Here is a 72,089-nt window from a genome sequence, read left to right as displayed (position 1 = left end):
ACCTTTACCCCCTCCTAGCTTAGAGGGCAGAGGTTTCAACTGGGAGAGGTAAGCCAAGGAAGGAGAGCAGAGACTCCCATCCCTGTGCAACGCTCCAAGCAATGGCTCAGGGGGAGACTCAGTTCATAAGAACAGAAAGCTCTGTAGCACTCCCCAAAGGAACGGACCTTATTGGAAAGAGTATGTGGAGATTCAAGCCTAAGAGTGCTCTAGAAACAAAGGAGATTTTTTTAAAACATACTTTTAAGGGATCAGATGCAACTTTAAGTTTATTTATTTATTTTGAGAAAGAGAGAGCAGGAGAGAGAGCGAGAGCAGGGGAGGGGCAGAGAGAGAGGGAATGAGACAGAATCCCGAGGCTCGATCTCACCACCTTGAGGTCGTGACCTGAGCCCAAACCAACAGTCGGGTGCTGAAGCGACGGAGCCACCCAGGAGCCCCGAAACGATGGCCATGTGGATGATGGGCAAGTAAGTGGAGGCTGGTACCTCTCCGAGCGCACCAGACTAATCCACAGGCCCTATTGTTGAGCACAGATAACGCAGCTAAGAAGAGCCCTCCTGGAGTTAAAACACACTTGCAGCATGAAGTTAACTCTGCCTGAATTGAATCGAATCAAACTATGTCCCAAGAATCGTTGAAAGCAATAGAGGAATCAGCCAGGAACTAGTGTAGACTAACGGAGGGAGGCGGTCAGCTGTGCAGAGGCACCCGGAAAAGGGGTGGAGAGCGAGGCGGAAACCACGGCTATCCCAGGGTGCCTCTGCTCATGCACAAAACGGCGCTATGTTGGGAACGCCACCAGAGGCTCGGGCTGGCCGGTGTGCGAATGCTACCTCCGTAAAGGTATTTAGAACGCGAGACAAGAGCAAACTGAACGCTTTCATTTCCCTCCCCTCCAAAGTTACTTCAGAAGAACATGGGCCCACACCTGCTTCTTCTGTGTGCGTTTATGCCGTTTTCATTTACCACGGAAGCCACGATGGGTGTCCCCAAAAAGGTAGATTTTGTGACAACTTAATCTCCTTCCTAGGGTGCTTTGCGGCACAGTTCCTTGGACCCCTTCAGCATCGGAACAGCCAACACATCAAATAGAGACAGAGGGCAGGTTGACAGGGTCTGATGAGGTTCATTTCCTTCACGCCGTACCTGGCAGAGGTCTTGGCACTTGGTTTCAGGCCTGCTTTGATGTGTCTTCTGGGTCTGCTTAAGATGACCGCATCAGACACACCCAAATGTAGCTCAGCAAACGGAAGCAAGTAGCAAGCATCGTCTCTTTTGTAAGATTCCTTTCCTTGGAAGTCGCTCTTACACCTGAATGGTACACAGAGACCTCAAATTTGGTATATCCAAAATTGAGCCAATCACTCCCCTCTCCCCTCCTATATTTCCAGGACCAGCAGGACACAAAGCAGGAAACGGAGAGTCATCGGAGACCCCTCCCTCTCTCCCAGCCACACATCCAGTCAGTCACCCATCCATCTACCTCCCAAACAACTCACATCTCTCTGCTGTCTTTTCTTTTCCTCCTGGCCTAGCTCGGGCCCTCGTTCTCTCTCCCCTGGGCCTTCATAGCCCAGTACCTCCTCGCTTGTACCCCTGCCTTTAGTCTTATCCCCATCTGACGTTTTATTACACAGAATCGAGTCCAAGTTTCTCCGTCCCTTGCCATGGCATATAAGGTCCTTCATTATCTGACCCCTGTTTATCATCCAAGATTCACCCCTCAACACTCCATGCTCAGGCCAATCTCCATGCTCTTGACCATGCTTTTCCCTCTGTTTGGACCGACTTTGCCCATATTTTTCAACCACCTAAATTCAATTCATCCCTTCAGAATCAGCTCAGGAGTTATCTCGTCTGGGTAGTGGTCCCTGACCTCCAGGTTGCATTTACAGCCCTTCCTCTCTTTTCCTTCAGCTCTTTCTACGTGACCCCATCTCTGTACTGTACTGAAAGTCTTAGTTTAGTTGGAGGTTTTCCCTGTTAGACTGTGAGCTCCTTAAAGACATGTCCCGCATCTTCTTTTTCTTTATATCTCTAGTTCTTAGCTCTGGACTTGACCCAGAGGGCGTGCTTTATCAACGTCTATCAACTTTAAACTTCCTGATGCTTTTGTTAAAAAGATTTTTTATTTTTATTTTTAAGTGATCTCGACGCCCAGCGTGAGGCTCGAACTTACAACTCTGAGATCAAGAGTCGTATGCTTTACCAACTAAGCCAGCCAGGCACCCCAAACTTCCTGACTCTTGACACTTGATGATACAGTTGATAGCTGGTTGGATGCGCCTCCTATATGCTCCCAGAGTGACCCCCTACGACCCTCTGCTTGTATGGCATTTTCTTGTTTATTTACTTCCCTGACTCCTCACTAAATGGCGTTAGCTCCCAGAGAGAAGGGCCCAGGTCTTGTCTTGCTCACCGCTGAGTCTTTGGCGCAGAGCTTACCCAGGATGCACGGCAGAAAGTACCCTCTGGGCAGGCAAGCAGGTGTCAGGGGAGAGACCGCTCCAGGCATGCCTAGTTCTCCTGCCCCATCGCACTAGGCACAGGGAGTGTGGCAAGATGGCAGAAGTCCTCCGAGTACAGACACGAGCCCAGAAAAGTGGAGGAACCCACCGACAATGATTACTAGCTAAGCTAGATCAAAACTGTGGGACTAACTTTCAGTATGGCCCAGTTGTTTCCACAGAGAGCTTTTCGAAGGAGGCTTCCTCCTTGGCAACTGCTGAAGACTTCAGAGCAAAGACGGAATCGAGAGAGAGAAAGTACAAAGGTTCCAGAGGGTTGTGCCGAGAACCGAACCAGTCATTGCAGAATGGGCATCCACTGGGACCAATTTAACCTCAAATACAGAGTTTTAAAGGAGTGTATCTGTGGTCAAGTAGAGATTAAACCACAGAATCTTAATAGTGTGCCAGCGTTCAGGTATTGATCAAGTGCAAAATGCCTCCCCTCCCACACTCGGTCTTCCACGTACTTTCACACTCTGTGTGAAAACACAGAGACCTACTGAATATTCGTCAGTGTCAGGGTTGTATGAGTCAGCCCACACAAAGGCAAGCAAACTTCGTCAGCCCTCCCAAATGAGCCAGTGGCAAAGGGAAATGTTATTTATTGGATCGGGCCCGCGTCACTGTCACTTTGAACAAAAGATGCTCGTCCGATGTCCCAGCGTGGACCATTACTGAGAAAAGCTTTGCCAGAGAAGAAACTCTTTTGGAGTTGGACTCTGGGATGTCTGAGTTTGCCATGCACCCAACCCTATCAGCCACCTCCTAGATGTCTAATTCTACTATTAGTTTCTAAAGTAAAGGTTGACTAAAACTACTTTTGTTTGGGAAGTTTCTATGATGAGCACAGACACCGTAAAGTGGGTTTGATCCTTAAATCTGGCTTCCACTCCCCGAGAAGAAGGGAAAATACGTGGATATTCGCTGAGTGTCCACTGTGAATCAGACACTTTACACGTGCTCTTTCCTTTAACCCTTGAAATAAGCCACGGAGGCAGGCATTCACGTCCCTGTTTTCCAAATAAAGCTATCAAGGTTTAAGAAGAGCAAAAAAGAAGAGGGAAAATTTTCCCAAGGTCACAAGGCCGTTGCAAATCCAGCTCTCGATCACCCCAAAGCACATGTCCTTGCTGGCCGCCCCACCAAACCACACTCTGAGTCCCTGGATGCTTGAGCGAACTGCTTCTGAAGTCAACATTCTGGAATATCATCAATTCAAGTGGCAATTGTTTTACGGTGGCTTTTACATTTGCAATGCAGTTGTGACTGTGGGTTTCCCACTAACCGGAAAAGAGTGCATGTTGTACTACGTTAATCATCACAATGCTGGAAATAAATACTGCATAATTTCACCCCCTTCCCTCAGATCTCAAAACAGAGAGACAGTGATGCACCGGTGGAGTATATTTCACTGACGGTTGTTTAGGCTTTTACCAAAGTTCGTTGAATTTTAAGTCAAACACCGAATGAAGGGACTTATTAGGTAAACACAGTTAAAATGCACAGCTTTCCTGAAAGGCCGCTGACGGTGGATGTGCATAAATTCATGGACAGGTGGTATTAATTTTTAATTTATCATCCGCAGAGTTTGTACCTCCAGATGCCATTTTTGGGGGTCTCTAATTGGGAAGTGTTCCAGGATGACTATTGGGGTGGGAGGGATATTCCAAACCCATACCTGTTCAGATAAATGGAGACATCATTAGCAACAAGAAGTAAGTGATCATGGCTTCTCTCGTTTTTCATAAATTACACTAAATAACCATAATGCTGCAATTTAGTGGTCCAAAGTTCATTCTATTCAGCAGGCCATCCATAGTCAACAGTTTAAAGAAAAGAGGCCTGCTGAGAAAATAGTGGTCTAATCAGATGCCATAAAATCGAGCTGATGAGATGAGTCCCATTTCTTTTTTTGTAAGGGGATTCTAATGAAGCAATGCTCAGAGGGGATTCATAACTTTGGGCCCCCTGTTTCATTATTCAGGTCAGCTGTGCCCGGTTCCAAATGGAGCTGAGGAACCTATCCCGCAGACTATCTGTAGATATTCTGGGTTGTGCAGGTGACTTCTGAAATCCCAAAGTCCTCGCCGCCGCATGGTACGCACGTCTTGGTTCTCGAATGGGTTTTGAGGCAGCTTTGGGGGAAAAGGCAAATCAAAGAGAACAGTAATCAAATTAAAAGTATGGAAGGAGGGTGCCTCAAAAATGAATTTATCAGATGCTGAAAGTGGGGGACGAGAGGGCCCCGTTCGTGTACTGCAACATACCAGCCCGCGCAAGGAGGTGAACACCCCCAAGGCTCAGGTGGGCAAACACAGGCAGGTTCAAGAGGGAAGTTTCCAGGACCTATCTGAGCACATCCTCCTCTCTGGAAAGAGCCCGAGGACGCAGGGGAAGACAGCGTGACCATCTACCTGACATCTGCCGGTCAGGCCTGTGGGCCTCGAGAAATCATCCACCTGTCAACTCAGAAGTATCTCCTCCCGGGGGTGGGACGGGGGGGCGGGGAGGTGGTGAAAACAGCTGGTAGTTCCTAAATTTATTCTGTTTATACTTTTCCCCTGGAATATAATTCCTCACGGGAATTATTTTGGAAGCACCTCCAATACGGTAAGTAGAAAATGGATACATTTCCTTTTGGCGGCACTGAATAGATCGGGGATGCAGTTTTCATGCCCTACTTCACCGGAAGCTGCACAAGGGACTCGGTCAAGGACCTTCCACCTCCTCAGATCCCTGCCCCTTCCACCTGCTCGCGACTCACTTTCTTACGTGGGAGACTAGGGCCCTGGAGAGAAAGAGCTCAGGCTGCCGAGACTGAATGAGGCAATGCAAACAGTTCTTAGCAAGGTGCTCGGTATATAATAAGCACTCAAATGATAGCTAATGTTGTTATTATTATTATCATCATTACTGTTACCATCACTGTCATTATCATAGGAGGCAGTATATCGCTTTTTAATGTTCTTTTTAATATTTATTCTGATTTATTTCCATTTTATTTTATTGTGGAAAGAACACCGAACATGACATCTACCTTTAACAAATTTTAAGTGGACCATATGTTATTGTTGACTATAGGTACAATGTTGTGCAGCAGAACCCTAGAATTTTATTCACCTTGCTTGACTGAAACTTTATGCCCATCGATTAGTAACTCCCCATTTCCCCCTCCCCCCCCAGGCCCTGGCAACCACCATTGCACTCTTCGATTCTGGGAATTTGACTATCCTAGGTACCTCACGTAAGTGCAATCATGCAGTATTCGTCTTTCTGTGACTGGCTCATTTCACTTAGTATAATGCCCTCAAGGCTCATGTTATCAGTGTTAAATATTCGATAACATGGAATTTCCTGCCTTTTTAAGAAGCTGAATAGTATTCATTATATGTACATACCACAGTTTCTTTATCCATCCATTTGGTCAATGGGCATTTAGATTGTTTCCACATCTCAGTTATTGTGAATAGTGCTGCCACGAACATAGACGGGCTGATATCTCTTCAAGCTACTGATCTTAATTCTTCTGGATAAATACCCAGACGTGGCATTGCTGGAGCATCTAGTAGTTCTATTTTTAATTTTTTGAGAAACCTCCATACCATAGTGACTGCGTCATTTTGCATTCCCACCAATAGTGTACAAAGGTTCCAATTTCTCCACCTTCTTGCCAACATTTGTTGTCTTTCGTTGCTTTGGTAGGAGTCATCTGATGTGTATGAGGTGATGTCTCCTTGTGGTTTTGATTTCTATTCCCCTGAGAATTACTGACGCTCAGCACTTCATATATACCTTTTGGCCCTTTGTATGACCTTCTTTAAAGAAATTTCTCTTCAAGTCCTTAGCCCATTTTTAATTGGGTTATTAGGATTTTTTTAAACTATTGACTTCTAAGGATTCCTTGCATACTTGGGAGATTAATCTTGTGTCACATATAGGGTTGGAAATATTTCATCCCATTCCATAGGTTGCCTCTTCTCTCTGATGATTGTTTCCTTTCCTGGGCAGAAACTTTTTGGTTTGATGCAATCCCACTTGTTTATTATTTTGTTGCCCGTGCTTTTGGTGGCATATCCATGAAATCATTGGCAAGACCAATGTCATGAAGCTTTGCCCCTATGTTTTCTTCAGGAACTCATATAGTTTCAGGTCTTTCAACTAAGTCTTTAATCCACTTGGAGTTGATTTTTGTGGATGGAGCAAGATAACAGTCCAACTAAAATTCTTTTGAACGTAAATATCCAGTTTCCCCAGCACCATTTGTTGAAGAGACAATCTTTCCCCATTGTTTATCGTTAGCATCCTTGCCAAAGATCAGTTGACTATCTGTGCATGGAATTATTTCTGGGCTTTCCATTCTTCTCCATTGGTCTATATGCCTGTCTTTCTGCCAGTGCCATACTGTTCTGATCACTGGAGCTTTATAACATATTTTATATTCAGCCAGTGTGATCCCTCCAGATTTGTTCTTCTCTCTCAAAATTGAATGACTATTCATGATCGTTTCTGGTTCCATGTGAATTTTAGAATTGTTTTTTTTTTTTTTTATTTCTGTAAAAAGTGCCTTTAAGATTTTGATAGAGATTGCACTGAATCTGTAGATTGCTTTGGGTAGTATGGACATTTTAACATTCTTAATGCTTAACATGGGATGTCTTTCCATTTGCTTGTGTCTTGCTTAATTTCTTTCATCAGTGTTTTGTAGTTTTCAGTACACAAATCTTTCACTTCCTTAGTTAAGTTTATTCCTAAGTATTTTATTCCTTTTGGAGTTATTGTAAATGGGATTGCTTTCTTAATTTCCTTTTCAGATAGTTCTTTTTTGGTGTATGGAAAAGCAACTGATTTTTTTTATTTCCTTTTAAATATTTTATTTTTAAGTTATCTCTACACCCATCCTGGGGCTCAAACTCACAACCCCGAGATCAAGAGCCACGTGCTAGACTGTCTGAGCCAGCCAGGCACCCTGAAAAGCAACTGATTTTTTCAGGCTGATCTCTATATATTGCAACTTTATGAAACTTGTTTATTCATGCTAAGAGTTTTTAACAATGTAGTCTTTGGGATTTTCTATATATGAGATCATGTCATCAGCAAACACGGACAATTTAACCTCTTCGTTTCTGATTTGTATGCTTCTTATTTCTTGTCCTTGACGAATTCCTCCAGCCGGGACTTCCAGCACTCTGTTGAATAGGAGTGGCAAGAACGCCCATCTTCGTGTTGTTCCTGATTTTAGAGGTAAAGCTTTCAATTTTTCACCGTTGAGTGTGTTAGCTGTGACCTTGCCATGTATGGTCTTTATTATGTTGAGGTACATTCCTTCTACACTCACTTTGTTGAGTTTTATTTGTAATCGTGAAAGGGAGCTGAACTTTGTCAAATGCTTTTTCTGCATCTATTGAGATGATGGTGTGATTTTGATATTTTATTCTGTTAATGCGATGTAGCACATTACTTGATTTTCGTATGTTGAACCACTGTTGCATCCTAGCGACGAATCTCACTTGGTCATGGTATATGAACCTGCCGATATGCTTTGATTTGGTTTCGTGGAGGATTTTTGCACCTATATTTATCAGGGACGTTGGTCTGTGGTTTCCTTTTCTTGCGCTGTTTTTGTCTGGCTTTGTTATCAGGGTAATGCTGGCCTCATAAAATGAACTTGAAAGTGTTCCCTCCGCTTTCATTTTTTGGAAGAAAAGGATTTGCATGAATTCTTCTTTAAATGTTTGGTAGAACTCGTCGGTGAAGCTAGCTGGCTTTTTTTTCTTGTTGGGGGGGTTTTTTTCTTCTTTTTCGGTACTCTGAATCCCCACCCTCCCACCTACCTCCCTCTGATACCATCAGTTTGTTCCCCATAGTTAAGAGTCTGGTTTTTTTTTGGGGGGGGGGACATCCTTTTGAATTAGTGTTTCTGTATTCTTTGGGTAAATACCCAGTAGTGGAATCACTGGATCATAGGGTAGTTCTATTTTTTACTTTTTGAGGAAACTCTATGCTGCTTTCCACGGTGGCTGCACCAGATTGCATCCGCACTAACAGTGCAAGAGGGTTCCTTTTTCTCCACATCCTCATCAACACTTGTTGTTTCTTGTGTTTTTGATCTTGGCCATTCTGACAGGAATGAGGTGATCTCTTGTTGTGGTTTTGAGTTGCATTGCCCTGAGTTTGTTGCAAGGTTTTTAATTATGGGTTCAATGTCCATATTAGTTGTAGGGCTATTCAGACTTTCTCCTTCTTCATGATTTAGTCCGGGTAAATTGTGTGTTCCTGGGAATTTACCCATTTCTCCTAGGCTGCCCAATGTGGTGGCATATAATTGTTCACAGTAGTCTCTCTCTTCTTTTAATTTTTTAAAATGTTTATTTTTGAGAGAGAGACAGAAAGACAGAGTGTGAGCCGGGGAGGGGCCGAGAGAGAGGGAGACACAGAATCTGAAGAGGCTCCAGGCTCTGAGCTGGCAGCACAGAGCCCGACGTGGGGCTCGAACTCACAAACAGCGAGATCATGACCTGAGCTGAAGTCAGACATTCAATCGACTGAGACACCCAGGTGTCCCCACAGTAGTCTCTTAAGAACCTTTTCCATTTCTGTGACATAAGTTGTAATGTCTCTTCTTTTGTTTTGAATTTATTTTTGTCCTTTCCTTTTTTCTTAGTCTAAGGGCTTGTAGATTTTGTTTATCTTTTCAGAAAGCCAACGCCTAATTTCATTGATTTTTAAAATTGTCTTTCTACTGTCTATTTCATTTATTCTGCTCTAATCTTTGTTATTTCCCTCTTTCTGATAATTTTGAACTTTCTTCTTGTAGTTACTTGAGGTTAAAGTTAGAGTGTTTACATGAGATCTTTCTTCCTTTTTTTTTTTAATTTTTTTTAACATTTATTTATTTTTGAGACAGAGAGAGACAGAGCATGAACGGGGGAGGGACAAAGAGAGAGGGAGACACAGAATCGGAAGCAGGCTCCAGGCTCTGAGCCATCAGCCCAGAGCCCGACGTGGGGCTCGAACTCACAGACCGCGAGATCGTGACCTGAGCTGAAGTCGGACGCCCAACCGACTGAACCACCCAGGCGCCCCTCTTTCTTCCTTTTTAATATAGGTGTTTTATCGTTATGAATTTCTCTCTTAGTACTGATTTTCCTGATCCTGTAAGTTTTGGTATATTATGTTTTCATTTTCACTTGTCTCGAAGCATATTCCAATTTCCTTTTTGATTTGTTCTTTGAGTCAATGATTGTTTAAGAGGTATATCGCTTTAGACATCTTGAAGGTTATATGGGATTTTTGTTTCTAAGATCACAGTGCTACTTTTTTTAAGTTTTATTTATTTATTTTGAGACAGAGGGAGAGAGGGAGAGAGGGAGAGAGAATCCCAAGCAGGCTCCGCACTGCCAGCACGGAGCCCGATGCAGGGCTCGAACCCACGAACCGCAAGATCACGACCTGAGGCTGGAATCAAGAGTCAGATGCTCAACCGACTGAGCCACTCAGGCACCGCCACAGTGCTACTTTTTGTGGCCGGTGTGGAATCACCAATGTGAGATCAACTTGTGTTGCCAGGTGAAAGCCTTTCAGTACAGCTCGATCCACCTTCCCTAAATAATAAAGCAAGTGACTAGTGAGCCACAGTTCCAATAAAGTATATTTTTCTTCTGGATAGCACATGGCTTAGAAACCAGACAGCAGGGTCACCCATCTCTGGCCTCATTCATTAGTTCAGCAAAGATTGGCTGAACACCCACAAGGTGCCAGGCCCACTGTTGGATGCTGGGGACAGAGTGATGAGCAAAACACACACAGTCCCTGCCTTCCTGTGGTTTATAGTCTGGTGGCAGGGGAAAGGAGGGGAAAGGAGGAGGCTGACCTTGAACTTAACCGACTGGAAAACCGTGTGCTTGAAACAATGTTCATGGCCCTGAAATAAATATATCAGAGGAAATTTCTCAGGAGAAATAATTGGAAAGGCTTCAGTTTGTCATTTCTCCTCCTGAGCATTGGTGCCTGAAGTCAATTATTTTCTTACCAGACACAGTCAAAAGAAACCACGGAAGCTGCTCCCCAGTCTGACTTCTTCACCCAGAGGAGGAGGCAAAAAGCATGGACAGAAACTCTATGAAACCACTTCCACCCTCACACTGCCCCAGCCGAGGGTGAAGTTAAACACATGTCACGCGGGACACCCCTCTCCGAGTCTCTGGGAGTGAGAAAGAGGTGGTTTCCACTGCCCCCACTGGTGATTTGCCGTGCTTCATCCTTCCAGCACATATTTATTGAGTCCCTACTACGTTCCAGGAGATAAACAGTGGTCCCTGCTCTCGCACAGCTCACGTTCCGGTGATTGCCCCTGTGTCACCAGCCAATAGTGGTGGCCTCGTGCTTTGTGGACCACGCTGGGCACAGTGGCTCATGCATGTACTGAAAGGTAAGAGAGAGCTGAATAAAGACAGTGGTAGACCGGAAGTGTGTGCCAGGCAGAGAGCCCAGCAAATGCAAAGACCTGGCGAGAAGAACAAGCTTGGAGTGCATGAATTGGCAGAGGAAAGGTTAGTGAGGTCAAAGCCTAGGCGGTGAGAGAAAGACTGGCAGAGAGACTGCTGGAAAGTTTTCTGGCTTGTGCACCTGAACATACGGCAGTACCGTCCACTAGGAGAGGGACCACGGGAGGAGGAGGTTACTAGAAATTTCCACAGCTCCCTCCTTACGGCACAATTTTGCCACATGACTATCCTAGGCTTGAGATCACTAAGGCCATTGTCAACTAAGGCAACCTTTCAAAGTCCATTTGTGATTCAACTGTTTAACAGCCAGAGTTCGTTGTCCCATAAAGTAACGTTACATGAAGCCAGCAGATGGGCTGTTGTGTTAGAAATTTAATTTTCTTGGACCCACATGTGTGTGGTTGGAGTAAGCCGAGACAAAGGGCCATCCGTGCAGAGGCTCTGTCAATGTCAAGGCCCTGGAGCAGACATTGACATCTGAATGCTGCCTGTAGTTCAATTAGTGCTCACCAAATATTGATGAGCTCCCCACGTTCCCAGACCCCTTCTAGTTGGGCAGGACCATGTGATTAGTTCAGGCCAATGGACCATGAGCACAAGTGATAGGAGTCAATCCCAGGCCAGAGCACTTAATCAGTGGTAAACGACTCTCTTTCTAGATGACAAAGAGGCTACGTGTTCCTCATAGTGTAGCTATAAGACAGAGAGGCACTATCAGCCTAGGTCTCTGAGTGACTATGTGGTGGCAAACCACGTTGACCCTTGTGAGACACGGAGCATGTGAGCAAAGGAGACACGTGTGTTACCTTATACCACTGACGTGGTGGGTAGTTACCGCAAGGTAAGTTAGCCTACCTTGGCTGATACAACGATTGTCTTGCCCTTGGCCTCCTACCATGTACCAAGCCCTATTTGGAGGAGGGGTCAAACTGGCCATAAATCATACACTCCTTTCAGATATCTAGCTACGCTTGCCCTCCTACTCACTTTCTCAACATGCTAATGTTGGCTCTCATCTCCTCCACTCCCTGGCTGCCCAGCCTGGCTTTCGATAACTACTTCCCACTGCCTACTCAGCTTTGTGGTGTATTTGCATGCCCTGCCCTGGCGTATTGACTTTGAGTTCCTGCTTACTTCTCCTCTCCCCACACTCTCTTGATTTGGACATCTTCACAGCTATACCCAAGATAGTCTCACCATCAACCCTAGCACCGTGGAAGCCTCCCTGAGCCCCGTCCCCACAGGGTAAAAGGCATTTAGATAATCGTAAAGAAGCTAACCAATGCTTTTTGCTAGGACGCAATGGTGAACATGAGGTACGCAGGACAAAGGTAAGACTGATGATGAGAAATGGGGCCAGGAGGACCCGGAACCAGTGCAGAGCGTGAAATGGCTCAGGGCCAAAGCTCTGCGTGACGCCCGGTTGACTGAGATGAATTCCTAGCCCGCTTCCTTCTGTGGTGCCAGCCGTGTGCTATAGAGGCAGGTCCCACGGCTTCAGAAAACCGAAAAGGTAGGGTAGGTTATCCATACAACTCAGGAACCCAGGTGACCCGATTTCTGTGAGGAAATCTTCCCAGAGTTGTAGCTTAGCCTGACTCGAGTACAGTTGTGCCCTGATTGATGCCCTGACAGACACAGTAGGGACATTCCCACCCCGGCAAGTCTTGGAATTTTTTCCCCACGAAGGGGATCTGTTTGAAGTCACACACTGAGAGGTGCCCCATAGTCTGCTGTGTTTGTGTCTGAGCTGGTCTGGGGTGCCACCACAGCCACCAAAGTTGTGGAGCCTCCTGCATACAGTGTCCTGGTAACTTTTGCATAAGGAGCTTCCCCCCACCCCAGTTGAAGTCAGATTCTAAGCAAGACGGGGAAAAAAGGAAATGGAGGGTCTTGGGACCAGAAACACAGGACACCATGAGATATTAGCTGGCTGGAACATAACATCTCTAGTTTTAAGCTGTCATCTCTCATTCCCTAACACAGCCACTTTCTCTGTCATACGTACATGACCTAACTTTGTTGTGGGAGGAGCAAAAGCCAGTGGCCATATTTTTTCTTTCCCTCTATCTCCCCACAGCACCTCACAGTAGTTGCTCTATAACGTTTGCCGCCCTGAGACGTTTCTATCTGAAGAGGAACCGTCCCGGTACTTTTCCTTTTCCACGAACCCCAAGCCGTTTCACTCTGTGCGTGTGTGTTTTTTTCTAAGTTTATTTATTTATTAAAGTAATCTCTACACCCAACGTGGGGCTCGAACTCGTGACCCCGAGACCAAGAGTCCCATGCTCTTCCAACTGAGCCAGCCAGGTGCCCTCATTTCACTTTGCTTTACTTTCTTTCCGTCAACCCTAGAAGTACGAAAACATCGTACAACGGAAGTACTAAGATTTCAAAATGAATATATGCCTGCTTCTCTTCTTCCTTGGGGACTCATCAGGACCATGGGGACAGTCACTCAACTAACAAGTGTCTACTGAACATCTACAGTGTGCCAAGCAGGCAACAGTTGCAGGATAGTTATAGCTCCTTGGAGAAAGTTCCAGACACAAGGTGACACCGTCATTAATAGTTTCTGTGTCATTTGCTTTCCCCACATAATAAAGCTTGATGCTTCTCTGTGTCTTTACACATGCGGCAGGTCTAGACATTATTGCAGGTAACAGGCCAAGAAAATTCAAGTTATGTTGATTACTTATCACTTGCAGAACAATTCCTGATTTTTAGAAAGAGTATTCACAGCGCCTCCCAGGAGGGTCTTGTGCCAAGTACTTGACAAGGCACGAAAAACTGCAATGGTTCAAGTTGAATTTCCTCAGGGAACGATGTTTTAATGCAAGGTTCAGCAAACGATATGACCCATGGGCCCAATCCTGCCCTCTGACCATCTGTTTTTACAGATAAAGTTTTATTAGAATACAGCCATGCCCATTTTTTTAAACATCGCGTCTACAGCTGCTTTCGAGCAACAACAACGGTGGCTAGGTGCAAACAACTGAAATAGTTTCCCTGCATCAAATGCCCGATGTTTGCCGTGGCCGTCACGTTCGTTATTTCACACAAGCCACATGACCCCTCTAGGGTAATAATAGGTGGCATTTACCGTGCTAATCAGAGTTTCCTTCTTAACCTGGTGTCCATAAATTCGGATGTAAGATTACAACTTAATTTCCGTTCGTCTCTAACTGAAAGTAAGCATTCCTTCAATGGTGAAGGTCGGTTAACGAATCAAAACCAGATTAGCAATACCTGTGACATTATCGCCAGTACAAATATCGCAGATACTTTTACAGTACTTTGCAGTCACTGTCATCTCATTTAGTTACCCTTTATGGTCATTATTAGTTTGAAACAGCGGTAGACATTGGACTGCGAAGTCTTATTTAGTTAATGCACTATTAAGGAAGCACATATACCACAAGTTTGGTTTTTTTTAAGTTTATGTATTTATTTTGAGAGAGAGAGTGCGCGCTCGCACCAGAGGGAGAGGGACAGAGAGAGAAAGAGAATCCCAAGCAGGCTCTGCACTCTCAGTGCAGAGCCCCACACAGGGCTCGAAGTCACGAACCATGAGATCATGACCTGAGCCCAAGTCAAGAGTCCGCTGCTTAACCGACTGAGCCCCCCCCCAGACACTCCCCACAAATCTGTTTTTAAAATACATTAACTGTATTTCATTAGAACTCATCTCCCCTTTGTGATCTAAAGTATTGTATTCATGCATTTGAAAGCATCATTCTATCACTTCTCGGCCTTTTGGCTAAAATCAAGTGTAAAAGTATTATTCTGAAAAGGGGTCCAGAGGCTCCACTGCCGACAGAATCCCGGCACAAAAAGGATGAGCACCGGGTGTTGTATGGAAGCGATGAAGCATGGAATGTACCCCCGAAACCAAGAGCACCACTGTATGCACTACAGTATGCTAGCCAATTTGACAAGAAATTATATTTAAAAAGAGTAAATAAAAATATAGCTTCTGAGAAAAAAAAAAAAAAGGTTGAGAAGCTCTGTACTGAGTGCAGCGCATTCATTCCCCGAATACTCACGACCATCCTGGGGGATGGGTAGTGTGACCAGTTCGTGACCACCTGTTTCCATACTGTCCTACCTTTGTTGTGCCATCATCTCCACTTCGGAGGTGAGAAAACCTATCCTTTTTATACAGGACGGTGGCGGCTTTTGTGAGTAGTAAAAACGAAGGAACACTTCTTGAGCACCTGCTGCGTCAGGCGTGTCTCATTTTATCCTGTTAACAGCCCTCAGCATTTTGACTGATGTGAACTGAGACCTAGGGCAGGATCCGCAGCCTTGCCTAGACCACACCCACTCCGTCCCCCTCTCTCTAGCGCGCTACCTAATTAGTATGCAAATGATCTCCTGCAATCCTGAGGTCTTCTTTCATTCATGGGTTTTTCAGTGAAGGAAAAATATTGCAAGGGAATATTCAGGCCCTGTTTCCTACTCAAGCCAAGAAATTGTTCGTCAAACCAGATGGGCTCAATCCGGGTGGATTTGCACGGTGCATTTTTCAGAAGAATATTTCACGTGAGGTTTAAGAATTTCACAAAACCACACGTAAGAATTACATTTAAAAATAAAGTGGCGGGTTGGTATTCGTTACCATGATGAATGTTTCCAGTGAAACTAAAATCCTGGCAGAGCGGACTTTGGAGCCCAAGAGAAGTGACGTCAACATAAAGACATTTTTTAAAAGGAATTGCTAGAAGTTCGGGTGCAAAACTCTTCCAAGGATTTCACATAAAACGGTTTAAACAGTCCTGACTTAACATCAAAAAGTATATTCTCGCTCAATCACGTGGCCTGTTCCCCCCCCCCCCCCCAAACTTCACATCAAGGCAGAGTCTGAAGTATTTGGTATCGGTTACGATCTACAAGTCCGGGAAGGAGCTGTGGCTGAGAAAGCCGTTCTGGGTAAGAAGCGCTCTGCTTAGATCCAAACTGTTTATACTCACAAATCACAGCGTCGTTCAGACCGGCCTGAGCTTTTCCTTGGCAATAATGCTAAAGTGGGCCCTAAGAGAAGGCAGAAGCCCCACCCCCAGAAAGCGGTTTCATTAGCGGCCTGCCTCTTCCTCCTAGGAGAGCTGTTTCCCAAGGCTCTCCGTGGTCACAAACCACGTTTCTAATGCAACTAAAAGATTCCTCTTCACGGACACTTAATGATGCCGAGCGTGTCGTTACGACAAAAACAAACAAAACCTTGTGCCTTCAGAGAGGAAATCTGGGGCCTTGTAGTCCAGAAATGCACACAGAGGAGTGAAATGAAACGGCCCGTGTTTGAAGAAGCCCTTCAGGATTCTATGGGGCGCAGGGGAAGGAGGCCTGGATTTGCATTTGGCAGATCTCAGTCCTGGCCGCGCGACACTTAGCCCCTCTGAACCTCAGCTATTTCGTTTGTTCAATGGCACCGGATTCCAGCAGCAGCAGCAGCCCCTGCCAGTCGTTTGTTCAGTCCTGTGTGCCCGGTTCTGCGTTAAGCATGGGGCGATCGCGGTGAACAGGGCGTAGGGCTCATGCCTGTGAGAATAGGTCGTTAGGTAATAGGTAAGATATTACCATCAATACGTCCGCATCGTCTTGGGGTGTCTGAAGCCTCTCCCTCTTCAGTCTGTTCAGTCGGCTTTTTTTTTATTATCTTTTTTTTTTTTTCAATTTAAATTCAAGTTAGGTAACGTACGGCGTAGCATTGGTTTCAGGAGCAGAGTTTAGTGCTTCGTCACTTCCATCCAACACCCAGGGCTCATCCGCACAAGTGCCCTCCTTCGTGCCCATCGCCCGTTTAACCCATCCCCCCACCTGCCCCCCCCTCCGGCCACCCTCAGGTTGCTCTCTGTATTTAAGAGGCTCTTAGGGCTTGCCTCCCTGGTCCGCTTTATTGCCACTGTGAATCGTGTTTGTTGATATTTTCTCTAATTATATATATATATATATATATATATATATATATATATACGTATATATATATATGTATATATATATATATAAACCGTGACCGTGTTCAATGAGCTGGAAAACACAAGATGGTACAAAGAGAAAAATGAAACACCCCTGGTCACGGTCCAAGGAGACAATGCCGCACCGTCAAACACTCTTCGCGAGGCCAGAACTGAGGGAACAGAAACCCCTCTGGTTGAACCACACGTCTGCGCGTCCTTCCCTCCGTCCGTGCCATCCGCCCCTCCCTCTCCACCCGGGAAACGGTGGCAGACACCGGGACACGCTGGGTCGGTGAGGAACGCGGCGAGGCGCGGGACCGCGGGCGTCGCGCATCCCCTGGCCCACGGGACGCAGGGGGCTGGGAGGGCCCCGGACACCGCGCGGCCGCTCCCCTCCGCCTCGGGCCGACGAGGAAGGGCTGGCCGGCCCCGCGGCGCAACCCGGGGCGGGGGTGGGACACGCTCCTACCCTGGCCCTTCGGTTCGAGGGCCCGCTGCCATCTGGAGGGCCCCGGCTCGGGCCGGGAGATTCCTTCCTGTTCGAGAAACGCGCCTAATCTGCGGCCGCCGGCCCCCGCGGACCCCCGCCCACCCCGCCCGCGCCTCCTCCCCTCGGCAGCTTCTCGCTCGCTCGCTCGGGACTGGATCAATGCAGCGGAGTGCGCTCGGCTAGGCCTTCACGCCCTGTGATCGGCCGGCCCCGGGCTTCGGGGGACGAGCGTATCAATTCAGGCCCACTGAACTGTATTTCCCCGGCCCCGGCCCGCCCCCCGCCTTTGTGCCGCGCCCGGCCCGCCCCCTCCGCTCGCTCTCCCTTCACGCTTTGTTTGGCAAACACAAAACGCGCGGCCCGGCGGCGGGCCCTTTTCAAGCTCGGCGGCCGGCCCTTGAAAACGCCGCGAGGCCCGGCTACCTGGGAACACCTCCGGGGGCCGGGTCGAGGGCGCGCCGAGCCGCCCGGAGCCCCTTTCGCGGCCCGGGGCCCGGAGTCGGGGGCCGGCGCGGCGCGGCGCGGGCTTCCCCCGCGGGCTTCCCCCGCCGCGCCGGCCCGGACGCCCCGGGCGGCCCGACTTCTTCCAAGCGCCGCACCCCCCTTTGAAAGCCCGGGGCGCTTCGGGGGGCCCGCCTCGCCTCGCCTCTGTGTTTGCAATGGCCCAGAAGTTCACTCGACGCGGGGTGCGGAAGCCCGGGGAGCCGTTTGCGCGAGGCGCCGGCAGCTCCGACCTCAGCGGCCCCGCACCGGTCCCCCGGGGGGAGGCCGAGGGCTCCGGCGTGACAAACGCGGCCACACGGGTGCTCCCGCCGGCTCCCGTTTATTGAGCGCTTACTACGTGCCGGCTCGCGCCCGGCGCTTCAGGGGCGTGAGGACGTTTAACCTCAGTTGACAACAACCCGGTGATGTGCTGAGGGCCCCTTGGAGCAACAGGGAAGCCAAGGACCAGAGGGGCTAAGAAGCTGGCTTCTAACCAAGCCCCCACCGCGGGCGGGCTCGGTTTCGTGTTCTCTTTCCTCGACTCGTGGACGACAAATGATCGCCCCCTCCCCACCCGCCCGGTCATGCTTCCGCCAGTTGTCTACACAGCCCGAGTTGAAGACAGGTGTTGCCCTGGAATAATGATGGTCACAGTAGCCGCGCTCTGTTGGAGATTTATGGTGCCCCAGGCACTTAACTATGTGATTAAATACATCCCGTCGTTCGGTCCTCACAACCGTCCTCTGGGATGAGTTCTGCTATTGTCTCCATTTTACGGGGAGGGTTAGGGGAAATCAGCGGATTCGAGGAACTTGTCCAAGGTCATACAGCCAGTAAGAAGAAGGCTTGTCGGAGCCAATGCGTGTTCTCCAAACCAGCAGACGATACTGGCTTCCGCTATGACGAATTATGTTTTAATTTCTACAGTCCTTCAGAAAAATGGCCTTTTGTGTTCCCCAAATTGCCTTTCAGGTTAAGTTAATTGGCAGTCACTCGTTGAGTTTCTCGGAATTATGTTTTCTCCTGGAAAAGACTCAGGTAACTTCAAACTGCAATAGTGCTGAAGGGAACCAAGGAGAATGGCGCTCCTTGATGGGTAAGTCCGCCCATCGACCGGTGTCTGTTGAAGGCACAGAAAGTGACCCATGCCGAACTGGAACGTTTGAGAAGTTTCCGTCTCGTTTTTACAGCCACGGCACGCTGCACCACGGACAAAATGGGGAAGCTAGTGTCTGGACTCTCGGTTTGGGAATTCTCCAGCACTGGAAGAGTTTCACGGCTCAGCGGGCTCAACTCTTTCATTCTGCAAATGGCGAAACCGAGGCTCAGGAGCGGGACTTGCCGAAGCCCAAACAGAGGGTGCCGGAGCACCCCCCTGGAGCTCAGGTGTAGACTCCATGATATAATTAGTATATCAGTTGCTAATTGATGTAAACTAATCCCTGCAGGGATTCTCTATTTATCAACTGAGAGCTTAACAGTAGGCCAGGCGTGGCGCTACGGGAAAGGGTGGTCAACAAGACAAGATTCCTACCTGCACAGAACCTCCATTCTGCCAGGAGAGACGGCCAGTGGAAAAAATCAGTCAGTAGCAAACCACAGCTGTGGTGAGGCCTCCGAAAGTAAGAGCCAGTGGTTTCGGAAGAGGCTGTCGTGGGAGGGTTAACTCACTCAGGAAGCTCAACACAGGCTCTGATGAAGAGGCAATCATTGATTGGGATCTCCGGGATGAGTAGAAGATGAGTTGGCAAAGAGGGGCAGGGAAGACAATCCACGTCAAAGGGAGCAGCACATGCCAAGGCCCTGTGGTTGCAGGGGGGTATGGCAGGTTTCAGGGACTGGACACTCTGTGGCTGCAGGCTAAAGAACAAGGAGGAACACGGTATGAGATGGGGCCACCTTGCACGGTCGTGGGGCTGCAGAGGTATGTACATGGGGCCCAGCAGTGATGGGCCTCATAAGCCCCGCTGGTGATTTGAGTCCTTTCCCTATGATCGCTGGGAAGCCAATGAAGAGTTTCTGAAGCCAAGGGGTCACATGGCATTCTCAAGAGATCAGTCCCTAGCTTCATTGTGGACAACTTACTGGGAAGCACAGTAAACCCTTGGGAAACTAGTAAGCTGTTGTAATTGTCCGGGCAAGAGATAACAAAGGCTTGGACTATGGTGAAAATACTGGTTTTCTACCACCTAGTTGTTTCACCAGGGGCCACTCGTGTAACTTCTAGGATCCTCAGTTTCCTTATCTGCCTGTTGTTCCCAACTCCATGGGTCTCCCTCACAGAGGTGTTATAAGGGTCAATCAAGAGGGCACTATACAAACCCAAGCCATTAATTAGCAGTGACAAGAATCCAGGCCTAGTGATTTTTCAATCCTAATTAAATATTATCCAGCACTCTCCATCACCATGTGATGACAGGGAAGAGCTGTGCCTTTTTTCTGGTTAAGTATAAATATATAAGGAATGCTGGAATGTGTTCTCCACGTAAAAATGTACAGAAAAGGCTCAAGTCTTCTTACGGCAGTGTTTCAAGGGCTTGAAATTTGGTCTACAGGAACACATGACGATGATGCAGACCAGCATACGTCTGTACCTGTATGCATCTAGAAGCATGATATTGGGGTCACCTGGCCACAGTTAAAAGGGCCTGTCTCTCTGGGGGGGGCACCAGCTTTGTAAGGACCCCTGTATTCACGGTGCTGGGACAAATCAGCTGGTGGACATACGGGTCTCCTCCACTGGACTGTCCAGCACGTGCAAGGTACGGTCTCACTGCTCTCTGTGGCCCGAGAGCCTGAGACGGGGCACAACGGACCAACGGTCTGGTCGGTGTCACAAAGGGGAGTGACTCGGAACCTGGGGATTGCTAGGTGTGAAGTACAAACAGGTTTGCTAAGCAATTAACTCAAGAACACAGTTAACCCAGGTGGGGGGGGGGTCATAAGGCTTAAATCGGATAATGGGTGTGAAGTGATTAGCGTAGCGCCCGCCGGCACATGGCATCGCAGGTAAATGTGACTTCGCACTACGCTAACAATGGCAACAGCTCACACTGAACAAGCAATTACCATGTGCCAGGTGCTACGCTAAGTGGCGTATTTAACTAATTTAATCCTCATGATAACACCGTAAAGTAAGCACTATTGTCCTCATTGCGTCAGTCAGGGTCTAAGCAGTAAAACAGAAGCCACTTCAACAGTAAACGACAGTGAGGATCTCTGGAAGGAGCTGGGGACACAGGTGAGGCTGAGAAACCAGAAAGGTGAAGAAGCCACCGGGATGGCAGGCAGGCAGCGGTAGCGGTAGCTGAAGGGACACGGGGGGGGGGGGGGCAAGGGGGGAGTTTGCTCCAGAGACCGGGGGTGGGGGGGCATCACCCAGTGGAAGCTGGAACCACAGAGGCCAGCTCTGGGCCGGGGGAGGGAGGAAACTTCCAGTAGGAGCTGAAGCTCCTACTGCCACCCATTCCCTTCACACAAGAGGCTGCTGGGCATGCGGACGGCACTGAGCTACGGAGTTTGTGCCAATGTAAACTGACTGCATCACCAAGCATGCTGTTTAGTTTGGCTGGTATTTTGCTTTCGTGGCAAGACAGTTTTCACGAAGCAAGCCGTGCATCGATTTACATTCTGCCGCAAGCTCCTTATCTTGTCATGGACCAGGCCTTGGGCCACACTTTTGTTGGTGTTGTCTCTGGAGAAGTAATGCAGTGTAAACATAGAGGAGACACGCTCCAGATCAGGGCTTGATATCTACCTCCGTCATTAATCGTGGGAGCAAATCATTTGACCCCTCTCTTAGGTCACTTTCCTCCTCTGTCAAATGTACCAACTGCCCTCCTGACCACACCAAGTCATTGTGAGGCACTTGGGCAGGCAAAGCTTCCTACATCTGAAGGTCATTTCCTTCCCTGTAGGGCTGAATCCATGATTGACTAAGAGAGGGGATATTGTATCCTATACCTGTCATAACAGTTGCGGTGGGAAGGCACAGAACTATGGGGACATAGCCACACTCAGGGACACAGAGCAATGGGGAATAGAAATGGTTCTCAGAAGGGACAGCACAAAATAACCGAACTACACTGGTCTTGTGACAAACTGTGTGTGTGTGTGTGTGTGTGTGTGTGTATTGGGAGACACGGTGGGGAAGGGGGTCAAAGACACTTGGGGACTCCCTGCGTGGGCGAGAGTACCAACAGACGGATCCCGTGCGTAAGTTGCCCCGGATCATGCCAAGGATTCGATGCAAGTGGTAAGAAGGGTGTGCCTGCCAGGGCTCACATCTTAGCAGTGACACACGTTTGGGAGCCAAGCTGGCCTGTCTTCCCAAATGTGGACACGGTTACCTTGGCCTGGCTCACGGCCTTCACCTCAGCCACGAGTGCGGGTGAGGGTCAGAGCCACCCGTGTGTACCTGTGTGTTCACCCTCCACAGCCGGGCCACCCCTTTCACAACAGCTTTGTATTCCTCTGGTCAGAGGCCGATCCTCCAGCTGCCATCCTGGGAAGGGACTCAGGCCATGAATGAGGACAGAAGGAGACAACGGGTACCCTCTTGGGTCTCCAGACCCCGCAGCTCCCTAGCTATTCCAACGGGCACAGATGTCTGTGGGCTCTGCGAACCTTGTCCGTTAGCCAGGGAGGGCAGGGGGCCAGGTCAGGGAACCAGGGCTCTGGTCAGCACTGTCTGTGCTGGATTACTGCCCAGTGTGGGTCCCTCCTGCCAAAATCCACACCAGGGGAATGTCCAGTGGCAGATCCAAGGATCCTGAGCTCTCTAGGCCTGTGAGGTCCTCATATGAGAAACATTGTGCCTGCTCTAAGAGGGCCCCTGTCTCTTGTTTGAAGCTGGCACCTTGAGGCAGTAGCCAGAGAAGAGTGTTCTTGGGGGAGCCCATGGCCCACCTAGGCACGAGGAACATGCTTAAAGCCTTGGGAGTTCTGGGGATGGACCTAGGTTATCTTGTCACTCTGATAGATCGGCTCCATTTGGTGAGATCACATGAAGCTCCCACGGAGAACTCAACGTTCCTGGGGCTCAGACCTCAAACAGAATTTGCCAGGCCTTTGTCCCCCCTCCTCTCATGTCTTTGGTTTTACACTGGCCCCTCCCTTTGTCTCTCCTCTCTTCGGCCTCTTCCAATCTGATGCCCGGCGCTCGGCAATTCTGGAGGCTCACCCTCGCTTACACTAGTTCCCTAAACTTGTCTCCTCCCTGGTGGCACTGAACTTGTTTGGGAATGCTGTCCCAGAAGATCCCCTCCTTGGCTTAGATCTGGCACTGGGCAGGTCTGGGGTGGGGCAGGAGGGCTCTTCCCGGGCAGTATGCTGACTGACACAGCTCCAGCTTCTCATGCTTCCTGTCTTTGCAGAAACAACCAAGGATGGCAGCAAGGGTAGAAGCTCTATTCACTTGACATGGTCATAAACAAGACACTGGCTCGGCTGTGTCATAGGCTGAGACGTGGCCGGCAGGGGCCAGTGGACCGCAGCGCAACAAGACGACCAGGGAGGGGGCGGGGGACGGAACCACTGTTCTCTTAGGGGAGTAAGTGCTAAGAGAACAGGTCCAACTCTAGGGCAGAGCATGGGCATTAGGGTAGGCTGACAGTGGGGAGTAGGGCCCCAGCCTCTGAGCGGGGACCTAAGGAGAGGAGTCCTAGGAAGCACGTTCCCAGTCCTCAACAGCCAGGAGCACTAGGGCAGGGCAGCGTGATGGAGTGAGCATTGGCTTTGCTTAGCGCATGACAGGCTTGTGTTCGAATCACAGCAATGTCATTTAGGACCTGTGTCAAATTGGGCAAGTGACAGAACCACTGTGACTCTCAGTTTTCTCATCTGGCAAGTGGAGACACTTCTGTGTGATCTTGCAAGGTTGATTTATGGGGCGACATGAGGCAAGGCCTGTGAAAATACTTAGGACAGTGACCAACATTACTACTAAAACTTGAGTCTGATACAGGAAGTGCTCTTGGAAGAAGGCAGAAGCCCAGCTATTAGCATGGGCTGGGTAGGAATATATTTTCCAGAAGAGAACATAGAAACCAGCCCCAGAGCCCTGGCCTGGAGCTACTTACAGGTCAGGGTTAGCCTTGGAGATGAAAGGAAGATTTTAAGCAGGGAAGTTACCAGATCAGATGTAAGGGGGGAAGAACAAAGGTTTTAGAGCTAGGCTGACTTGGGCTTGGGTCCTTCGCTCTAGCACTTAGCTGTGTGACATGGGACAAGACGTTTAACTTCTTTGGGCAGCTGTGAAATTGGAATCACCGTGCCTATTTTTATGGGTTGAATTGTGTCACCTCAAAATGCACGTGTTAAAGTCCCAACACCCAGCACTTGTGAATGTGTCCTTATTTGGAAATAGGGTCTTTGCGGATGATCAAGTTAAGATGAGATCATTAGGGTGGGCCCTGTTTAATATGACTGGTGTCCTTATACAAGGAGACAGTGGGAGACAGAGACACGCACACAGGTGGAACACCATGGGAACATGAAGGCATTGGGATACTGCATCTACGAGCCACGGAATACCAAAGATTGTCGGCAAAACACGAGAAGCTGAGAGATAGGCATAGAACAGATTCTCCCTCACGAGGAACCAACCCTGCCGTCACCTTGATCTTGGACTTCTAGCCTCCAAAACTGTGAGACAATAAACTTCTGGTGTTTAAGCCACCCAGTTGTGTTGTTTGGTTACAGCAGTTCCAAAAACCAAAAACCCACCTTAAAGGACAATTAAAGATAATCTAGGCACTGAATAAATGGTGGCTCCTGTTGTTCTTTCTTTTTTGAGTTTTTTTAATGTTTACTTATTTTTGAGAGACAGAGAGATGGAGCGCGAGCAGGGGAGGGGCAGAGAGAGGCGGAGACACAGGATCCGAAGCCGGCTCCAGGCTCCGAGCTGTCAGCACATAGCCCGGTGTGGGGCTTGCACCCGGGAACCATGAGATCATGACCTGAGCTGAAACCAAGAATTGGACGCTTAACCCACTGGGCCACTCAAGCGCCTCTCAGGAGAAAGTGTTACCAGGTGTTTTCTTGTTAGTCCAGTGAAACACTTACCGAACGCCTATTACGTGTGAGATGCTGTTGACGGGTTATCACTTGCCTCTGTGTCAGTCATGTGACCTGTGTTAGGAAAACATTTTTCATGGCCTCTGACCAGCCCGTAGTCTGCACCCACAAGGATAATAACAGCTTTCACAGATGTTCTTTTTTTTTTTTTTTTTAATGTTTACTTTTGAGAGAGACAGAGACAGAGACACAATGCGAGTGGCTTGGGGCAGAGAGAGAGGGAGACGCAGAATCCGAAGCAGGCTCCAGGCTCCAAGCTGTCAGCACAGAGCCCGATGCCGGGCTCGAACTCACGAGCTGTGAGATCGTGGCCTGAGCCGAAGTCGGACGCTCAACCGACAGAGCCACCCAGGCGCCCCACTTTAACAGATGTTCTTAATGCCATGCCCCGTATCTATTTGGCTAGCTTGGAAATGTGGGGGAGTTACTGCCCCTGGGGGCTGGGACAGGGTATATAAATGCCCAATCCTCCCTGTGCTCTGATGGGACACTTCTGAGGCATGTCACATTAGCCTTCTCAAACGGGGTTCCCAGCAGGACCGAACCCCACTTGTCCGCAGCAGTAACCGGCTCATTAAAGCGCATATTATTGGTCATCGTATCCCTTCCTGCCTCAGTTTTCCCAATCCATCACTTACCCTACCTCCCCAATAAAGCACCAGCATCCTGCAACCTATTGGTCCTTGTTCCAGGGTCTATTTAAGTCACTGCCCAAACTAAGAGAGTGGCTAACACTAAACGAGCACTTACTACACACGAGGCATTGTGACATTCCCTTCATGTGCTTACCAAAGTGGTTAGGGGTGACATTTGATTAGTTGAAACCTACCAGATTCTTGGAACAGGACCTAATGCACAGGAGGCACTCTGTACATGTTAGCTATATAGTGTATCAATCAGTGTCCAGCCAGACCCAGAAACAACCTCAGTTCTAGGAACAGAGAGAATTCAGTATAGAGAATTGGCAGCTAGGCCTAATAAAGTTGTTTCCTAGGTAACTAAAAGGGTAAAAGGAGAACTCTGAAGTGTCACCTAGATAGCAACGGCAGGAAACGGCGGCTGTGCCTGGGGGAACAAAGAGAAGAGCTCGAAATGACTAAAACTTAGAAGCTTAAAGCAGGGCGATGAGGGCAATGCTCAGACCGTACCGCTGACTCTGAACCGGGAGGAGGGGCCCCGCGAGGCGGAGACCGTGATTTCTGGGGAGGCCAGAGCTGGCATCTCGGAGAGGAGTGTGATGTGGCTGGTTCCACAAAATGCTGGAAAAGTGAAAGGCGGGATTCAGCTACTGCTTCCAGCGCGACCGGAACTGCTGGAGTCAAGCTCCGGACTGGCTGTCTTCCTCTAGTGTCTTCACGGGGCACAGCCTGCCGGGAAGCCAGCTGGCAAAAAAGCAATGCGGTCTGTGGGGTCCCTGCCCCAGTGTCACAAAGCAGAGTATAGACCGATGCACTTCGGGCTGAGAGACAAGATCTCAGACTCCAGAGCCCACACTCTCAGCCGCTCTCCACCTAAACAATATCTGTTTCTTTCTCCTTTCATCCAAGCTCACGTGCCCGTCTGTATATTTAAGGTGTTCTACAACTCAGACCTTTCATGCACTTGGGTAGGACCCCCCCCCCTCTGGTCTCCCCTCCTTCTTCCAAATTAGTGACTGTCTTCTGCACCCTGGGATCAGAGCGAGCAAAGGAGATGTCTATCAGGTCAGCACCCAGAGCCTCCAATGGTTTCGGTGACCTCAGTGTTCTATCAGTCCCATTGACAAGCACGACAACCTGGTGATCTTGTTAAAAAAAACTTTGTTTGCGCCCACCTGGCAGTTGCCCTAAGTAGCGGGCGGAAGATGGAATTCGTGATCACAAATGGCTACTTGCGGCATTTGGCGAGGAGGAGAAATCCAGGTATATTCTAGCTTTCGCTCCTGAGAGACCAGATGATTTTCCTACTCTGGCCAAGCTCCCTCATGCCAACCAGCTTGTTCTCTGTTGACACTACGTTCATCTAGATACAACCTCTCTTTCTCCTCATTCCAAGTCCCAATGCTAGGTCAGAAGCACTGGAATTGAGTTTCAAGGGTACGTGTGGGGTCACCAGAAGGTCACTAATACCTCTCAGCATGTTGGGGAGTTTGGAGACAAGCGATTGTCCGATTGTAAAGCCAACACCTGATAGCCTTCATGCTAGAGGGTGGAGATCTCTACAAGGAAAACTGCCCCTGGAATCCTTCTCGGGGGCTGCCCTTCAACAGGAAGTCTGGTTTCACTCAGCACAGCGATGTTGACTCTGCGTCTGGACAACTCACGTGTGGCCACATTTATGAGGAGGACAGTGTTTTTCCATCATAAGTAATCAGCAACCTGGGCCATCCAGACTTTCTCAAGCAGTGGCCATGAGTCAACTCCGGGCATTTCGTGGCAATGCCTCCCATCTTTAGCAGCCCACTATGAGTGCAACGTAGCTATGGAGGCTGATGCTTTAACAGCAAGCGAAGTGGACAATTCCTATTGTGTGCCACTCTGGGGTAAATATTATTAGGCCCCAGTACCTTCTACCCTTTCTCAATATCCTCCCAAATCTTCTGTAACTCACTTGATCCGGATTGAATCTTTCAGATCTTCACCTATGGCTAAACCCACCAGATGGGAACTTTTCTGGAGCACCATGAGATTTCTGATATACTAACAGGGCCTAAATATATCGCAGCACCTAGACCAGCTCGACTAGTGCCATCGTTTGAATCCCAGGGGCCCAAGCTGAGGAAGAAAATCCCATTCATAAAAGCCAGGAACAGGAAAAATAAAAAGACAGTGGCAAACCTTGGCCATTAAAGAACATCATGAACCAGGAGCTAGGAGGAACTTGAACAGAACGGAGCTACTTGGGGAATAAAGCGAGGAGAACTGGGTTATGGTAGAAAACAATTCTGAAGTGCTTGCATTTATGTGCCGTTGTCTGGACGTGACATGGATTGGGTGGGCTGGCCTAAATGTATAGAGTCAAAGCAGACGGCAATGGCGATGTAGGACTGAGAAGTTCCCGTTAATATGGCCCAGGAAGTTCTTCTGGGTAATCCAAGAGCTGCTCATTTGGAGGTTGGGGTTGACGATATAACACAGATCAGGCTCTAGTTGGTATCATGCACGAATTTCCCGATGGCATTGGTGTCTTCTCCGAAATAGGGCCACTCTTTCCCCTAATTTTAGTAAACTTTTAGGGGTAGTGGGAGGTGGGACAGGTGTCTTCCGTGTATTGTGGAGACCACGTGGGGAAACTCAGGATAACTTTCTCTGCACTGTCTCCTCAAGCAGTTCCAATCATACCACCCTTGAAAGGTGCAGCATCCCTCCAAGACTCTGATGTTTGGTCTAGTTCTTTTCTGGTGACTTCAAGTGCTCCTAGAACGCAGTATATCGTCGTTTCAGTTGCCAAATTCGGCCCTTCAGAAGCTAACTCTTGTAATGGCGTACTTCGTACCATAAACCCTTACCGTAGAAACGGTGGAAACTAAGATTCAGGTGTTAACTTTATTGCCGCTGAAGGTTTGTAATGATACGTTACTCTTGGAAAGAAAATAAAAGATGTCCTCCCATGGAAATGATGATACAGCAATAGGTGAAAATGTACAGACTGGGTGTTTGATTTCAGCGTGCGAGAGAGACGGAAAACACCGTCTCAACTTCACCTGTTTGACTGTAGTTAACTGAAGTAATATAAGATATTTACCAAAGTTCTACCCTTACTGAGGAATATCAAATCACTCACACAGACACAATGACTCGTTTCTGATAAGGAGGTCTGACAATTACAGTCTCCTTTCATCCATAGAAATTTGATTTGAGTTGCTATAGTTGTGGGGGTAGGCTGACTGTAACACACACCCCAATCCAAGTTTTTCAAGTTTTTGATGTAGCAGCCATGAGATATTTTTTGGAGAGGAAAATAAATCTCCAACGCTCAGAAGCCATTGAGGAAAAAGGGAGAGTTTACCCTCAGGTGGTTTCTACTGTTTGGCTAACGGCTTTTAAAAAAGTTTTTATAAATATAACCCTTTATTTATTATTTTTTAAAGGTAGACTCCACGCCCAGCATGGAGCCCAATGCGAGGCTCAAACTCACGACCATGAGATCACAACCTGAGCTGAGATCAAGAGTCTGATGTCCAACCAATGGAGCCACCTAGGCACCCCCCAATTTAGCACTTTAAAATACTATGTGAAGTAATAAGGTATTACTGTGGTAGTTGACATATTACAGCATTTGTAATCCAGAACCTGCAAGTGTGTGAGCAGCAAATACATAATTATTTAGCCAACCTTTCAAGTACACCGTGGAGATTATTAATAATATTATTTATTGAGTACTTAGGTACAAGTATTATGATCCCATTTCACAGATGAGGTAATAAACCTACAGGGGGGTTATGACTAATCCAAGGTCATACGTCTACTAAATGGCACAGCTGAACTTCAAACCCAAGGCTTAGACAAATCATGACCACGGGGAAGTGGACGTTCAACCGACTGAGCCACCCAGATACCCCTCTTTTCTTTTTGATAGTAGCCACTGTAACAGGTGTGAGATGATCTCTTTGTGGTTTTGATTTGCATTTCCTTGATTTGTGATGTTGGTCATTTGTATATCTGCTTTAGAAAACTGCCTGTTCAGGTCCTTTACCCAGTTTTTAAGAAATTTATTTATATTTATCTGTTTATTTATTTGCTTATTTATTTACTTTTAAACAGATGAAGCACAGGAGTAGGGGAGGGGCAGAGGGAGAGGGAGGGAATCCTAAGCAGACCCCATGCTAGGCATGGAACCCGACACGGGGCTCTATCTCACCACTAGGAGATCCTGACCTGAGCCGAAAGCAAGAGGCAGACGCTCAGCTGACTGAAACAACCAGGGGCCCCCAAATGCTCGGTTTTCTTAGTTTTCTGGTATTGTCTGCTTTCTTTTATATTAATTTCCACTGTTACCTTCCTTATTTTTCTTCTACTTATTGTGGGGTTGTCTCTCTGTTTTCAGCTTTTAAGGTAGACATGAGATCATTTATGTTAGACCTTTCTAACATAGGCACTCAGAGCTGTAAATTTCCCTCTAACCTCTATTCAGCTGCCTTCCACCAATGTTCAAATAGTGTGATTGTCATTCAGTCCCCACTATTTTCCCGTTTCCTTGGTGGTTTCTTTCTTTGACTTTCCGGTTATTTAAGGTACAGTGTTAATTTCCAACTATTTGGAGATTTAACAAATGTTTAGTACCTTCTCGTTACTGGCTTCGAGTTTAATTTTGTTACGTTCGAAGAACACGCTTGGGGTCCCGGCACGAGGAGTCCTGCAGACACTGTTGGTCGAGTCGCATCAGTGGCATTAGAAGGTTGTCCTCGCCCGGCTCAAAAGCCCCTGCAATCACCGCCGATTGTGTGGAAGCCCGGCCACACTCCGGTTTAACTTTGGTGCGTTGATTCCTGAGGAAAAGCTAGTTCCTCCTGGGGCAGGAGTCGAGGCGCCCGATGCTGTGAAAATGGGTCCTGCAGTCCGTGTAGCTGGAACAGGGTTACGGAGCGACGACGGGGCAGAAGAAGGTGTACTTGTAATCGGTTGAGAGGGAGTCCCCCAAAGTAAGCCCTCCTGCACCAGGCGTAGAGAGAGCAAACCTTATCATTGAAGCCGTGGCCGTCGCCTTTGCGGGGCCGAAAGCGAACCCACCTGTAGGGATACCAGCACTCTCAAGGACATTGCTAGGCCCTCCAGACTGCACAGGTACCGAAGAGGGGGGCCGGGGCGTACGTGAGCTAGAAAGAAGCAGCTTTGTCAGTGGCGAGCTTCTGGCCATGCATCTAGAATTTTTTATCCAGTCTGACTCCCACTTTATACAGGAGAAACTGAAAGCTCAGGGGGAAAAAGTGACTTGCCCAAGGCCACAGAGCTGGTAAGCGGCAGGACCGAGCCCTGAAACCAGACCTGCCAATTCTAAATCCACTTTCACAAATGATCATGATTTTTGCATGGATTTCACAGTCTAAATCCGAAGGCAGTTCAGAGAGGGTTATCAAAATAGATAGCATGGCTGAGCAAAGTATGTAATCATCTCGGATAACTGCTTAGAATGACACCACTTACTTGCACAAGATGCAGAAAAATCTCATCTTTGTCTGAAAATTAGCTCCGTTACTTTGTATTCATATCTTATAAATTGGCCTGTGGGTTTGTATCTCTAGACATTCCTCGGGGATCCTCCTTTTCTCTACTATCCTGGGAATCTGCGATACATCAGCAGAAACTTCAGGGGGCTTTCATCACTAACATTTCAAATCTGTGATTATCATGCAATTAATCACAATTTTCTTGTCCTTTCAAGGTCACGGAGCACTTTTTAGCATGTATTTTCTTGTTATACATCCAGAGTATTAGATCCCAGTTTGGGGTCAAGGCAGAATTTTTTTTAATGTTTATTTACTTATTTTGAGGGGGGCGGTGCAGAGAGAGGGGGAGCAAGAGAATCCCAAGCAGGCTCCATATTGTCAGTGCAAAGCCCAACGCAGGACTCGAACCCACGAACCGTAAGATCATGGCCCGAGCCGAAATCAAGAGTCAGACGCTTAACCGACTGAGCTACCCAGGCGCCCCAGAATTTTTAGGTTTATTCCCAGTTCTCAGATGAAGACAATGAGAAGATAACTTGCTCAAGGTCCCGCAAGCAGTCAGTGGCTGAGTCAAAATTGGAACCTGGGTCCCCTGATTCCAAATCCTGGGCTCTGCAATCAGCCCAGTGAGACAGTGCTGCAGACCCTTTGTCTTCCTGCTTGGAGAGTTGTGCACGTGCAATAATTTAGTCTAGCCTATGTCTCCACAAAGCCACAACAGGTCTTTTCTGGGCTGCATTACGACTTCGACGGATCCTGGGAACTTTTACCTTTGTGGGCCCTGTCCTCCATAAAAGACATTAAACCTTACATTTTACCATTGCATTCGTGTAAAGATGAATATGCTATATTAAAGTATTTTCTTTGATATAATAGTGCAAATTTTTCTTCCCAATTTTAGAAGAAATTAAAACACTCTCATTGGAGACGACACAAAGGAATGGAAAGACATCCTACGCTCATGGATTGGAAAAACAAATATTGTTAATATGTCCACACTACCCAAAGGCATGTACACATTTAAAGCAATCCCTCTCAAAATGCCAGCAGCATTTTTCACAGAACTGAAACAAGCAATCCTAAAATTTGTACGGAATCACAAAAGACCCCAAATAGCCAAAGCAGCTTTAAAAAAGAAAAACAAAACTGGAGGTAATCAAAACAGTATGGTACAGCCACACGTATGTATGTATCTACGATACATAGATCAATGGAACAGAATAGAAAGCCCAGAAATAAACCCACAATTATATCATCAATTTGCTTTGACAAAGTAGGAAAGAACATGCAGTGGGAAAAGACAGTCTCTTCAAAAAAAATGGTGTTGGGACAACTGGACAGCAACATGCAAAAGAAAGAAACTGGACCACCTCCTTCCACCATACACAGAAATAAACTCAAAATGGATTAGGGACCTAAACGTGAGACCCGAAACCATCAAAATCCTAGAAGAGGGCACAGGCAGGAATTTCTTTGACTTTGGCCATGGTGACATCCTTTTACATCTGTCTGCTGAGGCAATGGAAACAAAAGCAAAATGAAACTATTGGGACTACATCAAAATAACAAGCTTCTGCACGGCCAAGGAAACAACCAACAGAACTAAAAGACAACCTACAGAATGGAACAAGATATTTGCAACTGACATATACAAAGAACTTATACAATTCTACACTCAAAAAGCAAATAATACAACTGAAAATGGGCAGAAGAAAGGAACAGACATTTCTCCAAGGAAGACATCTGGATGGCCAACAGACACATGGAAAGATGTTCAACATCACTCATCATTAGGGAACTGCTAATCCAAACTACAATGAGATACCACCTCACACCTGTCAGAATGGCTAAAATCAAAAACTCTAAAAACAAGTGTTGGCAAGGATATGGAGAAAAAGGAACCCTCTTGCACGGTTGGTGGGAATGCAAGTTGGTGCAGTCACTGTGGAAGACAGTCTGGAGGTTCTTTAAAAAATGAAAAACAGAACTACCTAGGGTGCCTGGGTATTTCAGTGGGTTAAGGGTCAGACACTTGATTTCGGTTCAGGTCATGATCTCACAGTTCACGAGATCGAGCCCTGCCTTAGGCTCTGCACTGTCAGTGCAGAGCCTGCTTGGGATTCTCTCTCTCCCTCTCTCTCCCTGTCCCACCCTGTGCGTGCGTGCTCTCTCTCTCTCAAAATAATGCTTGTTTAGAAAAAAAGTAGAACTACTCTACAATCCAGTAACTGCTCTACTGGGTATTAACCCAAAGGATACGAAAACACTGATTCCAAGGGATATATGCAGCCCTATGTTTATAGCAGCATTATTTACAATAGCCCAACTGTGGAAGGAGCCTGAATGTCCATCAATAGGTGAATGGATACAGAAGAGCTGCTATATATCTTCAATGGAATATTATTCAGTCATAAAAATCATGAAATCTTGCCATTTGCAACAACACAGATGGATCTGGAGTGTATAATGGTAAGCGAAATAAGCCAGTCCGAGAAAGACAAATACCACGTGATTTCACTCATATGTGGAATTTAAGAAACGAAAGAGATAAGCTAAAAAACACTCTTGTTTTTATCTATTACTTTTTAAAATAAAAATAATTATTCTTAAAATAAAAATTTTGAATGTTTATTCATTTTTGATAGAGAGAGACGGAGCATGAGCAGGGGAGGGGCAGAAAGAAGGGGAGACACAGAATCCGAAGCAGGCTCCGGGCTCTGAGCTGTCTGCACAGAGCCAGACGCGGGGCTCGAACCCACGAACCGCGAGATCATGACCTGAGCCGAAGTCGGACGCTTAACCGACAGAGTCATCCCGGCGCCCCTAAAAAACACTCTTAAGTACAGAGAACAGTTACCAGAGGGTGGGTGGCGGGTGAAATCGGTGAAGGGGATTAAGGAGCGCACACCCGCACGGTATGTTAACTACGTTGGAACCTAAAGGAAACACAGCATTATCATTGGGCCCCTAAAAGTACTGCGAACCCCCTAGGCTCTGTGCCCCCGGGGCTTGACGCAGAAGCACACCCTGGATATGTTTCTGGGGAGTGACAGACAGCAAGATAAGGGCGACTCGCTACAGCAGGCGTTCTTAGTCTGAGGTTCATAGACGCCCAAATCTGAACCCAAGTGGCATTGACGATTCTGGACGTATGGAGAGGGGCGCGCTTTCGTGAGGAGCTGGGTGTATGGTTTACCTTAGATTCTCAGAGGGACCCGCGACCCCGAAACAGACTAAGGAAAAGGAGAGCACGTGCTGTAATGAAGGTGCAGCCGGGAATCCGGTGCGAGACTGTCCTGAGTGAACTTGGCTCTGTATTTCCCTGGATTATAGCGGCAGTTACATAGGTTCCCACGCTCCTTGGCTCCAACACGGGTCCTGCCCCCTCCCCGCGATACACAGACCCGGTCGAGCCCGCACCTCTGTGCTGAAACGGCCCTGAGTGAGCCCTTGGGTGTTGTCCCTAAGCCAATTTGACAATAAATTATGTTACAAAAATAAAAACAAACCTTAAAAAACCGAAATGCAATGAAATGACATAAAATAAAATAAGATAAAACAAAACAGCCCTGAAGGCGTGGCCAGGTGAGCAGAACCTGGGAGCTGGTATCCAGGATCCCCAGGATTAAGCCTCAGGGCTGTCCCCTCCTCCAGGGACTTGTGAGATAGTGCTCCCTGTGATGAGAGGATGTGCCCCGAAGCGGGAAAGATCCGAGGGCCATGAGCCTTGGCTGGGGGACACTGGCTGATTGTTAGCAGAGTAAGACATCAGACATCAGGTGGTGTCCCTGAAATGCCCCGAAAGCCAGTCCTTGGCAACTTGTCCTCGATTCCTCCGGGGAAGGAGCCCCCCCCCCCCCCCCAGGCCTCAGGAAGTCAGTAAAGCACCGCACCCGGGGGCAGGGAGACGACTCGACTCACCGCACACTGGCAAGAGCAGCAGCCGTGGGAAGAAAAGCCCCCGAAAGCTAAAGAGCCGGTGTGAAGAAGTGACAGCGGCCAGTCTGGGCCACCAAGAGGCTGACGGAAGAGTGGCTCTGGTACCAGTGGCCTGATAATGCGGGACTGGCCACCGATAGGAGATAAGGGTTCAGGCTGGGGCGCTGAGGGGCTCTGTGACTCACCCAGTAGGTTTGGGCTCAACCCCCCCCAGCCCCACCCCCCCAACCCCAGGGAAAACCCCAGTGGGGGAGATGGGCAGCCCCGGGAAGTGGCATTTTATCACTGACATTGTTTAGAACGGCGAGCACATGATGAACATGAAAAGCAGCCCGACGTCCCGTCAGTTTTATTGTTTTTGAATTCTCCGCAGGCAATGTCCCCCTCCCCCCCTTATTGCCTGCACCTGGGTGGAACGTGTCCCACCACCAGCCCCCCACCTCGGTACACCATTGCCCCATTCACTGGGGGCCTGGGCCATAATGGGGGTGAAATTAGCCTCGTAGCCTGAGCAAACTGCAAAATAACTGTGACTCTCCTGGAGGGAAGGCCTGTCCATTTGGAGTCCTCCCACGTAGGCCCCGAAAGGCAAGTGGGCAAAAGCAGAAGACGCCAGGTCAAGGCCTGGCTGGAGGGATGGCGGCCCGCATCCCACAGACAGGGAGAACTCCTCTCGGCCCCGCGCTTGTCGTTCACTTCGCATGGAGAAGGCATCGATCCGTGCGGGCTGCAGAAAACACATGCGGGTAGACTATCAGATGCCTGCTTCTGCAAGTGCTTCTGGAAAAGTACAGGGCAGCCCGTACATAACGGACCATTCCAATTACCCTGCATATTTTTCTTTATCCCAAACCCGGCCTGCTCCTCACCCCAATAAAGATGTCATGGAGAAGCTTCTTCTAACCTGTGGGAGAAATACTTGTCTACCTTCTTTGCAGTTTGCTGCTATTAAAGCTGCACTGTGTCCCGTTTTGTGTTTTAAGTCGCGTTTATTTAAGTAAGCTTGACACGCAACGTGGGGCTCGAAGTCACGACCCCGAGATCATGAGTCACAGGTTCCTCCGACTGAGCCAGCCAGGTGCCCCCCCCCCCCCTGCCAGTTTTTAAGCTGCCCCTCTCCTCCAGCCTTACCTTGGAAATGTAAGTTTTGGGGGAGAGGTGTGTCTGTAAATGGATGCCTTGAAACTTTTATTTAGACTGATCAGGAAAACAAGAGAGAAGAGTCAAATCTGGGTTTTCATTCCAGAAGGATATTTGGGGGCGGGGGGCAGGGGGAGGACGATGCTCATTAGCTTGTCAATCAAATGTGTATTTGCAAACATTTGGTTCGCATCAAACAATGCCGACTTGGATGGAAAACAAATGTATTGTGTTCATTAAATTATTTTTTTTCTTACCAAAAGCAATGCCAGAGAAAACAAATGCGTTCGCGGATGTTAAGCTACTTTTATTTTTATGACATAGTCTTTTCTTTTTACAAAACCTCTTTTCTTCAAATGTGTAAAGATAAATTATTTCTTTCCATGTCCGAGTTGATTCCCTAGTGTTTGATTACTGGTACACCAAAAGGAAAATAAATACAATGTGCGTCATTAAAAGTAATTCAGTGCAAATTGGGCATCACACAAAATTACATTATTAGCAGCTGTTAAATGACTATAAAATGTAATTAGACACACTCAATTCACTACTCATGAACTGGACCTGATCTCTAAAATATCAATTTAGAACTTTGATTATTCATGACAAAAGAGAACAAATTTGGATTCTAGGTTTAAATTCCTGGTAATGGATGTATTCCCCTAAGGCCTTCGCTGGGATTCCAAATAGGAGGAGGAGAAGGGGGAGGAGGAGGAGGGGGAGGAGGGGGGGAGGAGGGGGAGGAGGAGGAGGGGGAGGAGGGGAGGAAACAGTTGTTTAAGCCCAGAAGGGGGGGGATTGTGAGCTATCATGGGGTGCCGGCCGGGTTCCCACTGAATCCCTGCCAGCTGCAGTGAGGCGTGAGTTCCTTGGTTAAATTTTAACTCTCTGCTTACAAAGAAGCAACAAAGCCCGGCACAGATACTTCTATAGATGTTTCTTGACTGCCTTTTCAACACATCCTGTTAATCCGCTTAATAAAAAATGTAAAGTAAAAGAAAGTGATAAGATAAAATGAAATGAAATGCAATAGGATAAAATAATAAAGCCAGCAAAACTACGTGAGGATGTTCATATCCGCTCCTTGCTCCCCTAAGGCAGAATGGAAACGCAATGATGTGAGTGGGGTCCAGTAACCGCTTGGGCACCTGCGAGGGCAACATAACCACTTCTCCTTGAAAACTGCTCACTCTAGTCCTCCCGGCCCGTCACATTCTCGGAGCTTCTCACTTGGATTTCCAGCTTCTCCTCTCCCTGGCCAGGGCTGCCGATGTACCTACCCAAATGCTCGTCGGCTAGAGGACTTTCTCTTTTTCACGGGTCTCTCTTTGTACGTCCCTCCTGCGGTTTTCACTAAATCCCCAATGGCAGTCCCCCTGTCGTCTTCAAATTCCCCGTTGCCCTCAGTCTGGGTCCCTTCCATGACAGTTGCTCCGCCGCGTTTCCCGATGGATGGCTGGTGTGGCGCCACGGGTCAGCGCACGGAACCCCCCGCACCCCGTTTCCGTTTCCTGGTGGCGGGACACTTGTCTCCGCGTCAGTATCGGCATTTACGAAATGGACGCGATGCCTGTACGGTTTCCTTCTCGAAAACTCCTGAGGCCATGAGCGTTGTGCAATTCCGAAACGTGGGGATTTTAAGAAGTAGGGACGCCTGGGTGACTCAGTGGGTTGAGCCTCCAGCTGCGGCTCAGGTCTTGATCTCCCCATTCACGAGCTCGAATCCCCTGTGGGGCTCTGTGCTGACAGCTCGGAGCCCGGAGCCTGCTTCGGATTCTGTGTCTCCCCCTCTCTCTGCCCCTCCCCTGCCCATGCTCCATCTCTCTCTCTCTCTCTCTCTCTCTCTCTCAAAAATAAATAAATATTTCAAAATATTTTTAAGTATGGTATACATTTTCTGTCCTACACCCTCCCCCTCAGGGGGTCTGGGATAGGGCTTAAAAGCACACACCTTAGTATTTCTACAGTGAAGCAAATGACTGACTGCATCCAGTGGGATAAAGCCGTTGCTGCCAAATCAGTTATGAAAAAAAAATCACACGAATCGACTGCGGGGGTTTTTTAAAGTTATTTATTTGTTAATTTTGAGAGCATTAACCGAGCCCGCAAGTCGGGGAGGGGCAGAGAGACAGAGGGAGACAGAGAGCATCCCAAGCAGGTTCTGCACGGTCAGCGAGGAGCCCGGGGTGGGGCTCGAACTCGCAAACCGTGAGATCCTGAGCCGGGCCAAAACCGAGAGTCGGACGCTCGGGTGCGCGAGCGACCGAGTCACCCAGGTGGCCCTCACCTGTGGGGTTTTTAAAGCTTTGCATTTTGGAATTGTGGATAAAGGATCGTGCACGCGTGCGGATTAAATGAAATTTGTGTAACACCTAACATAGTGGCAGCACTTGCTGAATGCCTGAAGACAGTCAGTTACTATTATCACGGTCGTTTATGTCCTTGGCCGTAACTCCTTAACTGGCAGCGAGGTCTCGGAGAGGCAGAATTGTGTCTTACACGGCTCAGCCCTCGCACTGCACCACTGTACTTCCGTTTGAACGAAAGACATCATCTCGTTGCTTAAATCCACTTCCAGTCACAGAAATGTGTCGCCTTATAAACGGCCGAATGACCTAAAGGCTCCACCTGAATTCCTGCAAATAAAGGTTACGGTCTGGGCCCCCAAGGGGCAAAACTAGATCAAGATGAAGTCGCGTGGATTTTCGACAGGGAACCTCGGAGTTTTCCATTTGTCCCGGCGATCATAGAGACGTGAGCAGCGTTCAGACAGAGGAGGAAGGAACGCGGTCGGGGCGAGGAGCGCTGAGCCCAAGCTGACCGGAGCCAGAGCCAGGGCGAGAGAGAGGCATTTGACCCAGGGGTCATGTGAAGCTGGAGTTGGGGACGGAGGGAAAGCAGCTGGCTCCTGGGTGGGATGAGCACTTTGGTGGCACGAGGTGGTGGTCTCCGAGCGGTCACCTTCCAAATGCGGCCACACAATCAGGACTAATTGGTCTTTGTCGGCAGTCTCAATGCAGGCCCCAGTGTGAATAGGTCTCCTTCCCTCAGGCTGACACCCCTGAGAGGATTCAGCACTCGTGAGTAATTTGGCCAAGCCTGACTTGAAGCCATAAAACCTTTAGAGCCCCTCCAAGAACTTTCTCCGAGCAAGACAGAGCCTGCAGGCAGGTTAGACGAGCTCCCCTTCCCTCAGCGGGGGTAAAGGCCTCGATGGACCGCATTTGGGATATTCATACACACGGAGGGAGCAGAGATCCCCAAGGAGAAAAACGGGCTGCCTTCTCAATTGGCTGAGATACGGTTGATTGAATGGCAGGTCCCTTTGCTTGGATGACCAGCCATTTGTCATATGTGACCGGAGGCCTCTGGGAATCGGGAACTGGATACGTGAACAGAGTCGACGGGAGTTCTGGCCCAAGGGAAACCTTTTCCAGCATGAATTCATTCGTTAGCTCCTCGAAAGTCTTCTTTTGTCTCTTAACCTCAAGGCCACTCTTGAGTTCAAGATGGTCCCAAAGTGTGAACTAGTCCTTTTAGTAGGCCACAGCGCCTCCCAAGAGCTGACCGGTGTGGGGTCTTTGCTCCAGCGACACTCCCCACAGAGATGGTCATAGTCAGAGAGGCTCTGTACGTGCGCGAGGGAACTTGGATTCTTTCTGGAATGATGGTCTTGTACCTAAAACGTTTTAAAACCGGCTCTGGAGGACCAGCTCCAGAGTTTGTACCACATTCTTAAGAGTCTCTGCACATGTGGAGGGTGAATTTGATGTTTAGAAAGAAGCCATGTTGCACCCGAATGAAAATTAAGTAGGTAGCCCAGGGAATACCACGTAAAAGCAGAGTAATGGGGGCACTTAGGTGGCTCAGTCGGCTAGGCGTCCGACCTTGATTTCGGCTCAGGTCAAGATCTCAAGGTTTGTGAGATCGAGCCCCGGATCAGGCTCCAGGCTGACGGCACGGAGCCTGCTTGAAATTCTCGCTCTCCCCTTCTCCCTGCCCTTTCCCTGCTCTCTCAAAAATAAATACATACACATTTTAAAAATAGAGGAATGAAGAACTAATGCTTTGGGGGCGCCTGGCTGGCTCAGTCATGAGAGCATCCAACTCTTGATGTCAGGGTCGTGAGTTCAAGCCCCATGTTGGCTGTGGAGCCTACTTAAAAAAAAGAGCCACCCCGAAGTGGGTATTATTACTCTTATGTAGAAAATGGGGCTCAGAGAAGTCAAGAATTTGTGCAAGGTCACACAGCTTGTCAGTGGGAGACCTGAGATCGATAGCCATCCTTTTTTTTCTCTGCAAAGCACACCGCTTCCTTTGAAAGTCATTAAAATGGGGGGGGGGGGGGGAGTGTGGCACTCCCAACCTTGATACACTCACAAAACTTCTTTGCCATTTCCACATCAAGTAAAGGACGGTGTAAATCCCCATGAATGATTTGTTTTGACTTCGAAGAGTTCCAGGAACGTCAGGAATGAACCAGGCGTGTGCAAATCAAATCATTTCAGATGCCGAAGAAGAGCTTGTTATTTAAATGAACTGGGAGTTATTTTAACAAATGCAATAAGCCTGATGGCGATGGCTTAGTTTTCTTAAATTAATGTGCATTTTAACTTCCAAGTACCACTTCCAGCGGTAGTGGCCCCCACGAGGTTTACATTCTAGTTGGGAAGACAGATTCCCAACCCCACCACACACCAAAATCCAAGAAACAGATAAAAAAGCAAGTAACTGTAAGTTGGGGGGCAGCCTATGAAGAAAACGGGTAAGAAGTTGAGATAGAGAGTAGGAAGGGCACCTACTTTAGGCAGTGATAGGATGATAGGACAGACACAGGACGTGTGAGGTCCAAGAGCATTCCAGCCCTAGGAAGTAGCCTGTGCAAAGGCCCTGAGGCTAGAGAGAGTGTTGTATGTGTAAGGGACAGAAAAAGGGCCACGGTTGCAGGAATAGGATAAACAAGAGGAAGCAGAGGCACGAGAGGAGGTGGAAGAGAAAGTTGGAAGCAGATCGTGCGGGTTTTCTAAACTGTGGCAAAAACGTTGAGTTCTGTTCGAGATGCGACAGGGAGCTATCAAAGGGTTTAAGGCAGAGGGATAACGTGATCTGATGGTACTCACTGAACGATGACTGGTCACAGTTGTGGAGACTGGATTGGAGGGAAGCAAGAGGGGAGACCTTCATGGCAGGTGTAAAGGAAAGGGATGATTGCGACCTGGACGAGGCTGATCACAGTGGATATGGAGAAAGGACGGTGAACATTGGGATATATTTAGAGACAGAAGCGATGGGCTTCCTGATGGGGGGGCGGGGGGCTGAGGGAAAGAGAGGCTTCAATGCCTTGGTGAATGGTCACGACATTCACTGAGCCAGGGAAGACTGGAAGAGGGACATTATGTTGGGGGAAAATCAACACTCAGTCTTCCGCTCGCTATGCTCAAATGCCCTGTAAATATCCACCTGGAGATGCGAGTTAGGCAGCTGGAGATGTGACTCGGGCCTAAAAATAAAAATTTGGAAGTCAACAAAATATGTTACCTGTAGTCAGGGGACTTGGCGAAATTACCTAGGGAGAGTGTGTATATAGTAAAAAGAAGATGAGAACAGACCAAACCCCCAGGTTCTCCAACATTACAAGGCTGAGCAGAGGAGAGGGAGTCAGCAAAGGGGGCTGGGAATCACGTGGAAGGAAGGGCAGAGAGCCCCGATTTCTGACCGCCTGATCTGCATGACCCCCAGCCCTCTACATAAAGGGGCGTTCGTGCTGGCACTCACCATTACTGCATTGGACCTTGGCGGTGCTTATAAAGTCACAGTGCCTGGTTTGGGGCCTGATCATCAGTAGTAGGCCGTGTCCCCAGGTCACTGGCCTTTGGGGTCACCTCCACTGTCAAATAGCCTGCTGAGAAGCTCTCTGGACAGTCAGCACACTTTCCTGGCGCTCTGAGCGCTTGGCGGGCCAGCACAGGAAGCTGCCGTCGCTGCCCACAGCCAACACTGATGACTGTAGCTAAAGCCACAGCCTTGGGACCTAGAGCCAAGGAAGCCCCCGCACCTACACAAGAAGTGGGTATCGGAAAGACCTGGAAGCGCTTGCCCTCTGACTCCCTCGAGGGATTCATCGTGTAACCAAATAAACTGTGTAATATTCACTTACTGTTTGTCTCACGTACCAGACATGCCCCCCTGGAAGCAGGAACCACGTTCTGGCTTGTTCCCCACTTCATCCCCAGCGTCCAGCATGGGGCCTGCTCGCGCCGCATCGCGCGGGAGGGATCTGCTCGCCGCCAGCTATAGCGGGAGGGTGGCCGGTGTTGGATGTGTCTACAGCAGGCATTTACACGCCGTGAGAGACGTCAGGGTTCCTGTTCTGCATTCCTGTAGGCGTTGCCTGGCAACCTAGATAGAATTACCTGTCTCCAGGGGCGGTGCCTGGCCGGCTCAGCCCGTTATGCGTCCGACTTGCGCTCAGGTCGTGATCTCACGGTTCGAGGCCCACATCGGGCTCTCTGTCGTCAGCGCGGAGCCTGCTTCAGATCCTCTGTCCCCCTCTCTCGCTGCCCCTCCCCTCTGTCTCAAAAATAAGTAAACATTACCAAAAAAAAAAAAAAAAAAAAAAAAGAATTGCCTGTCTCCACCGCCACAATCACTTAGGGAAATGTAAAGCGCCATTAGAAACGTAAAGTTTCATAACACAAGAGTTACCAGTCGCTGGGGCAGTGGGGGGGGGGGGGGGTGGTGGTCATGAAAGCGTCTGAAAGTAGCTGAAGAAGCAGCATCTAGAGGTTAAGAGCATAGGCTTTGGAGCCAGACAGAACGGGGTTCAAATTCCAATTGTACTATTCACAGGCTGTGTGGCCTTGGTGTACTTGTTTAACCTCTCTGGCTTCCGTAACTCCATGTTAACGGGGGACGAGAATAGCACGTACCTCCCAGTGCTGTTGAGAGGGTGGGTGACATAATGCGAGTACAACACGCAGCATGGTACCTGCCACAACGTAAACGTGTATACATTTTAGCTATTATTGTTATAGAAGCAGCAACAGGCACACTGGTCAAAAGCCAGTCTGGCATCAGTCTGCCTAGAATGGAATTCTGGCTCAGCTTCTCACTCGCTGTGTGACCTTGGGCAAATCATTTAACCTCTCTGAGCGGTAGTTTTCCCGTCTGTAAAATAGGGGTATTTTACAATGTTCCTGCCTCAAAGGGTTAAACAAGTATGTTCCATGTAGGTTTGCATAGGTGTGGGTGGGTCGGGGCAAACAAACAAAACACCAGAAACAGCCAAATGGAAAATCAATTTGGGAGTCATTGCGCGGTATCTGTCCTTAGAAAGTCACAGTGCACCCAGGCATGTAACTAAAGGCTCTGACAAGTCCTGCAGTAAAGCAACCCTCTTAATGTCACATAACTCCGTGTTTCGCCAAGTTATTTGATGTCGAACGCGTTTTCATGCCACATATATTAACACCTGGTAGACCAGTACCCAGAAGCTACTTGGAGCAATGCCCAACCCAAAGTAATTTCTCAATAAATGTTGGCAATCGATATTTTTGGTTCTACATGAATTCCCCAGGAGGATGAGGCCACAAACGAGGTGGGGGACAGGGTCCTTCATTTTCTCTGCTCGAGGTTTCTCTAGTAGGTGGGCATCTGCAGGCTCTGTCGGGAAGGGGAGACGGGGCTCGCTCAGCTGCTTATCCTTGCAGTCACTGAAGAGAATGCACTGTGGACAGCCACAAAGTCAGGTATAAATCAGAGGCCTGAGAAGCTTGTGCTTCTTTTCCTTCACTCTCTATTATCCAGGCTTTGGGGATCAACCTGTAATTTGCATGTGAGGTCGATGGGGAAGACACGCTAGCCGTGCACCCTCCTGCCACTTGCACGGGAGGTGCTCAACCGTCATTCCTTCCCTCCGCCCCACCCACCCACCCCACACATTGCAACGTGCATAAGCTCACCCCAACAGGAAAGGTAATGCATAGAGCGAAGCGTGTGCCTGTATAGAGGAGGAGCACTGGCCTGGGAGTCCGGACACCTGGCTTTTACTCTGGCAGGGCCACTAACGGGCTCGATGACTTGGAGAAAACCCAAGCAGAGAGCGCATCTCTAGGCTCAGACTCCACACCTAAGTGGAAGAGAGACTCCTGTCTCTTCATAGGCTTTATATGTTTATCTCATCTATGACCCAATCCTCCCTTCTTTCCAAGGCCCCAACTGGGGAAAAAAAAAAAAAAAGGACCTTCATGCTGTTACAAGGTGTATCTTTTGACTGGACCTCACATCTGAACTTGAACAGCATTTCTTTCTCGTCTTCCGACCCATTTTCTCATGTCTAATGTCCTGGTTCTTAAACTGGGGGGTGCGCTCAGAATCACCTCGAAGGCCTGGTGGAAAACCTGTCTCTGGGCCCCACCCCACACTTTCTGATTCAGCCGAGCTGGGGTGGGGCCCCGGATTCTGCATTTTTTTTTTTTTTTTTTTTTTTTTTTGCAAGCTCCCAGAGGATGTCGATACTGCTGGTCCAGGGACTATACTTTGAGACCCACTGCTCTAATGAAAGCGTTCAGAACTGCCACCTTCATGTGCCCACCAGCTCAGGTGCCAATGGATAGCCCACCACAAATAGCCCCAGCTCTAAAGAGGCCTTTTTACTTGGAATCAGAAACAAACAAACAAACAAACAAACAAAAAACAACTGCTATTTATTTGGAGAAAACCTCATCCAAAAGTGATTTGCTTTGACTGTGATGATTGACGAGCATCACTTTTATGACATATTACTAATTCTAAGTAAATGAGTAAGCCTTGTTTATGAGAGATGACATCTAGAAGAGTTTCCTGTGGCATTTTCTACTCTCCGATCAAGAATATTCCCTGTTGTTTCGTTTGCGGTTTGCATTCAAATCACTTAGGAACGAAGTGAGCTGCGAGGGAGTCGGCATAGCGTGCGTGGTGTGGAGGAGGGTCTTGGAATCAGGGAGGCCAAGTTTTAGTCCTGGCTCTGCCGGTCTCTAGCTGCGTGACGCCCGCCGATCCCTTCTCTCGAGGCCCTGCTCCTACAGCTGTAAAATGAACTCGCTAAAAGCATACGTTCCGTGCAGATTTTAAGAGGTGTGGCTAGTTTGGGAGACAACGATAACAAGACAATTCGGGAGCAAAATGTATTTGGGAATCACTTCGTTCGCTAACACCCTTCTTAGAAGGTCACAATGTTCCTTGGCATATTAAAGGCTCTGAGAAGTCCTGAAGTAGCATGACCCTTCAGTGTTTAACTCAACATCTCCTCGGAGCGTATGGCCACGAGACCATCACTGTGATCTCTCCTGCCCTCCAGCAGAGTGACTTCGACACTTCATCCAGCTGCCCTCTTAAAAGCCCCGTCACGTCCACGAGCCACGGCTGTAAGTCAAGATTCCAGGGAGGGGGCAACGTCACACGTGTATGGCATTCTAGAAACTACACGTCACTTTTCAACGTAGCGTCATACGATACTCTTCACAGAGGCTGGTTATTAAGGTATGTTGGACACGTAAGGAAACTGGGGCCCAGAGTGAACTGGTGACTTGCCCGGCGTCACGCAGTCAGCGAGCAGCGCAGCTCGAACCCGTTCCCGAATCTTCGTACTCCCAGGTCCACATTTTCGTCTTCGAAGATGTCTGTACAAAGCATTCTGAGTGCCTCGGAGCCCGCGGGCACTCAGGTCAGTCCCTCACTGTCTTGATGAACTTACCTGTGGAGTAAGTCAGTCTCGAAATTGGGTCCTGTGTGCTCCCAACAGAATTCTTCCTTTTAAAAAAGTGTTCTTGGGTATCTTAGGTCCCTTTTGCGTTTATAACACATTTTAGAATCAGCTTGTCAATTTCTTTTTTTTTTTTTTAAGTTTTAAAACTTTTTTGAAAGGGGGGAGGGGCAGACGGAGAAGGAGATCATGAAGACTGTGAGATCGTGACCTGAACTGAAATCAGGAGTCGGACACTTAACTGACTGAGCCAGCCTGGCGCCCCTTGGTTTGATAATCCCTGGAAAGAAAAACCTATAGGACTGCTTTACATCTGTGGATCAGCCTGTGTATAAATGATATCTTCACAATATTGAGTGTTCCAATTCACAAACAAAACTATTTATTTAGATTTTTGATATTTTCTCCCCATGATACTATGTAGTTTTCATTTGGGCATTCTTTGGAAATTTATTCTTAAGCATTTTATGGTTTTGGTGCTATGGTGAATTTGGTATCACCTTTAAAAAGTTAATTTTCAAAATGTTTGTTGCTGGTATGTAAAAATACAATAGATTTATGTATATTGACCTTGCAACATCTTTAAATTTACTTATTTCTATAGCTGTTTTGTAGACTCCTTTGGACTTTCTTTTCTTTTTTAAATGTTCATTTATTTTTAAGAGAGAGAGAGAGAGTGCAAACAGGGGAGGGGCAGAGAGAGATAGGGACAGAGGATCCAATGTGGGCTCTGCGCTGACAGCAGAGAGCCTGAAGTGGGGCTCGAACTCACGAACTGTGAGATCATGACCTGAGCCAAAGTCGGGCGCTTAACTGACTGAGCCACCCAGGAGCCCCTCCTTAGTATTTTCTATACTCACAATCATGCCATGTCAAATAAAGACAGTTTTCCTTCTTCATTTCCAATTTGTTTGTCTTCTGTTTCTTTTTCTTGCCTTATTGCACTAGTCAGAACTTCAAGTACAATGTCAACTGGAAGTGATGATAATGGATATCCTTGCTTTTTTTTCCTCATTGTTAAGAAGATAATACTCAATATCTCACCCCTAAAATTTTTATTCACTGTACGCTTTGGGTTTGAAGTCCTTAACCAAATTTAGGAAGTTCTCTTCCATTCCTAATTTGCTGAAATATTTTCTCACGAATGGTAAGTGGTAAATTTAATCATGCTCTTGTATTAGTTTTCTCCTGCCATGTAACAAATTACTATAACCTAGTGGCTTAAAACAATACACACTTACTGGCTCACAGGAGTGGCTGAGTTCTCTGGTCAGATTCTCACAAGGCTATAGATAAGCAAAGCGTGGGAAGTTGCATGCTCATCTGGAACTTGCTATCTTCTTCCAAGCTTTGGGGATGTTGGCAAAATTCAGTTCCTTGTAGTTATAGGGCCGAGGGCACTCACAATAGACGGTTTACATCACAACACCTTGCCCTGCTTTTGATTTTCACTACCTTTTGCCTGGGCTATTGAAATAGTGGCCCACTTGGTCTCATATCGGTCCGACCCTAGGTCCTCTCTTATGCTAAAATTTACATCTGATAATGTCACCCTTTAAAAAAATCTCTGATGACTTCCCACTGCCCACAGAAATGTCTTCACGTGGTACTACAAGCTTTTCCTTCTATGGCCTTGACCGCCTTCTCCAGTTGCCAGCCATAACCAGCCTACATTTGAAGCCCTACGATGTGCCATGAACTTTGACATGTTTGTCCCAGCTCATGTTGCTTCCTCTACCTGGAATATTAGAAGTCATCTCCCCACCCACCCACCCTCCGCACCACATATAGTTTTTCCATCTGGAGAGTTCTCATTCATATGTTCGGGTAAGTTCAGATATCTCCTCGTCTGTAAGGCCTCTTCCTTGAGTGCCACAAGCAAAACCAATCATATTCTTCTCCAGGGCTCACATATCTAAGTGTCTACTTTGGGGCACATGCTTTTGTAGTTAGTTGAGTGTCTGTCTCCTAATAATCTGTAGTAATCCTGAGGGATGGCACCACGTTATATTCATGTTCTGAGGAAGACGAGTCGGGACTAGGCCACATGGAGGGGCTGCAGGTACGGAAATGAGGGAAACAGTCGAGAGGGAAATTCTGAGCAATAAGGAGACAATCACAATACAACTGTGATACGGACTAGGCTAGAGGGATGCACGAGGTGCTGGTGGATATACAGAAGGAAGAATTTAATTGTTCTAGGGTGTTCCATTTGTAGTAGCAGTAGGGAGGAGAGATGGCAGTGACTAGGGGCATCTCAACCCAAGCACGTGTAGAATTAAAAAACTAAATAGCACACTTTAAATTTTATGACACGTGCTATTTCACTAGCGGTGGTTTCCTGGAGTGCTGTGCTGGGAAGGATTTTTAAAAGTTGAGGGGCGCCCGGGTGGCTCAGTCAGTTAAGCATCCGCCTTCAGCTCAGGTCATGATATTGCGGTTCGTGAGATCGAGCCCTGCATCTGGCTCTGTCCTGACAGTGTGGAGCCTGCTTGGGATTCTCTCTCTCCCTCTCTCTCTGCACCACCCCTACTCACACTTTTGCTGCCTCTCAAAATAAACAAACAAACTTTAAAAAATAAAAGGTTGAGATATAATTCATATACCAAAAAACTCACCCTTTTCAAGTGTGCAATTGAATGCCTTTAGTATATTCACAGTTATGTACAGATTGATTGCCACAGTCTAATTTCAGGACGTTTTCATCACCCTCAAGAAGAAACTCCTTACCCAGTAAACGGTCACTCCCCATCCTTTCCTCCTCCCAGCGCCTGGCAACCACCAATGCCCTTTCCATCTCCATGGATTTGCCTGATCTGGATATCACGCACCGACGGAATCATACAATATGTGGTCTTTTGTGACTGCCTTCTTTCACTCGGTGTAATGTTGTCAAGGTTCAGCCATGTCGTCGCATGGATTGGTCCTTCGTTCCTATTTGTGCTACGGATGCTGCCCCGTTGTTGGGTGAGAGAGGGCCGCGGTGCTTCCCCCGTGCCGCAAATGGTTCCCCCCGCCAGTGGAAGGGTGCTTCATTTGTGACCACTGCCCCGTACCCGGCGGGATCCCAGAAGTCTAACAAACCGATTACATCGTATGCTCGAGGAAACATGGTACCTAATAGAGCATCTTCTAAGAGATGTCCGGATGTGTGCAGGATCCTAAGAAGTCAGAGCTAGAAGGGTGGGGCAGGGATCATCTGACCACCCCCCAGTTCAGTTTCCTCTCTAAAAAAGTAATCGGCGCCACCAGTAGCGTTTTCTTTTTCAATTTTTAAATATTTTTTTTAAATGTATTTTTCAGAGAACGCAAGCAGAGGAGGAACAGAGAGAGGGAGACAGAGGATCTGAAGCAGGCTCCCGGCTCTGTGCTGAGGGCAGCGAGCACGATCGGGGTCTCGAACCCACAAACTGTGAGATCGTGACTTGGGCCAAAGTCAGACGCTTAATCAACTGAGCTCCCCAGGACCCCCCCAGGAGCCTTTTTAAAATGACATTATTTGGGGGAGAGGGGAAAGTGGGTGATGGGCATGGAGGAGGGCACCTGTTAGGATGAGCACTGGGTGTTGTATGGAAACCAATTGGACAATAAACTATATTTAATATAAAAAAATAATCAATTGACGTTATTTCTTGTTACACAGCAGCCTGGGGACTTCTGAACACTGGCAGACATTTTATACAGACCAGGGGAGAAGGCTCAGAAAGCCCTAGTGGAAGTCGAGGCCGAAGTCAGTGTGCTGGCAGAGGCCACAGAACAGAGAGAAAAAGAACGGTTGCCTGGCTTCCACTCCCTGCTGGAGACTTCGGCGAGACTTCCAGAATCCTATTCTTTGTAGCAAGATGCCAGAAACTCATGGGAACGTTCCTCTAGCCCAAATTGTTCAGGCCGAGGAAAGTCCTGCCTCCTTACAATCAAGTATGTGTTGATCCAAATGAGCCCCAGGGACAGGGATTCAGATGCATATTCAGAGATGCTGGTTTATCAGTGGTATGTAGAGAATGTTGTTCCCCACTTACGAGATCCAGAAATCCTGCTTAAGTATCCACGCACCGTTCGCTGACCGTCCTTAACCTTCCCTTGGCGGGCTTACGACGAACCGAAATGTTATAACCTTGGCATGGAGGAAAGCGACTATAATGTAAATCTGCGGTTTGAAGGGCTGAACGGTGAGTTAACGCAAAAGGGCGAGTGATGGACTAATCTGGAAATGCAAAAGATTAAGCAACTGGGAATACACTGGGAAAGGTCATCTCCATTGCAAAAAGCCCCCGTCCAACTGGCCTGAGAGCAGCACCATATAGGAATGATCCTGGTTGTGTGTCTCTGATTAAAATAAGAGGTAAATAAAGGCACACAGAAACATGAACTGGCTTCTTAAAAACCAGGCTGAAAATGGTGAAAAGAAACAAAACTACATTTAAAAGGAAATCATCTTTATTTTAGTGCCAATGAACTTGGTCGTATTTTGCCCTCAGCATTTTCAAATGAGGGTGGGAATAGGGCAAAACCTAGGCAAACTTTCTCAGAAACGAAACATGCACCGGCCTTCTTCCCTTCTTTGAAAAAAGAACCCGTCTGACTCTATGCAAACACCTGCCACCGGGCACTCAGCCAACTTGCTAACCAACCCTGTGTTTCAGCCCAATTAGCTAAACACGCGTCATCCAGAACGCGTTAATTATTCCTGGTGATTTCCCAAAGTTTCCGACGGGATTATGCAAGGAAAGGTGGACATAACCTTCTTTCACAAGGATCTTTACTAAGGAAACCCCACTGCATGCATTCTTGAAAATTCCAGAGACATCCCTAAAAATGCATAATGTCAGAGCTGGAAGGAACCTCTGAGAGTCTCATTATGCAAGCCCTTCATCAAAGGGAGTAACCAGGGTGCTCCAGAAAGCCTCTAATAAACTACGAGCAGAGAGAAGATAAATATAAAAGTGGAAAACAGTCAAATGAAGCCACTGTTTCAGACACACTGCAGGGACAGAAGATATTTGTCGTGGAATTTTCGCAAATCAAGTGATGAAACCTCCCTTTTTACACACTGGTTCACTGGGTACAAAGAGGCAGGACTAAGAACAGAGACTGATAATTTCAAATCTTTGCCGACTACATCTTCACAGTGGCGTTCTTGTGCCTCAGTGTCTCCATCTGTAAACTGAGGAGCAGAGGACTTTACAGGGGAGGTACAAGGACATCGTGACTGCAAGTATCCGTACGTTTGGTTGGAGCACGTGGCTGGGTTTTTGTTTTTTTTTATGTCAAGCCCCGAAGATACGTGATATGGTTCAAAATAGCCTAATTTTCCTTCCTGACATAAATATGATGACAGCCACACAACTAGAAAAGATACGCACTGGAAATTGTATTCTGATTTTCTTCTCTGAATATTGGTACTAATGTCATCTATTGAGCACTTAGAAGTGGAAGACATTGCATGAAGCATGTTCCCTACTTTGTTTCGTTGCACCCTCCCAGTCCCCCTGTGGGGTAAATTCTAGAATTACTTTCATCTCACAGATGAGGAAGATGTAGCAGAGAGAGGGAAAGTGACTTGCCCAAGGCCAAACGTCTTGGGAGCAGCACAAGTGGATGAACTCTCCCCCAAATTTACAATCTGTTGCTCTGGGTTCCATCTCTAAACTATGACACTGCAATGTATGCATTAATACAGAATATCGGTTCAGCCATCTTCAAAATATCTGGAATGTCCGAGTTACTTCCCAAACTAGATTGGGAAGGAGGTTGCTAAGGGCTTGGGGATTTACCCCTAATGAGGAAGGGCAAACGAGTCTTACACTTACTCTTCCCTTATGTACTAAGCTACAGACAGGCCCCCAGTAGATCTGTGAGGCTCTGGCGTGCATCCTCTCATTTAATTACCAGCAGAACCAGATAAAATGTCATCATTCGCCAGCACGCGGATGAAGAAATGGGATCAGAGAGTTCATGTAACCTGCCCGAGGTCACACAGCGAGTAAGAGGTAGAGTGGTGATTTGAACTCGGGTTTCTGACTGCAAGTTCAAGTTCTTTCCACTATACCACGTGGCCTTTCATACACCCGGATAAACTCCACATGCATACCATATGCCCCACAGCACTGCCTACACATAGTAGGCACTTAATCCAGTGGCTGCTTGAGTAGAGAATGAACCATTACTGTGATACCGGCAGTGTTTTAAGTACTTTACAGGTTTCGAACTATTTTTAGTCTCCCAACGATCCTGTGAGGTTGGTCCTATTATCTTCATTTTACAAATCAGGAGAGGAAGCCTTACAGAGGTTGCGTAACTTCCCCAAGGGCATCCTACGAGGAAGCGCTTTGCCGGCTGCCAAGTTCTGACTCTGAACGTCCCGCGGCATATTCACGTAGCGATAAGGAATCTGTCTTCTCTTGGTTCCCTCCTGGAGGGTCAGAAGGAAGACGAGGAGGAGCCAGTGAATACAGAAGGTGTCGTTCTGCTCTTCACACCGTGAGGAGTGGGGACGGACACAGAGGTGCCCCCAGAAGTTAAGTCAGGCGACCCGAGGTTCCACAGTGAGCGCCTCGGTGGACCAGAGACCCTTCGCGCGACCTTTTACCGGCAACGGATGGTGGGCTGGTCCAACCGCACCCTTTTTTTGTGGCCTTCACTGTTAACTTTAGCAAACAGAACTCAGGGGGTCCGTTCCTTCGAGTCAACACGGATTTCATCGAAAGGCACCAGGGAAGTCCCTCCGCAAGCGGCAGATTGGTGATGGAGAGTGCGGGCAATTCAGAAGCTCATTTGGGGTTACGTTCCCCCTTTACATTCCTGTCACTTCCTTCAGTTCCATCCTCGTCTTCCCAAAATCTGTTGGCGAGGGAGGAAGCTGTTGGGCAAACCTGTGGTCTTCCTCGCGAGCATCGGCGAGAGAGCCGGCACGGCCAGAGAAGAGAGTTGGCTTACAGATCTCAAAGGCAACAGAGAACGCTGTCCTCATCCAACTGATCAAAGTGTTGGATTTAATTATACAAATATAACAACTTGGTGGCCTTTCAAAGTGCTTTCCCTAAGGACCGTTGGGTCGGAAGGCCAATTCATTGTGTTGCTTGATGGCTTTAGACTATTAGAAACTGTTCCCTTGGGGACAGCAGGAAATCAGTTATGATCTTTTGTCTCTCACCCGAGGTACAGGGAAGTCACTATTCTAGTGAATGAGCCACAGATTTCCCCCTGATTTCACTCTCAATTCCTCAATTAGGTGATTATTACCATGAAAGCTGCCAAGACTTAACAGATGGAGACTGCCCTCGGAAGAGGCCACGGGAGCACCGAGGTTTGTAAATGATGGCACTGCCCCCCTAACATCTGGACGGGCAGTTAACTCCTAATTCTTATCGTGGCCCAGCTTCCCTTGGCTTTCTGGCCAGGAACCAATGTGCGAGTGTGCCTTTTGGAAAGCAGAGATGTTCACTGGGCTCTAATGACTCTCTTCCAATGGCTGGTCATGGCCGCTTCTGTTGTCCTACCTACAAGGATGACAGCCATCCCTTGAATAACTAACCACTCCCACCGCGTGCCCAATTCACAGCTCTGCAGATATCGCCCGCTTGTGCCTACTGTCCACATGGAGCTAAATGCACCGAGTAAATACACAGATATCCTCCTTTGTCTATGGAGACTAAGAGTGGGGTCTGAGACCCGCATGGCCCTTGGGGTGGTGTAGCCCGCATGGGAGAAAGGGTTCTTGCATTTTTTTTTTTAATCTGAGTATAGTTGACATACAGTGTTACATTCGTTTCAGGCGTACAAGGCAGTGATTCAACACGTTTATCTATTATGCTACGTTCACCACAAGTGTAACTACCATCTGTCCTCATACCGCTATGACAATGTCACTGACTATGGTCCTTATGCTGTATCCTGTATTCCCACGGCTTATTCATTCTATAAGTGGAAGCCTGTGTCTCCCACTCCCCTTTGCCCATTTTGCCCAACCCCCTACCCACTTTCCCTCTGGCAACCGTCAGTTTGTTCTCTGTGTTTACGGTCTCATTGTCTTCTATTTAATGTGTCTCATATTCCTCCCACAGGAGCACAAGACTCATTTCTTTTTTTTCTTTTTTCAGAATGTTCATTCATTTTTTTAATGTGTATTTGTTTTGGGGGGGGGGGAGCGGGGCAGAGAGAGCGGGAGACACAGAATCCGCAGCAGGCTCCAGGCTCTGAACTGTCAGCACAGAGCCCGATGCGTGGCTCGAACTCAAGACCTGCGAGATCATGACCTGAGCCGGTCAGACACTTAACCGACTGAGCCACCCAGGTGTCCCCAAAATGTTTATTCATTTTTGAGAGAGCTAGTGGGAGCGGGGGAGGGGCAGAGAGAGAGGGGGACAGAGGATCCGAAGGGGGATCTGAGCTGACGGCAGCGACCCCGATGCGGGGCTCGAACTCACGAACTGTGAGATCATGACCTGAGCCAAAGTCGGGCGTTCCACCGACTGAGCCACCCAGGTGCCCTCTTTTTTAATTTTTAAGTTCCAATTAATTTATTTTTAAGCATACACTTTGATGGTTTTTAAATATACTAATGGGGTTGTACAATCATGACATGATTTGATTTTCGAGCCTTTCTATCACCCCCAAGAGAACTCTCATGCCTGTCTGCCATCATTTCCCACTCCCACCCCCACTGAGCTGCTTTTCTTTCTCTCTCTATATGCTGCTTCTTACCATTTCGTATAAATGGAATCACATAACACATGGTCTTTTCGGACTGGTTTTCTTCACTTAGTATATTTTAAGGCCACAGCATATATATATATATATATATATATATATATATAGCATATATATCAGCAGTCCATTCCTTTTCATTGCTGAATAGTCTGTGAAAGCTATTTCTTAGTTCTTCCTCCCCCAACTGCCCCAAATAAAAAAGTACCAAATGTGAGGCCCCACACAATCCAGCAGCTGGCCGCTTCTCCAGACTCATCCCCCACAACTCCGGACACCCTTCCGTTCGTTCCGCATGCTGCAAACTCACCGGCCTTCTTTCGGATCCTCAAACGTGTCATGACCTCGTCTGCTGCCGTGCTAGCGAAAATGCTGTCCTGTTTCCCTAAACACTACCCCCTGCAACACGCACACATCTACTCCACTTGGTTACCTCCTACTCATCCTTCGGATCGCTGTTTAAACCGTATTCCCTCAGAAAAGCCTTCCCTGACCCTTTGGACTGGGTCCAACTTTTCTCTTACAGGCTCTCTTAGCGTCTCCATCAGAGCTCTTCCTACATGGGTAACTGGTGCATCACCTGTGTGATTACTTCTTTGGTGCTCGCCCTGCCCCCTTCCCCCGCTTTTCCACATCCGTCTCCACTCCCCACCCACTCCCACTGCCAGAAAGGTCACAAGGGCCGGCACCACGTCTGCCTGCCTGGCTTACCGCGAGCCCGGGACCAGGCCCACGGTGGGCGCACAGTAAATATTTGCTCTTGCCCACCTGCCTGCCTGCCTGAGCCCTTGCCTTGAGCGCTGACAGAGCCTAGATCTTCACCTCTCCCCATCATGGCCGGGGGAAGGTGCACTTTCTGCGCCACGGAGTTTCCTAAAAGTGTCAGACTATAAAGATGTGCTGTTTTCAACTGACAGCATCATCGAGTTGACGATAAACTCAACCCGACAGCTAGAACGTAGTCGCTACAAAGTGTTCGGAGGCCAGCTACACAGCCTGGAATGGAGGGAATGTGCCGATGTGCTGAGGGCTCCCGGACAACTTCCCAACTTTTCAAGTAGCTCCCGGGGAAGACCCGGGGCAACCTGGCTCACTGAGGTGCTCACTCACACCTTCGTGTCATGCCAATTCCAGCGCGCTGAGCGGCACTTTGACTGGCTGTTTGTTTGACTCTGCTTTCAACACCTCCTTTGGAAATATGACATCTGTCAGAATGAATCCAAGTAGCCTTCTCTCCAGCTTTCACGGCCACACAGAGCTCTCCACCCGTTGGGCACACTGAAAGACGCTTTATGCTGTTTGAGAACACTCCTCTTAATCTGCTGATAACCTTTTGTGGCTGGCTGGCAAGACCCAAGACGACGTCGCTTTTCATTTGGGCCCCCTGAAAGTAAAACCTCCCCAAACCATCCACTGTTAAGACTGTGTCTCTTTGTACTTGTGAGTCTTTACTTTTGAGTCTTGGCGGGAGATTCCGAAGGGGCAAACGGACTACACGAGTGAATGCCAATCACGACAACAGTGGAGCAGAGTGATAATTCAATTCAACAAGCGGTTATTGAGCGCTTACGATGTGCAGGACCCTGCACACAGTCCATGGGGGATAGAGATGAATAAACTACGGTTTCTGCCCTCCAGGAGCTCATGATCTGGAAGAGGAGGCGGATGCGCGAATAAATAACGTTAACAAGGACGAGGCTGGGAAGCGGTGCAGTCGAAGTGCAAGGAACGTGCTACGGGAGGGTGAGGAAGGAAAACTGAATTTCCACATCAGGAGAGAGTTCTTGGCAGCGGGAGGGATAAATATGACACTTTGTCTCATTCGAACAACTGCGGAAGAAAAGAATGCCACCAAGACTCTATTCTGCCGGGATCTAGATGGGGCCACTGGATTGTCTAGGAAGGCCAAGTGCCATTTTAATACAGTTCATTGGTCCCAGGTGAGGAAGGGAGAAGGTAAGTCCCTGGGGCCCGACAAACCCCAGAATGAGCAGTTGTGTTTTACCCGTCAGAGTACAGACTCCCAGCCAAATAGTCACACAATCTGTTACGATGTGGCACTGGTCGGTCCCCTGCCGCTGAATTCAAGTCACCTCCTTTTAAACTGCCTTAGAGGGGCGCCTGGGGAGCTCAGTCGGTTGAGCGTCCGACTTCCTCTCAGATCATGATCTCGCAGCTCGTGGGTTCAAGCCCCGCGTCGGGCTCTGTGCTGGCAGCTCAGAACCTGGAACCTGCTTCAGATCCTGTCTCTCCTGCTCTGTCTCTGCCCCTCCCCAGCTTGTGCACACATGTGTGCTCTCACCCGCGCGCGCGTGCTCTCTCTCTCTCCCAAAAATAAACATTAAAAAATTAAAAATTAAAATAAAATAAACTGCCTTAGAACCACATGCTTGGGGGATGGTGTGCACGAGCAAAGGAGCAGGAACTCATGGCCGGGGCCAGCCTGATTCCCAGGTTCTCATGGTCTCTGGTACAAACACGACCTCACCCCCGTGTGTACCTGATCTTGGAAAAGGTCAGAAACTCAGATGACCGAGGCTTGCAAAGCTATGACAGCGTTCTGCAGTGCCGGGGACATGTGCATTTAAACCTTTACCACTGGGAAATGGGGGCCTGATAGGGCCCACTGCCGGGCTTGACCTAAACCTGGGATGATTCCTGCTTATTTGGCCCGAGGGTGGAAAATAGTTTGCAGCTTGGTGTGAAATGGTGGGGACCTTTAAAGATTTAAGGATGAAAGCACTTGACAGGCTGGGAACGACGGCTAATCAACATTTCAAAGAGGTGGGTCCCGGTAATAAATACTGTGAATCCCAGAACCCCAGGATGTGGCCTCTGATTAACAGTCTCCAGTCCCCGCATAGCATCTCTCTTCGTCCTCCCTGCTGAACTTTGTCAGGACGCATACAGAGGGCGGAGCGTGTGGCCCTTGGGGTCTTGGGGGTTGGGGGGTGGGGGTCCAGGCCGGCTTACTGGCTCTACCACGTGAATCTGGGCAAGTGACCGTCAACTCTTTGCACCTCGCGCTCCTCCCCTTTACAGACGGTCCGAGAATTGCTACCTCCCAGAGCTGTTGGGAGGAACAGTTACGGAGCTAATGCCCGTACAGAGCCGAGCACAGGGCTTTGCTATGTGACAGGAATGTCATGTGACTTCCGCCACCTTTTCTCCTGCTTTCTCCTCTAAAACCAGCCATTGTAAGGTAGCGAAGCATAATGTTAATATTTCCTGTGGTTATGCGTTGAAGTTCCCTCCATTTATTTTATTTTTTTAAACTCTTCCTTTTTTTAAGTTTGTTTATTTTGGGGGAGAGAGAGAGAGCATGAGCAGGGGCAGAGCAGAGAGAGAGGGAGGAAGAGAATCTCAGGCAGGCTCTGCATCACCAGTGCAGAGCCCGATGGGGGACTCGAACCCACGAACCAAGAGATCATGACCTGAGCCGAAGTCGGATGCTTAACCGGCCGAGTCACCCAGGTGTCCCTCAAGTTCCCTCAATTTAAAAAGCAGATTGTGGGGCGCCTGGGTGGCTCGGTCGGTTAAGCGTCCGACTTCGGCTCAGGTCATGATCTCTTGGTTCATGGGTTCGAGCCCCGCGTCGGGCTCTGTGCTGGCAACTCAGAGCCTGGAGCCTGCTTCAGATTCTGTGTCCCCCTTCTCTCTCTGCCCCTCCCTTGCCTGTGCTCTTTCTCTCTCTCTCTCAAAAAAATAAAGAAATAAACATTAAAAACATATTTAAAAACAACAGATTGGTTGAACAATTTATTTTCTCTAAGGTACTTTTTTGTGAGATTATCCCTCGAGCGGTCATGAGTTGGCAACAAGAATTAACGTTCCAGCCTTAAAGGAATGATGGGGGGATTCTGCCAGCAGCTAAGGCAGCGACCGCCGGGCGGGACCCACAGATTTTCTCAGACCCGCAGAAGCCACACCTTGGAAGTGACTGCTTGCTTTCCCTGAGTTCCAAGCCTGTTCCCCGTGCCCACCGCACCCTCTCTGCCTGGTGGCACATGAAGGCCACAGGAGTAGAAGCACTCTGCTGTCTCAGCCAGAGCCCTCCAGGCAGAGCACATAGAAAAGCTGTCTGAGATATGTCTCAGCCATGACTTGCGTCTCTGGTCCAGGAGCAGGGCAAGCACGTGCAAGGGGGGCAGTGGAAAGGGAAGCAGAAGCAGCCCTGTTCACGTGTGTCTGCACCCCCCTGGCTTTACACACACACACACACGCACACACGCACACGCACATATATGGAACTCTTACATTTATTCTCTACACAAGACCATGCCCCTAACTTCCACCCTCCTGTATACACCTGCAACTCAACATCTGCGCTTGAACATCTACTAGTCTCTTTCTCTTTCTCTTTCTTAATTGTGGTTGGCAATGTGCTGGGCATTATGCTGTGCTCACCACGAGAGTAGCTGCCATCTGTCCCCCTGCAGTGCCACTACGGTGCCATGGGCTCTAGTCCTTACGGTATAGTTTTCATCCCCATGGCTTATGCATTCCGGAGCCTATACCTTCCATTCCCCTTCACTGGTTCTGCCCATCCCCTCACGCCCCTCCTTCCCTCCAGCAACCGTCCGTTTGTTCTCTGCGTTTACGAGTCTGTTTCTGCTCTTTATTTGTTCTTTTTGTTTCGTTTTGCTTTGTTTTTTTAGACTCCACTTACAAGTGAAATCACAAGGTATTTGTCTTTCTCTGAGCTATTTCACTAGTATAATACCCTCGAGATCCATCCATGTCGTCACAAATGGCAAGATTTCATTCTTTTTTATGACGGAGTAATATTCCATTGTATATACAAACACACACACACACACACACACCCCACATCTGCTTTATCCATTTATCTATTGATGGATAGATGATTAGGTTACTTCCATATCTTGGCTAGTATAAATAATGCTGCAATAAACACAGGGGTTTTTGAATTAGTGGGTTTTTTTTTCCTTTGGGTCAATACCCAGTAGTGCAATTACTGAGTCATGTGGGATTTCCTTTTTGTTTCTTAGCATTAAATTATTTTTTAATGCCTATTTATTTTTGACAGAGAGAGAGAGAGAGAGAGAGAGAGAGACGAAGTGTGAGCAGGGGAAGGGCAGAGAGAGAGGGAGACCCAGAATCCAAAGCAGGCTCCAGGCTCCGAGCTGTCAGCACAGAGCCTGATGCGGGGCTCGAACTCAAGAACTGCGAGATCATAACCCGAGCCAAAGTCAGATGCTTACCAGACTGAACCACCCAGGTGCCCTTGGTATTTCTAGAAAGAGAGTGAGATAGAGAGGGAGAGAACGAGCAGAGAAGAGGCAGAGAGAATCTCAATGCAGGGCTTGATCTCACAAACTGTGAAATCATGACCCGAGCCGAAATTGAGTCAGACACTCAATCGACTGGGCCACCCAGGCATCTCTAGTTCTTGTCTTTTTCACACCAGCCATTCTGACAGGTGTGAGGTGATATCTCATTGTGGTTTTGATTTGCATCTCCCTGATGATGAGTGATGTGGAGCATCTTTTCACGTGTCTGTGGGCCACCTGGATGTCTTCTTTGGTAGATATCTCAAGCTCAGTGTGTCTAAATCTCAGTCTTGAACCGCACTCTCCAACACATGATCCTTCCTCGATTGTTTCCATGTCAATAAACGGAATCACCATTCATCGACTTGCTCAAACCAAACCCTGTGGAGTTATCCTTGGCTTTTCTCTCTTTTTTAACATCTTCCATCTACCCCATAAAAAAAATCTTATTGACTCTGCCTTCAACATATATCCAGAATATAACCCTGTCTCCCCAGCCCGATCACTGACACTTCAGTCTAAGCCACAAACATCTCTTACCTCTATTATACAGTAACCACCAAAATGGTCCCCCTCGCTTGCATTCTTGTCCCCAATCATCTATGCAACACAGCAGCCAGAGTGATCCTGCTAAGTCATAAGTCACTTCACGTCACTTCTTTGTTCAAGCTCTCGCAATAATGATCCATCTCAGAATAAAAGTCAGAGTTCTTGTGATAGCCTACGGGGCCCTCCGTGATCTGGCTCTCCTCTACCTTTCTGAGCTCATTTCCTACCATTCCCCCTGTACTCTGAACTAGCTCCACTCGCCCCACTGCTATTCCTTAAAGACGCCAAGCATCTCCCTACATCAGAGCCTTTGCATTTTCTGAACTGTCTGCCTGAAATGGCCAGATGTTTGGAGAGTTTGCCCTTATACTTTACTCGGGTCTCTTCCCCATCGTCTCCTTGGCCCCATAGCAGAGAGGACACATACACATACTCACTCCTGTTGGTCACTCTCTGCCCCCCTTACCCACCTTTGGTCTTTTTTATCAATTGTCACCATGGCATATTTCTTTGGTTACTGTCTGTCCCCCTGCCCACCCCCCTCTAGCAGAAAGGCTCTCTAGGCTTGGGAAATCGGCAGCACAACTTGAATAGCTCTTCAACTGCTCTCTGGTCGGCTGGCCTATAACATCTCACATAGGATCCCCATAATATCCACTCTCAGATTCAAAGATTGCCAAGCCCATGCATTTCTTTAAAAATATTGTTTCTTTAGGTAGCATTTCTTTAAAAACACTATAATGTATAATAATAAAATAATAAATACATAAAAATATATGCATACATTTCTTAAAAAATATTTCTTAAAATATTTCTTTAAAATCTAAGTATAATAAAATAATAAATATAAATATTAAGATAATATTTATTTAAAATAATACATACACATGGTATAAAATCAACTAGCATAAATGCAAATTGAATAACTGAGATTCCCCTCTTTTTTTTGTTTTTTTGTTTTGTTTTTTTACTAGATCTCCAGGTACTCTGCAGAGGCAATCACTTTTCCCCACTCCTTGTGGATCCTTTTACAAAGAAAACTCAGTTATTTGAGGAAAATGACCCACACCCATTGTATTAAAAGAAAATCAAACAATTCAGGAACAAAAAAAAGTTTAAATGTTTATTTATTTATTTTGGGAGAGAGAGCATGAGCAGGAGAGGGGCAGAGAGAGGGAGAGAGAGAGAGGACCCCAAGCAGGCTCCACACTGTCAGCACAGAGCCCGACCCAGGGCTTGAACTCATGAACTGTGAGATCATGACCTGAGCCAAAATCAAAAGACAGATGCTTAACTGACTGAGCCACCCAGGTGCCCCTCAAAAAAAGAATTTTTTAAAAATCTAAAATAAAATGACACCATCCAGAGATAATCATATTAATATTAAAATCCTTCTAGCCTCAAGACACCTCTCTCTCTCTCTCTCTCTCTCTCTAATAGCATATAAATGGAACTTACTGTACATGTTATTCCATTTCTTGCCTTTTTCACTTAATGGAACACCATGGACTTCTTTCCATGTCAACACCCATGGATCTAAGTGAATGTCAATTTAATATGCAGTATGACTTTGCTCTTCTAGAAGATATGCTCCTTTTAGATAGGCTAGCCCCCTCTGCCTCCAGGCTTTAGGCCTGGCTCAGTAAGTTCCAATGAATACTATGATCCCAAATGTGCTGCCCCACATTAGACCTTCAGGCTGGCTTTGCATATCACATAGATCAAGTGATAGAAATTCTAAGATCTAAGTTTTATTTCCAGTCACTTTTCTAATCACTATTCTCATAGCAGAATTACTTGTTGTTGAGGCCTTCAGAGTCATCCTGAAGGTGGAAAAATTAGATATAGATATATGGAACAATGTTCTAAGAGAAGTACCAAGGTATCATTGATTTTTAACACGTTTATTGAGCATCTATTATGTGACAAGCACTGTCGTAGCAATAAACGAAAACAAAGATCCTTATCCCTGGGCAACTTATTTGCTCGTGGGACAAGACGGACGGTAACCAAAGAAATGTGTCAGATGGTGATAACTGCTAAGAGGAAAAGTAAAGGGGGGTGAGGGCAGAGAGTGACCACAGGAGCGGGTATACGTGTGTGCTGTTTCAGTGATGGCACGAGGGATGGTTTCTCTAGCGAGAAGACAATTAGAAAGAGGCATAATGAAGTGAGGGGCAAGTCCTGCAAACATCTGGGGAGACAGCATTCCGGGTAACGGTTCAGAAAATACCAAGGCCCTGATTTGGGGATAAGCGTAACATCCTTAAGGAACGGCAAGTGTGGGGAGAGTGGCAGGAAATGAGATTAAGAATGAGCCAAAAGAGGGTCACCAGCTGATGTGAATAATGTCAGGGGGGTGCAAATCTGCAAGGAGCTGGGGCCGGGAGGAAAGGTCTAGGATGAAAGCGGGAGGCTTCATTAGTTGTGTTCTGAGTTAAGAACACAGGCAGGGGAGAGGTATGCTGCTGGCGACTGAAGGAATGATGTCGACAGAGGCCAGGAACAGCAGAACTCCAAATTTGTTGTCTTCCCTGAAAAAGACCATGAGCTTCGGCCTGAAAGGTTAGAGGACTTCAGTGAGAGGCAGCAGAGGGCCAAAATTGGCAGGAGAGTGTGAGAGAGTGCGTAGATGCTACATAAATGAGTTTGAAACCCCTTACCCCGATGACTGCGTACCCAATGAAAAGAGCTTAGGAAAAGGGACACGTACACAAAAAATTCCAAAAGTTAGGTCCTGGACATGACAAATGTGTGATGATGTGTATATCAAACAAGGCTGTCAAATGGAACGTTAAAGGGATGGTTTAGGTGAACTGAATGGAATTTGTAGTGTTGCCATGGCCAGTAGTGATCATTGGGGCCCCACACGGGTTCAGGGCATTCTATCAGATGACCTTTAAGGCCTGAGGATGTAGTGATCAAAAGCTGTTCCCTGAAATGACATTCCCCTGATATAAATTATGGTCAAGGTAAATACTTGCTCGCTGATAGATCCAAGATGACACAATGTTCAAGCTGAATTTAATAGCCAAGAGACTGCATCAAAATGTCAGAAAGTATCTACGGTCTTTTCACACAATGTACGGGTGAAAAGAGTCTAGGAGACATCAGGTTTACTGAAGTGACGACTTCCTATGTTTGGCCCCAGCAAGGTCCGTCAGCCTCTGTTACTAGCGACACCGAAGGACAGGCTAGTTCCCCCACTTGTGCCTTTTTTCCTTAAACAGCTGAAGTATCGTTTAGGAGCAATGGAACTGAACTAAATTGTCACTAAAGCCAGACGCTTTTAATCAGCTTTGGCTGGCCTCTCCGCTACCCAACAATTAGCGTGTTACTCATGTGAAGGAAAAATGGAAGCAGCGACAGTTAGGAAAGGCCACTGGCACTCTGGATTCTTTGCGATGGCCATGCCCACCTCCAATCACAGGAGCATTTCCAGCCACTCTAGCTCAGATTTCCTTGATGGCAGCATTATAAATAATCAGCACGATATGCTTCTGTTTCAAAACATGTCCTCCTCATCATTCAAAAACTCATTATTCTTCAATGCTGAGCTTACAGGGGCAGCTCAATTATGAGGTCATTGTGAAAGAATTCTAAACGAAAAAAAAATTGCATCTTTCTCTGCCTGAATGGTCAGAATGGGCCTGAATCTAGCAAATAACGGTGCAGCCCTCCACTTCCTGCTGCATCGACCCCCAGGATGGCTGTAAAAAAAAAAAAAAAAACAACAACAACAACAATGATGAATTATTGAGTTAAATTTTCAACGTTTAGACTTTAGTGACTTAGACAACTGTGTTAGAAGTCCACGGTGCGTTTGAAGTGATCAAATAGCATCTTCCATTAATATTAGGTTGAGGAAAGCATAATTAAGCAAGGACATTTTTTCCTGGCCCCCTTCCCTACAAAGAGACTCAACAAAGTATACACATTTAAATTCTCCTTTCTTTCGAATTGAGTAAATGCTTTCCTCTGCTAGTGTGTTTGATAAAGAATGGACCAGAAGGTCTTGAATATAGAGGACAAACTGAGAGTTGCTGGAGGGGTGTTAGGTAGGGGGATGGGCTAAACGGGCGATGGGCATTAATAAGGAGGAGACTTGTTGGGATGAGCACTGGGTGTTTTGTTTTAAATATAATTTATTGTCAAATTGGTTTCCATACAACACCCAGTGCTCATCCCAACAAGTGCTCTCCTCCATGCCCATTACCCACTTTCCCTTTTTTCCCACCCCCCCCCCATGTACCTTCAGTTTGTTCTCAGTATCCAAGAATCTCTTATGGTTTGCCTCCCCCCCTTCCTCTCTGTAGCTTTTTATTTTTTCCCCTTCCCCTCCCCCATGGTCTTCTGTTAAGTTTCTCAAGTTCCACATATGAGTGAAAACATAGGATATCTGTCTTTCTCTGACTTATTTCGCTTAGCATAATACCCTCCAGTTCCATCCACGTTGCTGCAAATGGCCAGATTCCATTCTTTCTCATCGCCAAGTAGTATTCCAGTGTATATATAAATCACATCTTCTTTATCCATTTGTCAGTTGATGGACATTTAGGCTCTTTCCATAATTTGGCAATTGTTGAAAGTGCTGCTGTAAACATCGGGGTGCATGTGCCCCTATGCATCAGCACTCCTGGATCCTCTGGGTAAATTCCTAGCTGTGAGCACTGGGTACTATATGTAAGTGATGAATCACTAAATTCTATATGTTAACTAACAGGAATTTAAATTAAAAACAAAGAATGGATCACAAGTTTATTCAAAGAATATAAAACAATCTTCCTTCCTTTTAAATACAGGGAAATATAAATAAAAAAGAAAAGAACTCACAGAAAAGCACTTGAGCAAGCAATTCACAGTTGAGGAAATGGAAATGACCTATGTACATATGAAAATACACTCCACCTCACTAGCAATCAGAGATATACAAATTGCAACGCTAATGAGATACCATACGGCCTAAAAGGTAGAAAAAAAATTTTTTAGCATTCTTTTCTTTTTTTTAACGTTTATTTTTTCAGAGGAGGGGGGCAGAGAGAGGGAGACAGAGAATCCTAGGCAGGCTCCGTGCTTTCAACATAGACCCCAACGCGGGGCTCGATCTCACAAACTGCGAGACCATGACCTGAGCCAAAATCAAGAGTCAGACGCTGAACCAACTGAGGCACCCAGATGTCCCAAGGTAGGACAATTTTTCAAGAATGACAATATGCAGAGCAGATAAAACTCTGAGGAAAATGGCTTTCTTGCATATTGATAACATAGTACAACTTCTTTGGAGGGGAGATTGGAAATATCTGTCAATATTATCAACAATATATCCTTTGGCTCATTTTCACCCCTAGGAATCTAATGAGGTGAGTTATATAAGTGTGGAAAAATATGTGTATAAGGCCAGCATCATTGCAGCATTATTTGAGAATAAGCTATATATATATATATATATATATATATATATATATATATAAAAACAAAGAGTGGATTATATATATATATATATATGTATATAAACAAAGAATATATATATAATATATACTCTGGAACCCTTACATTGCCACTACCAAAAATTAGTAGATCTATATTACTGATGTATAAGAATGTCCACGATATATTGATATATTGCTTAGTGAGTACAGCAAGTTGTTTCATTGTATTTATTGTATGGGCCCACTTGGGGGTGTGTGTATGTGTGTGTGTGTGTGTGTGTGTGTGTTGGGTATATTCCTGTGTATATACAAGTGGAAATGTAGAAAATGAGTAAAAAATAAACTTTCATTTTACAACTGTATACACGTCAAAAAATTAATAGCTAACATTTATTGAGCACTTACTATATACTAGAAACTCTCACAAACGTCTTATAAGTATTAATTCATTTAATCTCCATAACAATGCTAGGAGGTCAATGTTATGATATAGATGAAGTAGCAGAGAGGCACAGAGAAGCTAAGGAACTTACCCAAGGTCAATGCAGCCAGTATTACAGTGCATCATTATTATTTTTTTTAACAATTCACATGCATTGCTTTTGTACATTTTAATCTCCTGCAATTCCTACACTCAGATGTGCCCATAACGGGAGGCCCCGGGGTGGCTCAGTTGGTGAAGCGTCCGACTTCGGCTCAGGTCATGATCTCATGGTTCATGGGTTTGAGCCCCACGTCGGGATCCGTGCCGATGGCTCAGAGCCTGGAGCCTGCTTCGGATTCTGTGGCTCCCTCTCTTCCCTGGCCTCCCGCACTCACATTCTCTCTCTGTCTCTCTCTCAAAAATAAATAAACATTAAAAAGAAAGAAGTGACCATAATAACATTTTGACATCTTTTCTTCCAGTTTTTTTTTCTATACACATGTAATGAAATCACACAGGATATACAGTTTTGTATTCTTATTTTCTCAATTTATATTATTTCACAAACTCTTCCCATGATATTTTCACAATAACCCAAGGAAATTCCCAATATTTATAAATATATTTTTAAGGATGCATACTGTCACATCATTTGCACATATTGTACGTTTACTTACACCTTCCTTCACTGTTATTTCTAACATTTATTACAAAAGATTACATGATAGACAATTCTGTGCATAATTTTCAGTCTACTTCCCTTCAGATAGAGTCTCTCAGAAGTGAAGTTACTGGGGTCAAAGGGAAGACACATTTTTAAGGCTTTTGTTAGATACTGCCAAATTTATCTTCTTTGTCTTTTAATGCTTACTTATTTATCCTGGGAGAAAGAGAGAGAGCGCGTGTGCGTGAGTGGGGTAGGGGCAGAGGAGGGAGGAAGAAGAGAAAATCCCAAACAGGCTATGAGCTGTCTGTGCAGAGCCCGACTCAGGGCTTGATCTCATGAACCATGAGATCATGACCTGAGCCGAAATCAGGACCCAGATCCTTAACTGACTGAGCCACGCTAGCGCTCCCATTTTCTTTTTCTAAAAAGATGCCCTTTCTGGAACCTCAGTACCATTTCTTCCTGTCATTTCCTAGTGCACTTGCTATAACAGTCTTTCCGCACGCATATTTTCTTTGTATTTAATAGACATGTATACTGTGAAATGATTACCACAATGAGGTTAGTTAACATATACATCACCTCACATAGTTACCATTTCAGGTATATATTTTTAACAATTCAAGAGGGGCAAGGCTTAACCTAAAGAACGAAGTCTCTAATGGCAGCATTTTAGGGAACAACGGCAACAGAAGACGGAAGAGTTGGGAGTATGGAACCTTCCAGGCACCTGTCTTCGCACCGCTAAGCTTTAGGCTGTTGGGTTAGTAATATTAACAGTCACTGATGTAAATCTCTCACATCTGTTGACGGTTCCAGAATTTTTACTGAAAAGGAGCACCAAAGAGTCTTCGGCGACAAGACCACCTCTAGTTCACCGCAGCCACTCACGTCCAAGGTCAAACCCCAGATCTAGTCGTCACTAAATCCAGGCAGTCCTCTCTGTGCCTGGTGAGTGGGGGAGGTTGGGGTGCTGAAAACGGCCGTCAGCTGAACCAGCGCAATCTTAACCAGTGAGCAAAATTGCGGCTGTCCTATGACATTTACATTTTTTGTCCAAACGTTAAAACCTCCCTCACTGGCCTTTTCATTCTGAGTGTATAGGAGAATGAACTACTTGTGAAACTCGTACCTGTTTAGTACGCTGTAATTCAAAACATCAGAAATGTTGACAATTAAAGTGCTTTATTTCCTTGTGAAAAAACTGAGCCTGGGGGGGCTCAGTCGGTGAAGCGTCTGACTCTTGATTTTGGCTCAGGTCACGTTCTCATGGTTCTTGAGATTGAGGCCCATGGAGAGCTCAGCACTCAACAGGGAGCACGGTGCCTGCTTGGGATTCTCTCTCTCTCTCTCTCTCTCTCTCTGTCTCTCTCTCATTCTCTCTCCGACCCTCCCCTGCTCGTGCCTGTGTGCTCTCTCCCTGTCTCTCTCTCTCTCTCAACATTAAGAAAATGTTTAAAATAAAACATATCAAGGGTAGTTTGAACAGTACTTGTCTTCTTCTCATAACTTCTGATACCCAGAGAACATCTTTTCACGCCTCGGTGCAGTGCCATACTCCTTTCTGAAGTTTGGAGCAGCTTCCGACATCTTATCCTTTGCACTCTCGATACTGTGGCATATCTCCACGGATTCCCTCAGTGGGAGCTGTTGCTGCTGTCACTTCCTTTGGCATATCTATTCTTCTTGTCACAACTTTCCTCATCTGCGTGAGAAAGTTTACCTTCACGAAGTTCCTCTGGGCGATTCTACTTAAGTTCCTCTGCATATGTAGGGTTTTCTGGAATAGTGGCTCTGTCCACTCTGCCACGACCCCACAGTCTGCTCTTTCTCCCGTAAGGCCATATACCCTCGATTTGAATTTCACTTTCAGCATTCTATTTTTCTTTTGTCTGTTTCTTCTCTGCCCTTTCATCTTTGTTGGCCAATCGCCCCCTTTTTGAGCCTCCAGTTTTGTAAAATGTCACGTGGGTTTATCACCGTGAGTCGAGGAGGTGACACACAAGTATGCTGGGGGGGGGATGGCACTGTTATTTAACGAACCCCTGGTCACTTCACGGGTGGGGAAACCACACGCCCCACTTGCTTTCGGTCTATTCCGAACACGGCAGCCAGAGCAATCTTTTAAAAGCAGAAATCAGACCTGACACTCCCCTGCTCAAAACACATCAGCGGGTCTCACTTTCCTCAGAGTAAACGCCAAAGCCCTTCCTGTGATCTACAGGGCCCCCTGGATCTGCCCCCCCCCCCCCACAACTCTTGATCCACCCCCTCCACTCCAACCACGCCGGCCTCCTCGTTCTGGGAACACACCAGCCCTTCTTCTGCCTCAAGGCCCTCCCACTGGCTGTCCCATGGGCTGCCCCTTGGCCCGGGTGTCTCTCCCCTCAGATGTCCCCCTTTCCTCACTTCTTTCAAGTTTTTGAACAAAACTGATTTTCTCGTAGAGACCTGCGCCAACCGCCCTACTTAATCCTACAACCTGCTTCCGGCTCCCGCCCCAGCATGCCTGACGTGCCTCGCCTGGCTCTGCCTTTTCGTTTTCCAGTAGCACCGATTACTATCTAACACACTATGCCATTTACTTCGTTTTAAATGCCCGCTATTTGTCATTTCTCTCCCCTCCCAATAACGTAAGTTCCATGAAGGCATATAGTAGGTGCAGAGTGAATAATTCTTTGCATGTGTGAGTAGGGGAATCCGTACCACTATTCCCAAGCGCGTTTTTCTCAAGCCATATGTTGCAAATATTTTTCAGAAAACAAGGTCACCCTAGGTATGTGGCACAAGGGTTAATTTGCGGGGACGGGGGAGAATCCCCAAATAGATAAAATGTCAAGTTGCATGTCTTGCAGAACAGCCTGAGACAAGGTTTACCCCAGGAAATTTATTCAATTAAATGAGAACATGAACCTTATCACAGTTGCTCCTAGCAGCAGCAAAAGAACAAAACTCACCATTCTGTCTCCTAAGAGTTCCAGCCATTGCCTAAATGAACACACCTGTAATTAAAAAAATTTTTTTTTACATTTTTATTTATTTTTGAGAGACAGACACAGAGCATGAGTGGGGGAGAAGCAGAGAGAGAGGGAGACACAGAATCCGCAGCAGGCTCCAAGCTGTCAGCACAGAGCCCGACATGGGGCTCGAACTCCCGAGCTATGAGATCATGACCTGAGCTGAAGTCGGGCGCCTAACGGACTGAGCCACCCAGGTGCACCTGACCACACCTGTAATTTAAATCTTTTACCAGCTAAAATAGATTTGGGGAAGAGATGTGAATCTTTTCTGAAGCTGGGTCTACTGATTCAAATCCCCGAAGGTATCCATAGTTCCTTTCTAGTTTACCTCCTGCCTCAGTGAGGGCCATAGAAAGTACCATTATGCTTAAAAGGAGTGCTCCAAGAGCCTTCGATTACCATCTTACTTCCCCACATAAACAGATGGCGGCTTTTTTACCTTTAGGCAAAGGGACTCCTAATCCTCTTCCATTGCTCGATGTTCTAATTATCAGAGAGCATTTCCTCATTCATAATCTCCCCGCAAGGGAAGGTCACTTATCTTCTCGTCCTCCTACAGAGATTAACTGATCTTCATCTTGATACATACGTTCAACTCTAATTCATTCTTTTCATCCCCAAACTCATTGCACTTTCTTCATATAGGTCTTATTTTACAGTCTGGGCATTCAGAAATGCCTATTTTTATCTCAGATCAAACTCTTTCTTGATGTCAGAAGACTCCTAGTTTTGCACCTAAAATATCCTTGAAAACGTATACTGAAGTCCAGTGTTTTCCCCACTTGGAAATCCAGAAATGATTCTCAGAGAATGTGAGGTCTCTCAAGTTTAGGTGATTTTGATGTCTATCTAAACAAGACCTTTATGTAGGCATGTCATGAATCATCTAGATGGCCACCTTATAATAGGATTGACATATGATTCCTGGGCTTGACCCTGCTTTTGATGTAAGATCAAGGAGACTCTAAGCAGCCATACTAGGATTGTGTTGGGCTTATGGGTAAAGAAGAGAAATAAAGGCCAGATGTGTGTCGTAAAAGCAAAGGTTTCATGCTAGTATGAATGGGCAAAAAGGAGAGAAGGCTGCATTACCACTCAGTAGTACAAGCATCGCACTTAAAAAAAATTTTTTTTTGTAATGTTTATTCTACTTTTGAGAGATAGAGACAGAGCATGAGCAGGGGAGGGGCAGAAAGAGAGGGAGACACAGAATCTGAAGCAGGCTCCGGGCTCCGAGCTGTCAGCACAGAGCCCGATGTGGGGCTCGAACTCACGAACCGTGAGATCATGACCGGAGCCAAAGTCCGATGCTCAACTGACTGAGCCACCCAGGTGCCCTGACTTGAGCTAATTTAAATTGAATTCCTGCCACTTACAACGCAAAGGGTCTAGACTAATGCAACTTCAAAATAAAACATGTAAAAGTTTAAAAGCAGACCCACAAATAGGAAAGACTGGAAACAATTCTAGGGTCTATCAAACAGAGTAAGTGAAATAAACAGTGGCAGGTATATTCCCACCATAGGATGCTCATCAGCCGTAAAAGAAAATGAGGACACTCCTATTACACTGATATAGAAAGTTCTCCAGGATATACTGTGAAGTGAAAAGTGCAAAACAGTATATACAGTATGTGGTCATTTGTGTAAGAAAGGGGTAAAAATATAGATATTTGCTTTCATCTCATGAAGAATCACTGTCTATAGGGGGTGCAGGGAGGAGTAAATGGTACTATAGGTGAGCCTAAGACTTTTCTGGGGATTCCTTGGTACATCCCTTTGACTTCTGAACCATGTAAATGTGTTACCAATTCAAAACCATAATGGTAGCAAATATATCAACAGACTATTAGAGGGAGGGATCTATTTCTAGTGAGCTAGGAAATATAACCCGTCATTAAATTTTTCGCTTAGACACTCTCTTCTGTGATCTAGTTGTAGCGTTTGGTATTTTTGCCCTTTACAATTGAATACAGTTTTCCACCAGAGAATGCCCAGAGCTGCTGGTTCC

This window comes from Acinonyx jubatus, chromosome X (assembly GCF_027475565.1).
Source record: "Acinonyx jubatus isolate Ajub_Pintada_27869175 chromosome X, VMU_Ajub_asm_v1.0, whole genome shotgun sequence".
Lineage (NCBI taxonomy): Eukaryota > Metazoa > Chordata > Mammalia > Carnivora > Felidae > Acinonyx > Acinonyx jubatus.
This window is presented reverse-complemented; position numbering follows the sequence as displayed.